The sequence below is a fragment of the Schistocerca serialis genome, chromosome 9 (assembly GCF_023864345.2).
Source record: "Schistocerca serialis cubense isolate TAMUIC-IGC-003099 chromosome 9, iqSchSeri2.2, whole genome shotgun sequence".
In the NCBI taxonomy this organism is placed as follows: domain Eukaryota; kingdom Metazoa; phylum Arthropoda; class Insecta; order Orthoptera; family Acrididae; genus Schistocerca; species Schistocerca serialis.
This window is the reverse complement of record NC_064646.1, coordinates 19019901-19091989: the sequence shown is the minus strand read 5'-3', so window position 1 is coordinate 19091989 and position 72089 is coordinate 19019901. Positions and strand designations below refer to the sequence as shown.

At 43.6% G+C, this 72089-nt stretch overlaps 1 protein-coding gene across 1 annotated transcript; it reads right to left on the bottom strand.

The window, feature by feature from the left end:
* Positions 1–20432: 20432 nt before the first annotated feature.
* LOC126418764 (uncharacterized) lies at positions 20433–66233 on the bottom strand. Its single transcript, XM_050085690.1, has 3 exons — positions 66177–66233; positions 30548–30715; positions 20433–20609 (listed from the first exon to the last, which is right to left on the bottom strand). The coding sequence occupies exons 1-3, from the start codon at positions 66231–66233 to the stop codon at positions 20433–20435; spliced, it is 402 nt and encodes a 133-aa protein (XP_049941647.1).
* Positions 66234–72089: the final 5856 nt, after the last annotated feature.

The following is a 72089-nucleotide window of genomic DNA, read 5'->3' as shown; positions in this document are numbered from 1 at the left end:
CTCACCGTGCCTCTTGCCCAGCTTCCGTAATGTGATTTCATTACCATTTGCCTATAGTTAGAAATTTCATTTTACGCATTATACCTTTACTAACATTCATTATATCAGTAGAATCGTGTCCAGTGACATAGGAAATGTACAGAATACTTCTCTATTATGCGCCTCCTTAGAGGAGGGTAAACTGTGAAGGCGATACAACATTGATCTAAAAACTACCATCTTGTGCACAAGGCGACCATCAGAACTGCGAAGATTAACTGTACACGTAACTGGGGTTTTTCTGAAACTGTCACCGAGCGAGGTGGCGCAGTGGTTAGACACTGGACTCGCATTCGGGAGGACGACGGTTCAATCCCGCGTCCGGCAGTCCTGATTTAGGTTTTCCGTGATTTCCCTAAATCGCTCCAGGCAAATGGTAGGATGGTTCCTATCAAAGGGCACAGCCGACTTCCTTCCCCGTCCTTCCCTAATCCTGTGAGACCGATGACCTCGCTGTCTGGTCTCCTTCCCTAAACAACCGAATCCCTCTAAAACTGTCATATTCAGTCCTTGTATCCTGTAAGGAAATTTTTAAATCTTGATAGGGTAGCCATCGTCCCACACTTTGTTCTATGGCAAATTGTAACTTTTCATATATAGCATTAATTTTATCAACAAAATCACAGCATTCCACATTACAACCGTTATACAACAGAAACATGTCGTCAACGTATCTGCACCATAAGACAATATCATTGGCATAGGCGGGAAGCAGAGCACCAATGTCACTTTCAGCTTTAGTCATAAGTATATAGTCCATAACTAGAAAACCTGAAATAATAGTAGCAGAGCGCTGTACTTAACCATCGATCTTTTAAAATCACTAGCTGAGAATTTTACCATATTACCCTATTTTTTCTCATTTCATTGTAGATTAATGTACTTCTAACATGCCAATTTGATCTAGACATCCTGCTTGTGGGTAACAGTATTTTTTTATTTTTTATTTTTATTTTTTTTGAGACGGTTGAATCCCCTTCTTTCTGTATCGTGGGCCTCGTTTTACTGACATGTGAGTATTTCATATTGTTGTGTGTGTGTGTGTGTGTGTTTGTGAATTCCTAAGGGACCAAACTGCTGAGGTCATCGGTCCCTAGACTTACACATTAGTTAAACTAACTTATGCTAAGAACAACACACACACCCATGCCCGAGGGAGGACTCGAACCTCCGGCGGGAGGGACCGCGCAATCCGTGACACATTTCCTCAAACGGCGCGGCCACTTCGGGTGGCTTTATATTGCTGTCATAGAGCGTAGGTTATTAGGATAGGTACCTTTTTTTTTAACACAATCTCGATGGTATGTTTCCTATCTCGTAGATGTACACCTGAAGATGTGATATGATGTCATGAAACCAGTCGTGCTCTTCTAAACAAAAGTTCAAATCTAGCTGAAAGCGGTTTATTTATCAAACGAGAGTTACTACAGCTTCGGTTGCCCTCAACAAAAACTTTTTGTAAAATGTAGATGGCGAACGAAGTCTTCTGGCAAAAGAAGGATGCAGAGGGCAGTGGAAACCACTGCATTAAAGACACAAACTGTGACTCCACAGGTCATGTGTTCTGTAACTGAAACAATGTCCACCATTCCAATCTCCAGGAGTGGACTGACAGTGGTGAAATAACCGCGAGCGAAAGACTGAATGAGCAACTAAGCGGTAACTTTCTACGAGTAAGGGCGTGGAATGTCAAAAGTTTGAACATAGTAAAGAATCTAAATAATGTGAAAAGGGAAATGCTAAGGCTCATTCTAGATATAGTTGCTGTCATTTTAATGGAAAAAAGACAAGGATTTCTGGGCAGATGAGTTCAGGGTAATATCAACAGCGGCAGAAAGTGTGAAACGTCCCCTTATAACAATTATGCACGACTGTACTTAACCTGACACACAATATTTTGTTGGCGCAACGCAATCTGACTTTCAAAATTCCCTACAAAAGAATGGCCCTGACTAACATTAAACTATACCTTTCACAAATCACTTACCTCACAAAAATCTTCGCTGCTCAAGCTACTGCAATACAGCGAGCGCCACTACTGCCAGCTAAATAAAAGATTCAAACTATGGAAAGCACTAACTACTGATAGGGATAGTTAGCAAATGAAAGATATTAATAGAGAACAAACAATGTATTTACCTTGATATCATCATATATAAATATAGCAGTTCATGACAAATTTCAAAACTCCGCCATCTCTCTCCCCACATCCACCACTGCTGGCGGCTCACCTCCAACTGCGCAACGCTACGCGCTGTTCACATTCAGCTGCCTAACACTACAATGGCGAGTATTACAACAATGCAAAGCAGCCACAGACTGCACACAGCACAGCCAGTGATTTTCATACAGAGGTGGCGTTACCAATAAAAAAACCTAAACAGCCTATCAGCCTACTTACATAGCCCCCATGCTCCCCACAAAAAATTTTACAAATTTTTTTTGGGCATTGGCCAATACATATTTGTTAAAATTTTTTTCACAATTACAATAACAAAGATATCAAATGCACACACTTATTGATACAATGTTGGTCAAAAGCTAAAATTTTCTCACAGTCTATAAAGATAGTCCTGATTCATCACAGTAAAATAGCAGTGTTTTTCTCAAAGTCTGAGCAGTAAAAGAAAATGCACACAGAAGTAGTGGATTTCCATGCTGTCTTGAAGAAGTAGTGTTGTCCTTCCAACGGAAAGACAGTGCTGACTCTCGACATGCTGATAGGTAATGGGCCACCATGGAGCAAACCCACTGCAGAGTCAGTCGAAGTTTTGATGAATATTGGTAGGTAGGTTATCACAGAGCAGACCCACCGTAGTCCTGGTAGAGATTACGATATTGGTGGGCCATCAGAGGTGCAGACCCACTGTAGTCCTTGTAGAGATAATGGTATTGGTGGGCCACCAGAGGTGCAGACCCACTGTAGTCCTTGTAGAGATGGCCAGCAGCCATCTGTTGCGATTGTGCAGGTGCACATTCACCATCGAAGAGTCTTGCGGAGAATATAGCAAGTCCATAAACCACCACTTGTGCACTCACAAAGTTTTTGGAATTGTCCTTAGAACCAGCAATGCTGTTATCCAGTCCCTTGCTGAATTATTAACACATGTGCAAACACTAACAGTCCCTACTTCTCACATATTGTCCATATACTATGACCAACAGAAACGTGTGCAGTGAAATGATACTTAATTTGAAGAACTGGTGTCAATTACAATATTATAACATGACAATACAATAACAAAGGTACAAAATACATCATTAAAAATATAACAATACAGATAACATTTGTAGTACAAGCTTTACAAAAGAATCGAAATAACATATACATCAGTGTTACAGGAATTATGACATGAGTACATACATAAAAGATCAGAGTAACTTGTGAAACATCAACTTCACACATGAGCATTTAAACAGAATGAATAATGTCTAATATCTTTACAAAGTAAATAACATATTATTAATGCCAATTATATTTGAGGATAACAGTGTTCCTCATCATAGTGAATGTAGCTTAATATTAAAAGAAAAAAAATTCTATGAAACTACACAGAGACAGGAAGAAAACAAATACACAAGGGTACACAAACACGTAATGGGATAACACCAATAGGAAAGGACAGGGTTTGTTTTACTGCAGTATTTTGCAAACAAAACTTTCTTTACTTCTCGGAGATCTCCCTTCGTTCTTCATTATTTCCAAAAGTCCTATCTAAACCTGCTTTCTGTACTTTTCTCGTATAGCCTCTCAGTGCATTTCTTCAAATTCATCGCAACTCATTCTCTTATAGGCTACCCCCTCTTAAGCTAACTTAAATCTACTGAGCTCAGATGCTAAACTAAGGGACGAGGCAATGCAGCAGCACATAAAACAATTAACATAAAAAGCAATAAAAAAAATTCAAATTTGCAAAGCAAGCAGCATTAAATCTGGCTTAGCAGAGTAACACAAATTAAAATTCAGTAGCACTATGCCTGACAAACAGCAGCAGCAAAATAAAAAAAACATATATCTAAACATGACATAGCTCAAGCAGAAAAAATAGTACACTAAAGATAACAATGCAGATAAGGCAAATGTATAATCACATCTTAATGTCTAAGTAATTAAAATGGTGCACCACAACAACTGATTGTAAAAAGAAATATTACCATGTACTTGAAAAGAAAATTATGTGTTACTGTTACTAGTTCCTTCTTATTGTTCTTTCCTTTCCAAGTGCTCCTTTTTTAAAGAATGTGGATCATAAAATAATTATTTAACAGATCTGTTGACAGAAAGTGTTCACATTAGCAAATGCATTTCATTTTATAAAAGCAATGCTGCAACACAGCTGGAAACCAGATATCAAATGAAATAAGCAACTATGAAAAGCAAAGCATAAAAATATCATTCAGTAGTCATGTGACAGTTCATAAGTTAGTAACTCTCAACTCTCGTAGAAAGACGCTTGTCGTAATCAGGTGTGCAGATGTAAAAATATTTCTCGTCATTTCATTAGGCATTTCAGTAAATATCATAAAGTACGATATGTTTCCAAGTAATCAGCGTGTCGGATTTGCGATGCTTTCTCTAAAGGAATGACAATGGCCAGGATAATGGCCTCCCTTTTTTTTTTCCTTCCTGTGCTCTGAAAGGCACGCGCTAATGGCTTTTTCTCCAGGCATCTGACACAGCTGGGTGCCCACGACGCATTACGTGCAGGTGGTCACTTAACTTTCTTACGGAAATATTTACGACAGCGGTTTCCGCTACAGTGACAGTCTCACATAAAAATATTTCACAGGTCAAGAATTAGCGTTGCAAATCTGTAGAAAGAAAATCCTATAAATATAAGTGTCCAAATAAAATATTCGTCAGCATTGTGATACATTCATGCATTTATGCATATTTCATAACTCTTAAAGTACGATTCTTGGTTTCCAACATCCTGTTTCACAAGTCAAGAGTCCCTACCCACTATTCATCACTCCTTACCTTATTACACATATACGTATCCATCGACACTCGTCAATATTTCGTCATTATAAATATGAAGCATAATCAAATAACTCATATAGCCTCAGCCTATTAATCATAAACATACATCAGCAGCATAATACACATCGTCGTCGTAAAAATAACATCATAACACCTCAGTCAAATCTCAAAATCGTCGTAGCTTCCTCCAAGAGTTAAAAAAATTCTCTGCTCATGTCAAAAGTGTCATATGCCTCAAACGTACTTTAAAAATCATAAATCCATACCAAATACATCATTCAAAGCTCTCATAGTATCACAATGGTTCCGAAAAAATATGAAGAGTTCACACAGTACAGACAAAATACAATTTGGTAAGTGTGAAGTAATCCAACTCTGTAATTGCGTAAACATATGTCACTGATGTAATAAAAAACATGTTTATCTCTCAGTTAAATGATCAGATAGCTGTGTAATTTGTGTGTTAGAGAAATATGGTACCGATGTGTAAAGTTGTATAGGCAAATACCATATTAGCTAGGGTTCCTTGTGGTTGCCACACACATGGTACACAAAGTAAGCGTGTACCCCCCTGAGGATTAATGTAATTATACCCTTAGGTGCTACAGATTATTGCAATGGAATGAAATGTATCACGGAAAAACTTTGTATCATTGTATTTCAAATATCTTTGAAAATAAATGTTTTTAGTACAAAATTGATCACTCAAATACGTGTCCTGTAGCGCTAAACATGCGTCTTGCTGTAAGATAATCTCTGTGGAAGTGTCGTGGTTATCGTCCCCCAAAGCTAAGTTCTGCAGAAGTCAATGTACTGACCTCATGATAAACAAAGTGAAATGCTTTGCGTATAGATATCATGCTTATTACGCTTATTGCCGTGATGAAGAAAGTACTGTGCTGTAACGTATTGTTGTGCTACAGAAAAGGCTGTCTCCTTGTAGCTATACCATAAAAGTTACTACTAAAACATGTTTTACTTTCCAGAATAATACAGAAAAACTGTGCAGATATAAAACAGAAACACCGCAAAATCAACATTGTAAATTGTCACTCATTAGTAGCGTCGTGATAAAATCGTGTAGCTGTCACATAAACTAACTATTGTCTCATCTGGTATCTCACAGAAAGTACTTTAAATCCGGAATGTATTTTCAAGTAAACCAAAATGTTGCATTAAAATCTCATTAGCAGTACTGGTAAATGTTCTAATCGTGCAACTAACAAGCAAGAATGTACACACACAATTACACTGTGTCGTCTGTTCGCAATAACAATGCATTCGTAATTTCTGTTTAAATAATTTCTCTTGGTTCTTGGCTGGATATTTAACTTCAAACATTGTTGCATGGTAACAGTTTCTAAAGCATACTAGTAACGTGAAGTGAAACGTTTTATGGCAAAGACAAAGTTAAAAGGCAGATTATCTGTCAATAAATGGTTTTACATGAGAAATGTGGTGTAAACCTTTACTCTTCCTAGTACGCAGAGTTTCAACTTCAACGCAATTATCATGTGGTATACGTCGGATTCTGTAAGGTCCATTGTAAACTAGAAAGAATTTGTGACTCAAGTGTTTCTTCTTATGTGACAATGAATGAGCTTTAATGAGAACTTTCTGACCAATACATAATTTCTTTGCATTTGCTTTACCGTTTAGTTTTCTCCGTTTGTCTGCTGCAGATTTTATATTTTTAAGGGCCAAATCAATTATGTCTTTGTGTCGAAGTTTACGTGTATTCGGGAAAGGTACAAGCTCTCTGATTCTGTTCGGAGGTTCCACATTCTTCAGTACAAGAGTAGGTGGTAAAGCAGTGGAATCATGAGGCATTTCATTCAGCACATTTTGAAATAAGTGTAAATATCTGTCCCAATGCTGATGCTTTCTGTGACAATAAAGTCTGCAAAGCTTATTGATTTCTTTCATAATCCGTTCAGACGGGTTACAATGTGGTGAGTACAATGAAATAAAAACAGATTTGATTTTATGGTTGCGAAGCATGCGTGACCAAACAGCAGATCTGAATTGCGGTCCGTTATCTGAAATGACTTTGCTAACATGTCCAACTTCACGTAAGAAATTTTTAACAAAGGCGTTGGATACAGACCGTCCAGTGGTTTTACGTAACGGTGTGAAAGAAACAAATTTTGAAGTAAGTTCAACAGCGACTAGAACGTACGAAAATCCATTAGATGTTCTGACAAGCGGTCCCAAGAGATCAACAGCAGCAAATTCTTTTAATTTAGAAGGAATGATAGGAAACAGCGGAGCACTATGGGAGATAGTAGATGGTTTCGCCTTTTGACAAAGTTTACAAATAGACAAGACTCTTCGAATTCTCTTTTCCATATTGTTAAAATAACAAGTCATTCGAAGAATATGATAACATTTTCGTGGGCCAAAATGTGCGTAGCTGAAATGAATGTACCAAATGAGCTTATTAACAAAATCGTCTGGAATGCAAAGTACCCATAGCTTGTCATCAACAGTGCAGCGTTTGAAGAGTATGTTGTTTCTAACCAGGTAATAATGCCGAATCTGAGTGTGTGTCTTTTCATGCCATTTACTTTTGATGTCTCTCCAAATCGGATCTTTATCTTGTTCATGAGCAATGTCTTTTAAAGATGTGGTGATGAAGTTTTCAAAGGCGACTTTCTGAATGTAAAGAATACTGAAATTTTTCTCGAGGTTGCCTTCTTTCTTACTTTTCTCAAGCCCAGCCGGTGCGCGTGACAGTGCGTCCGCAACAATGTTCTCCTTGCCGGGAATGTAGACTACTGTGAAGCGGAATTCTTGCAGAAACAATGCCCAACGTTTTAACCTGTCATGATTTAATTTTGAAGACATAAGAAATTGTAATGCACGATGATCACTGTATACTTTTACGTGCTTACCAGAAAGAAAGAAACGGAATTTGTTAAATGCCCAAACGATAGCTAAAGCTTCTAATTCAGTAACGGAATAATTTTTTTCAGATTTTGTTAGCACTCGGCTAGCAAAAGCAATGGTTTTCTGAACAGTAGTGTCATTTTCTGTGGCTTCTTGAAATAAATGAGCACCAAGACCGACTTTAGAAGAATCCGTGCTAAGGCAGAAATCTTGTGACAGATCAGGATGAGCTAGTATTGGCGCGTGAAGTAACGCTTCTTTCAAAGAATTGAATTCCAACTGTGCTTGTTCGTCCCAGTTCCAAATAGTATTTTTTCCAGTGAGAGAACAAAGTTTTGGTGTAACTAGAATTTGCATATTCAGAAAACGACGGTAAAAATTTACGAGACCTAGAAAACTGCGGACTTGTCTTTTTGTGGATGGAACTGGAATGGCTCGATTGCTTCTAACTTTTCAGGATCCGGCTGAATGCCTTCAGAAGAAATAATATGTCCCAAAAACTTCAGCTTTGACCTACCGAATTCAGACTTTTCCAAGTTAACTGTAATTCCAGATTCTGCAAAAATACGTAACAAACTGTTGAGGATGCGATTATGTAGTTCCCATGAAGCTTCTGCTATTAGAATATCGTCCACATATAAGGTGATGTGACGTTTTAAGAACTCAGGTAATATGGAATTTAGCCCGCGAATGAATGCTGCCGAAGAAATGTTCAAACCAAAGGGAAGTTTCCGAAACTGATAACAAACGCCGAAACAAAGGAAAGCTGTGTATTTTCTGCATTCTGGATGAAGTTCGATCTGATAAAAGCTGGATCTGAGATCAATGGAAGACAACACTTTTACACTATTAAAATTTTGAAGAAGTTCTTCCATCGTCTGCGGCCTGTCTGTTTCAGGAATAATGATAGTATTGATTTGTCTCGAATCTAAGACAAGTCTGATCGATCCATTTTTCTTCTCAACAACATGTAACGGATTGTTGTATGAGCTTACTGCAGGCTCAATAATGCCCTCGTCAAGCATAGATTGTATTTCTGTTCTAACACGGTCCCTATAATGTGCTGGAATTACGTATGGTCTAACACAAAATTTTGTATGCTCACGAACACGAAATTGGTATTGAAATCCCTTGATTGTTCCTGCTTTGTGAGTAAAAACTGTGGAATGTGCTTGTAAAATCTCAAAAAGGTCCTGCCTATCAGTGTCATTACAATTCTCAATTGTTTGAATTTTATTCTGAATTAACTCATTAATTTCAAATAAGCCGTCGATGTCATCCCTGTCAGTACTTGCAGAGTGATTGTTAGTGTCTAGTTCCGTAGAAAATTCCGAACTGTTATCTAACAGAAGGTAAAGCCGATTAATTTCCTCATCATGGTTTGAGAGCCAGTCTTCAAATTTCAAAGCTATTGACTTACCTTCTTTCTCTAAACTTATTTCAGCATCGTGAAAGCTTAAGACTGCTTTGTATTCATTCAAAAAGTCTACTCCCAGTATAATTTCCGTCGACAATAGTGGAACAATAAGAAAGTTCATAGAGAAGCTGTGGCTTTGACAAAAGAATACTAAGTTGGTTTGTTGGCGTACATCTACACTTTTTCCAAAGATTGCACCTTGTAATTTAATCTTACGTAACGGAAGTGTGGGGCAATCGTTCGATTTGTTGCACTTGCTAAAAGCTGTTTCACTAATTACTGAAATGGGACTGCCAGAGTCAAGTACTGCCGTAAATTTTACGTCATTTACAGTAATGTGAATCACAGGATATGCAATGTTGTTATGTTTTACGTCGTGTTCCTGGAGTAAGATGTCCCTAATGTCTTCCATTTTTACGTAATTACTAGCTACGGCAGCTGCGTCGTCAGTTTCATAAGTACGTATTGTGGCTGCCAGCTGAGTGAGTCATTGCCTATTGTCTCTTTGTTGGCGCGCGTCGTTATTGGGATTTGGAGACCTAACTTCTACAAATTCATCATGACGAGAGTGCTCTGCTCTGTTTAAATCTCGCCAGTTCTGATGCAATTCAGGTCTGTCGTTACGATCATATCGTCTGTCATCATGTCGGTAGATTTGATAGTATCTTTCTTGTCGGTCACGTGGTGGAGAATTTCTCCCTGAATCGTAACTGCGCGCTGGACCGTTGCGTCTGAAGTTATTCTGTCTCCCTTGATAATAATTATTTTGGTTCCCATATTGTCTGTTTCTCTGATTGTCTCTGTGATAGTCATTACTGCGGAGAGGTGATCTTTCCCTGTAATTATTACTACTCTGCCAACGGTTGTCATACGGGTGGTGTCTATTTTGGTCACGATTTGTGTGGTGAGAATAGCCTTGTCGCGTCCAGTTATCGTTTCTGTCGTCACGGAATTGTGACGGATGTGACCTGTAGTGATTGTTTTCCTGTTTTCGCATCCCGCGACTGTCTGTGTCAATTTCTAATTCTTGTAACAGTCCCTGAAAAGCTTCAATGTCGTCTTTGCAACGTCCTGCTAAAATAATATGTCGTAAATGTTTAGGCAGTTTGATTAAGCAAATGCGGATGAGTTCTGAGGGGCTGTATGGGTTTGACAGGTATTGATTCTTGTGCAACATGTCTTCAAAATATTTCACAAGACTGGAAAATTCAGATTGTTCGAAGTGTTTCATCATTATGATGTTATGTTTTACACGGTCTTGTGTAGCTTGAGACCAATACGCTGAGAGGAAGGCATGATAAAAATCTCCTTCACTGTGACAATCGTGAATGACCGATCGCATTCTTACACCTGGTTCATTCTCTAAGTAGCCACACATAAATTCTAACCTGTGCTCCAATGACCAGTTGGGAGGGAAACAATGAGAGAATTGATGGAGCCACACTTGTGGATGAATGTCGTTGGCAGAATTCTTAAACGTTTTGAATTTACGTGTAGTAATGAACAGCTTATAGTCAAAATCATCGTGTCGGCGAGTAGCATCTCGGTCATAGTTACGTCGTGTCGGCGGTTCCATCTCAAAATTCGGTGTACCTTGCCAATTTCTTTCATAATTACCGAAATGCCCTGTGTTATTATTTTGTGGCTTTTGCGTATTTCTAAGTTCCTCTTCCCGTGTTGGAGCGCGAGTGTCTTCTGAAATACGTAATTCTTGTATTACCAGTGTCAGCTGATCTTGTACTTCCCGGATTTCTCTTTGGTGTTGCGTATCAATTTGATTCAGATTTTGTTTCAGTTTCCTAATTTGTTCGCTCTGTTCTGTGTCATTGAAGACTACCGGTTTTGCGTCATTCAGATTATCATCTACCTTCGTAGATAAATTATTTAGCTGATCCGAAAGTTCAACTACTTTCTCTGATAATGAACACATTTCCTCAGTGTGTTTTTCTGAACCAAGCTTCAGAGTGTCCATTTGTGTTGAAATCGAATCTACTGTGTCCTTTAAGTTTTCCTGAGTTTTTGCAAGTTGCGTAACAGAATCGGTAGATGCAACTGAGTCAATTTTAGCCCACAAGGTCTCATGATTTTCATGAACAATGGTTTGCAGTTCTTTTATGGCTGCTTCGTGATTCTGTAATGCATTTTCATGCCGCGAGAAAATAGGTTGAAAATGCTCACAAATTTGTGTTTTTACGTCATTACACACTTTCTGACATTTCGATTCAATGTTATGTAACTCAGCAGTTAAATCCTCACGTGTTTGTTCGAGAGTTTGTTCCAATGAGTCTAACTTTTGAAGCTTTTGCTGTGTTTGTCTCTGATTTTGTTCCATTGTGTGTAACTGTTGCTGTGTTTGTTTCTGATTTTGTTCAAGCGTTGTGTCTAACTTTTGTAGCCTTTGTCCCATTTGTTGCATTAACTGTAATAACAATGCACTGGTGTCTGAAACATGTTCCTCAGTGCTTTTCGGCAGTGAATTTGCACCGGCAACATTCACATTTTGACAAGCGGAAAACGTGTCTTGACTCATTTGAGAAAACGGTGAGGACGCAAAACCTGAATCTACAGTGTTTGCAAAATTGTGTCCTATCATTTCGGATTCCTGAGGCGAGCTGTTGCCGACCGATCGATCGATAATGCTTCCCTGTTCACTACCTGTTTCACTGCCTATGCCATTGTTTGACGCCCGCTCCATTTCCCTATGCACAGTTACCAAATTACTACTTTGAATATTAGTTAATTCATTACATGGTGGGGCCAACACACTGCTTTCGTCTTCACTGTCATTTCTCAGTTTACTTTGGAGCCGAGTGTTACGTTTTTCACACGCCATTATTGTCACAATATTTCACACGATAACACAGAAAAGCACAATTTGAAGAGCAAAGATAGGGGAATACATTAACATAGCACTGAAAATAATATCTAGTTAATTACCAGCGCAGCTGCGAAATACTTGGTGCAAATCTACATGCATGCCACAACTGTTTTACAGTACAACAATGAAAGACTGCAACTACAAAGGAGATTCTCTCTACAATTACGCGCTAGCAATAAACAAAAGCTACACTAAATACACAAACTACAAGAAAAAATCAGAAGATTCCAGTGAGGTATCCTAGGCTAAGGGTCGACATATGAAACGTCCCCTTATAACAATTATGCACGACTGTACTTAACCTGACACACAATATTTTGTTAGCGCAACGCAATCTGACTTTCAAAATTCCCTACAAAAGAATGGCCCTGACTAACATTAAACTATACCTTTCACAAATCACTTACCTCACAAAAATCTTCGCTGCTCAAGCTACTGCAATACAGCGAGCGCCACTACTGCCAGCTAAATAAAAGATTCAAACTATGGAAAGCACTAACTACTGATAGGGATAGTTAGCAAATGAAAGATATTAATAGAGAACAAACAATGTATTTACCTTGATATCATCATATATAAATATAGCAGTTCACGACAAATTTCAAAACTCCGCCATCTCTCTCCCCACATCCACCACTGCTGGCGGCTCACCTCCAACTGCGCAACGCTACGCGCTGTTCACATTCAGCTGCCTAACACTACAATGGCGAGTATTACAACAATGCAAAGCAGCCACAGACTGCACACAGCACAGCCAGTGATTTTCATACAGAGGTGGCGTTACCAATAAAAAAACCTAAACAGCCTAACAGCCTACTTACAAGTGGTATAATTGGAGTAGGATTCGTTACGAAGAGGAAGGTAGGGAAGTGAGTGAGTTTATGTGAACATTTCGGTGATAGGGTTATTCGCATCAGAATCGACAGCACACCAACGCTGGCAACAATAGTTCATGTATTCAATGCCAACGCCGCAAGCAGAATATGATGAGGGAGACAAAGCACGTGAGGACGTTGAACGGGTAATTTATTATGTGAAGGGAGATGAAAATCTAATACTCATGACTGATGTGACTGAGGTTGTGGGGGTGGGAATGAAAGAAGGGTTACGAAAGAATGTGGGCTTGGTAGTTGGAACGAGAGAAAACAAAAACTAGTTTAGTTCTGCAATAAATTTCAGTTAGTAATGGTGAATTCTCTGTTCAAGAACCACAAGTGGAGGATGTATACTTGGAAAAGAACGGGAGATACGGGAAGATTCAGTTAGATTACATCAAGGTCAGGAAGAGATTTCGAAATCATATATTGGACTGTAATGCGTACCCAGGAGCAGATATAAGCTACGATCACAATTTGGTAATGATGAAAGATAGACTGAAACTTAAGAGGTCAGTTAGAAAGAATCAGTGTGCAAAGAGTGCTATACGGAATGAAGAAATACGTTTGAAGTTCTCTGAGGATATACACATAGATATTGTGTTAGTGAACAGCTCAGCAGGCAGTACAGTTGAAGAGGATTAAAACGTGATTCAAATCGCTCTAAGCACTAAGGGACTTAACATCTGAGGTCATCAGTCCCCTAGACTAAGAACTGCTTAAACCTAACTAACCTAAGGACATCGCACGCATCCATGCCCTGGACAGGATTCGAACCTGCGACCGTAGCAGCAGCGCGGTTCCGGGCTGAAGTGCCTAGAACCGCTCGGCCACAGCGGCCGGCAGTTGAAGAGGAAATTGGTATCTCTAAAACGGGCAGTCACAGAAGTTGGAAAGAAAAAATTAGCTACAAGGAAGATAACTGGGAAGAAATCATGGATAACAGAAGGAATAGTTCAGTTGATCGAAGAAAGAAGAAAGTACAAAAATGTGCAGCGAAACTGGGGAAAATAAAACTACAAGTCACTTGTGAATGAAATAAATAGGAAGTGCATGGAAGCTAAGGAGATATGGCTGCATGAAAAATGCGAAGATCTCGAAATAGAAATGACTGTCGGAAGGATTGACACATGGTACTAAAACCAAGGGTGGTACCATTAAGAGTGCAACGTTAATTCCAATGTTAAATACAGAGGAGAACAGACAGGTGGAAAGAGTGCATTAAAGGAATTTATGTGGAGGAGAACTCGTATGCTGATGTGATAGAAGAAGAAATAGGTAGTCAATAGGGATCCCGTGTCCGCTGCTCGTGGTCTTATTGTAGCGTTCTCGCTTCCCAAGCACGGGGTCCCGGGTTCGATTCCCGGCGGGGTCAGGGATTTTTCCTGCCTCGAGATGACTGGGTGTTGTTGTGTCGTCTTCATCATCATCATTCATACCCATTACGGTCGGAGGAAGGCAAGCCCGCATCTCGTGGTCGTGCGGTAGCGTCCTCGCTTCCCACGCCCGGGTTCCCGGGTTCGATTCCCGGCGGGGTCAGGGATTTTCTCTGCCTCGTGATGGCTGGGTGTTGTGTGCTGTCCTTAGGTTAGTTAGGTTTAATTACTTCTAAGTTCTAGGAGACTGATGTCCATAGATGTTAAGTCCCATAGTGCTCAGAGCCATTTGAACCATTTTTTTTTGAGGAAGGCAACGGCAAACCACCTCCACTAGGACCTTGCCTAGTACGGCGGTGCGGGTCTCCCGCATCGTTCCCCTACGCTCCGTCACGGAGTATGGGACTTCCATCATCATCATCAGGGACCCCGTATTGGAATCAGAAATTAAAATTGCTTTGGACTACTTGAGATCAATTAAGGCAGAAGGTATCATTAACGTTCAATCGGAATTTCTAAAATCACTTCGTAACGTGACAACAAAACGGATATTGATGTTGGTGTGTAGAATATATGAGACTGGTGATGTACCATCAGACTTTCGGAAAGACATCATCCATACAGTTCTGAGGAAGGCAAGAGCTGACAAGTGCGAACATTACCGCACAGTCATGTTAACAGCTCAAGCATACAAGTTACTGACAAGAATAATATACAGAAGAAAGGAAAAGAAAACTGAGGATCTCATAGGTGATGTTGAGATTGGCTTTAGTAGAGATAAAAACACCAGAGAGTCAGTTCTGACGTTGTGGTTGTTAATGGAAGTAAGGCTTAAGAAAAATAGACATTTTCGTATGATTTGTCGACCTGGGAAGAGCGTTCGACAATTTCAAATGCATCCCAGGAACTAAACATGCAGTTCTATTATATTCGTAGTTGTATGTTCTGTGAGGGGAAGAACGATGGGTTCGTGCAGTGCAGGAACTCTGCATGAGCTAATAGCCTTCATGACACACAGAATCTGCGAATTGCAACCATGTACAAATAAAAATTCGGTCAGGTTTTGGATCTAGGTATTACACATACGTAAGATTATACATCATTTTTTTTACTGGCGATTGTTACCTCAAATTACGAAACTCTCTTAACTCATGTTGGTGGAACGAAGGCACATACGTCATCCATTACTGGCGATTGTTATGGCAAAAAATCCCCAATGGTGGTGGCAGCAATGGCAGTATACCAAGCTGTACAGTGAATACAAATACTAAACTTCATGAACTCATTAAGGATATGCAGGGGAACGTTATTTCTTCTGTTTCAACTTTGAAACCGAGGCTCGAATCTACCATACATTTCTCTTGGAGACAAAGAGTTTCTGTTGCTAAATGATGTCCTTAAAATCTATTTGTAACCAATACTCTGCCACAGTCTATCTATTTACAAGTAATGACATAATGACATTCAGAAGGAGGGTTTCCCTGATTTGTTTTAGAATCCTGACAACACATTTTGTACTCTTCCAAATTCCTATTTTTTTTTTGTCTCCAGAGAAAGCTACTGTTTTTATCTTAAGGTATGCAAACCTATTAAAAAATATAATGTTATTCTTACCAAACAGATCTGTAATACACCCCTGGCCATTAAAATTGCTACACCAAGCAGGAATGCAGATAATAAACGGGTATTCATTGGACAGATATATTATACTACAACTGACATGTGATTACATTTTCACGCAATTTGGGTGCATACATCCTGAGAAATCATTACCCAGAACAACCACCTCTGGCCGTAATAACGACCTTGAACGCCTAGGAATTGAGTCAAACAGAACTTGGATGGCGTGTACAGGTACAGCTGCCCATGCAGCTTCAACACGATACCACAAAATATCAAGAGTAGTGACTGGTGTATTGTGACGAGCCAGTTGCTCGGCCACCATTGAACAGACGTTTTCAATTGTTGAGAGATCTGGAGAATGTGCTCGCCTGGGCAGCAGTCGAACATTTTCTGTATCCAGAAAGGACCGTAAAGGACCTGCAATATGTGTTCGTACATTATCCTGCTGAAATGTAGGGTTTCGCAGGGATCGAATGAAGGGTAGAGCCACGGGTTGTAACACATCTGAAATGTAGCGTCCACTGTTCAAACTGCCGCCAATGCGAACAAGAGGTGACCGAGATGTGTAAGCAATGGCACACCATACCATCACGCCGGGTGATACGCCAGTATGGCGATGACGAATACACGCTTCCAATGTGTGTTCACCGCGATGTCGCCAAATACGGATGCGACCATCTTGATGCTGTAAACAGAACCTGGATTCATCCGAAAAAATGACGTTTCGCCATTCGTGCACCCAGGTTCGTCGTTGAGTACATCATCGCAGGCGCTGCTGTCTGTGCTGCAGCGTCAAGGGTAACCGCAGCCATGGTCACATGTGTTGACTCAGGGATCGACACGTGGCTGCACGATCCGTTACAGCCATGCGGATAATATGCCTGTCATCTCGACTGCTAGTGATACGAGGCCGTTGGGATCCAGCATGGCGTTCCCTATTACCGTCCTGAACCCACTGATTCCATATTCTGCTAATAATCATTGGATCTCGACCAACGCGAGCAGCAATGTCACGATACGATAAACCGCAATCGCGATAGGCTTCAATCCGACGTTTATCAAAGTCGGAAACGTGATGGTACGCATTTCTCCTCCTTTATCGAGACATCACAACAACGTTTCACCAGGCAACGCCGGTCAACTGCTGTCTGTGTATGAGAAATCGGCTGGAAAATTTCCTCATGTCAGCACGTTGGAGGAGTCGCCACCGACGCCAACCTTGTGTGAATGCTCTGAGAAGCTAACCATTTGCATATCACACCATCTTCTTCCTGTCGTTTAAATTTCGCGTCTGTAGCACGTCATCTTCGTGGTGAAGCAATTTTAATGGCCAATAGTGTAAATAGAGTGAAGCACATAATGACTGCATAATACCTCTCAGAGCTAATGCCACTTCTGCTAAATAGATGCAAGTCATTTACTGTAGATAATTAAACACTGAAGAGCACATTGACTGAAATGAACAGGCTGAATAAAATTATTTCACAGGTAGTATGTACATTTAGTGTGTAATTTCGTATTATGTAGGAGGCACATATAGGACTCTTGGCACTTGCTGGACGTTCCTTAGATCTCCATCTTCGATGCTGCACGATGATGTCCACTGGCAACAGCTTCAGGCTGCGTCACTGAAGTGAGCACCGTTTGGAGTTGTGAGTGAAGGGTCACCAACTCAGCCTGCATCCTAACACAGCAATCACAGACCCTACCCGTGCTAAATGTGGCGGAGATATACACTACACAGTTATTAAAACGCACGACCGTCGCAACTAAGCACAGAAACACTCAAGAAATTCACGAATTAAATTAGTAAGCACAAAGGTAAATGAAAATAAGTCACTTGTGTTTGGAGCTCGCAAAAATACACTGCGGGCCATTAAAATTGCTACACCACGAAGATGACGTGCTACAGACGCGAAATTTAACCGACATGATGAAGATGCTGTGATAAGCAGATGATTAGCTTTTCAGAGCATTCACACAAGGTTGGCGCCGGTGGCGACACCTACAACGTGCTGACATGAGGAAAGTTTCCAACCGATTTCTCATACACAAACAGCAGCTGACCGGCGTTGCCTGGTGAAACGTTGTTGTGATGCCTCGTCTAAGGAGGAGAAATGCGTACCATCACGTTTCCAACTTGGATGAAGGTCGGATTGCAGCCTATCGCGATTGCGTTTATCGTATCGCGACATTGCTGCTCGCGTTGGTCGAGATCCAATGACTGTCAGCAGAATATGGAATCCGTGGGTTCATGAGGGTAATACCGAACACCGTGCTGAATCCCAATGGCCTCGTATCACTAGCAGTCGAGATGACAGGCATCTTATCCGCATCGCTGTAACGGATCGTGTAGCCACGTCTCGATACCTGAGTCAGCAGATGGGGACGTTTGCAAGACAACAACCATCTGCACGAACAGTTCGACAACGTTTGCAGCAGCATGGACTATCAACTCGGAGACCATGGCTGCGGTTATCCTTGACGCTGCATCACAGACAGGAGCGCCTGCGATGGTGTACTCAACGGCGAACCTGGGTGCACGAATAGCAAAACGTCATTTTTTCGGGTGAATCCAGATTCTGTTTACAGCATCATGATGGTCGTATCCGTGTTTGTTGAGATCGCGGTGAACGCACATTGAAAGCATGTATTCATCATCGCCATACTCGCGTTATCACCCGGCGTGAAGGTATGGGGTGCCATTGATTACACGTCTCGGTCACCTCTTGTTGGCATTGACGGCACTTTTGAACAGTGGGCGTTACAATTCAGATGTGTGACGACCCGTGGCTCTACCCTTCATTCGATCCCTGCGAAACCCTACATTTCAGCAGGATAATGCACGACCGCATGTTGCAGGTCCTGTACAGGCCTTTCTGTATACAGAAACAGTTCGACTGCTGCTCTGACCAGCACATTCTCCAGATCTCTCACCAATTGAAAGCGTCTGGTCAATAGTGGCCGAGCAACTGGCTCGTCACAATACGCCAGACACTACTCTTGATGAACTGTGGTATCGTGTTGAAGCTGCATGGGCAGCTGTGCCTGTACACGCCATCCAAGCTCTATTTGACTCAATGCCTAGGCGTATCAAGGCCGTTATTACGGCCAAAGGTGGTCGTTCTGGGTACTGATTTCTCAGGATGTATGCACCCAAATTGCATGAAAATGTAATCACATGTCAATTCTAGTATAATATATTTGTCCAATGAATAGCCGTTTATCATATGCATTCTTCTTAGTGTAGCAATTTTAATGGCCAGTAGGGTAATTCACAATCAAACCCACTGTACTCATTTGTGGCGCTGCTGTAACACGAGCTGCCACCTACTCGTAAGGCTGTTGGCACATACCTTATAGTTTTTATAAAATTATGTAACCTACAGAATATAATGGGGGAATGAAGGCTTTAATAAGTAAGTCATCATGAACAATGTAAATACACTGCCACAATTTAGGTGTACGTACCATTATCTTTCAGTCCGTTGGGTTAGGCACATGAATGTTTCTAGCTGAAACTTTCTCAGTTTTTGTCATAGACGATATAGATATACAACACTTCTCATGAAGCACGTATCAAGAAATACAGGAAAACGTGATTCCGTATTCAAAACTTTGTTCTTGTTAGACCTCTACATAAAGTGTAACGTGTTTAAAGTAAAACATGTAGCAGGTCTACTTTATTTTCTGAAGAAAATGAGTTTAAAGAAAAATCAGCTTACGGAAATTATATACAGATTTTCACAATTTTGGGAGGATCGGAAAGCATTACATTATGACCTCTTTGAATATAACATCACACTCTTATTAGTTAATTTTCTGTAGACTCAGATTTTCATTCTTTCGTTAGACATAAAAATTAGAAATGGCGGTCTGTGGACAGAGAATATCCAACGCTCACAAACTGGCCACGACTGCTCATGTAATCTCACTGAAAATGTTAGTTGGACACCTTATGACTATCTCTGTAAGAAAATGTTTCGATATGTAAAGGTACTTCGAGATCAGTTCTTCTCAATCAAGACTGCTTGACTAATAATTTAATCAATATGAGAGCAAGAGAAGAAACCTGAATGAAATCTTTTTGATATAAACACTTAACGACACATCTTAATACTACTGTTTAATAACTTATTCAACACATTATATACATAAATGTAACTGTTTGAAAACAAATATCTGCCTTAGGTGAAGAGACGGTTAGGAAATTAAGCTGAGGGTGCTTTCGGTCAAGTTAATTTGATGATGTTTCAAACAGCTCTGAGTGCTCCTCACCAGAACAGCAGATAATTCTAATATACACACTGTTAAGACTTATTGCCACGTATTAACACGGGGTGTGTAGTATCTAGCTGTACTTCCATGTCAGAAATACATCACCAGCGTAAACGAGTCCATTAATAAGGGCTAGTATTCCTGCACCGCATACTTCACCATATTTATAAGGGTCTCGGACGTATGAATCCAACATAAGTCCTCCAGATACCAAGAACAATATAGCTCCCGCTGCTGAAGAAAGTAGTATCTGAAAAATAAGAATTTTGTCTATTATTCTGCTACAATATTTTAAGACGAAACTAGTAATTATTAATAATATTCACCGATGAGCCAAAACATTACGACCATCAGTTTAGAAGCGTGTTGATCCACCTTTGAAATGTAATCAGTGTTTAATTTAGCGTGGCATGGATGCCTGGTAGATTCCCGGAACCGTGTAGCACCAGATGTCTACACATATTTCACACAACAACGAAAATAACGGGCCAGTGGTTTGCAGGCGCAGAGTTGGTCCCAACAACGTATCAAATGTGTTCCATCGTGCTCGGAACAGGTGAATTTGGCTGCCAAGACTACGGCAGGAGTTACTATCACGTTCCTCATACTACTGTAGCAGGACTCTGGCACCGTGACAGTGTTAGTTATCACGCTGGAAGATGCCGTCGGCGTTGACGAAGATATCAAGCTGCGGAATGTTGGGTGTGGTCGGAGCACATCCCTGGGATGCACAATACCAAATTGTCGTGCCTAACAGATTGAGAAACCACCTCAAATGGTCGTTTGTTGATCTTAAACGTGAGAATTACCCACTGTCATCGGATCCTCAAAATTAAAGACCAATATCCTTAACATCGGTTTGTTGTGGGATTCTCGAACATATTTTAAGTTCGAATATAATGAATTTCCTTGAGACAGAGAACATGCTGTCCATGCATCAGCATGGCTTTAGAAAGCTTCGCTCCTGCGAAACGCAACTCGCCCTTTTTTCACATGATATCTTGCGCACCATGGATGAAGGGTATCAGACGGATGCCATATTCTTCGACTTCCGGAAAGCGTTTGACTCGGTACCCCACTGCAGACTCCTAACTAAGGTAAGAGCATATGGGGTTGTTTCCCAAATATGTGAGTGGCTCGAAGACTTCTTAAGTAACAGAACCCAGTACGTTGTCCTTGATGGTGAGTGTTCATCGGAGGTGAGGGTATCATCTACAGTGCCCCAGGGAAGTGTGGTAGGTCCGCTGTTGTTTTCTATCTACATAAATGGTCTTTTGGATAGGGTGGATATCAATGTGCGGCAGTTTGCTGATGGTACTCTGGTGTACGGGGAGGTGTCGTCGTTGAGTGACTGTAGGAGGATACAAGATGACTTGGACAGGATTTGTGATTGGTGTAAAGAATGGCAGCTAACTCTAAATATAGATAAATGTAAATTATAATGCGGATGGTTAGGAAAAAGAATCCCGTAATGTTTGAATACTTCATTAGTAGTGTAGCGCTTGACACAGACACGTCGATTAAATATTGGGCGTCACATTGCAGAGCGATATGAAGTGGGACAAGCATGTAATGGCAGCTGCTGGGAAGGCGGATAGTCGTCTTCGGTTCATTGGTAGAATTTTGGGAAGACGTGGTTCATCTGTAAAGGATACCGCCTATAAAACACTAATACGACCTTTCTTGAGTACTGCTCGAGAGTTTGGGATCCCTATCAGGTCGGATTGAGGGAGGACATAGAAGCAATTCAGAGGCGGGCTGCTAGATTTGTTACTGGTAGGTTTGATCATCACGCGAGTGGTACGGAAATGCTTCAGGAACTCGGGTGGGTGTCTTTAGAGGAAAGGAGGCGTTCTTTTCGTGTATCGCTACTGAGGAAATTTAGAGAACCTGCGTTTGAGTCTGACTGCAGTACAATTTTATTGCCGCCAACTTATATTTCGCGGTAAGACCACAAAGATAAGATAAGAGATATTAGGGCTCGTACAGAGGCATATAGGCAGTTATTTTTCCCTCGTTCTGTTTGGGAGTGGAACAGGGAGAGAAGATGCTAGTTATGGTACGAGGTACCCTCCGCCACGCACCGTGTGGTGGATTGCGGAGTATGTATGTAGATGTAGAAGAAGAACCATTAATAATAATAACCCCCATCGACGCGATACCCCCTTCCAGAGGAACGTGATTGGCCGGTTTACAGTAGCGGACGACGGCCAAGCACCTATATAGATATGCAGAACACAGCATCCCGACCAGCCTTCTAGCCTTCTACACACGAAAGCCGAACAAGGACTTGGTCATCTGTAGGGTACAAAGAGTTTTAGATGACACAGAAACCTGGGCCCGTCGTTGGCGCATTACCATCAACTCTGAAAAGACACAGACAGCTTATGGTGATGACTCGGAGGCTCGGAAGGCGCGGACCTCCTCAACGCCCGCCCCCCCCCCCCCCCCTCAACCTTCACCTAAACGGAACCCAACTTCCCTGGCGCAGAATCACCAAATACCTTGGCGTAACCTTGTACCCTCGTCTTACGTGGAAACCCCACATAGACGAGGTCCACAGGAAGGTCTATGCCAGAAAGTCCATTCTATACCCAGTCCTCAACTCAAGCAGCTCCCTTCCCTGCTCTGTGGGTGTGAATGTATATCAGACCCTGACAAGACTAGTGATGGAATATACATGTTTTGTCTGGGGATACGCGGCGAAGCAGCACCTGGATGAACTCCAGAGGCTTCAGAACCGCGGCCTCAGGAGGGCCTCACGTCTACCCCTCGGATTCCCTATGGACGATCTGCACGCCGCAGCTGAAGTTCCACTCCTAAAAGAGAGTTTCCAAGATCTGGCAAAGGCCTTCGGTGAAGGCTCTTCCAGGTCAGGAAACGTCCTCATCCACTCCCAAGGTCGGTATGACATGTCCCGCGACAAGCACAAACGTCCAGTGATGATCTTCGACGACTAACAAGGGGAGGCCGCCAATTGTGAAATTCAGATTCGATTCATACTGCGCATAATAAAAGCTCATGGCCAGAGGTGTAATGTGGCAAAGCACCAAGATGCACTTCTCAGCCGTTGTCGAGAAAATCGACGGTTAAAAGAAACCGTTGCGGTGAAATACTCTCCACGATTAATAGTTTTCTACAGCGTCGTGGCGCAGCGGTAAGAGCCCGGGTTCGTAATCCGAAGGTCGCCGGATCGAATCTCGCGCCATGCAACCTTTTTTTAGTATTTGTTTAATCCAAATATATATATATATATATATATATATATATATATATATATATATATATATATATATAATTCCCGGCAATCAGTTACAACAATTATGCAAATAATAAGTTGTTGAAAGTCGTTTGTCGTGGAAGAACTGGCGACTTCGAACATCATTATGTTTTCCGCAAACAAAGTTGTATTTCACAAATGTTATTAATTGTCTTCATAATGTTTACCACGTATAGTTCACGGAAGACGTAGAAACGATATTACGAAACGAATACGTATAGTGTAAGTCAATCGTTCGAATTAGAATAGGGACCCCACGAACACAAATTTGGTGTGGCAGGTATGAAATATAAACTCCGTTACTCGCTCGTTACACTTGAAGGACAGATGTTGAATGGGCCGAAACTAGCCGCAGCATAACAGCGTAGTTGCCTGCTAACTTCGAAAGAAGGTAGATGCGGTCCCTAGCGCAACTTGTAACATCGTCGAAAATCAGTGCGTACGTGAGAGCTTTGGTACACCCTGTTAAACAAACGGAAAAATGGAGGTGGTACAATTGGAGAGCGATCCGCCTTCACCAGCATGCATAAGCAATTCATTAATAGTTTATGTGTGTGTGTGTGTGTGTGTGTGTCTGTATGTGTGTGTGTGTGTGTGTGTGTGTGTGTGTGTGTGTGTGTGTTTACACTTGAATTACAAAAAACAAATAATAAAAAAAAGTTGCATGGCGCGAGATTCGATCCGGCGACCTTCGGATTACGAACCCGAGCGCCTACCCCTGCGCCACGACGCTGTAAAAACTTAATAATCGTAGAAAGTATTTCACCGCAACGGTTTCTTTTAACTGTCGATTTTCTCGACAACGGCTGAGAAGTGCATCTTGGTGCATTGCCACTTTACACCTCTGGCCATGAGCTTTTATTATGCGCAGTATGAATCGAATCTGAATTTCACAATTGGCGGCCTCCCCTTGTAAGCCGAAGGGAACATCCCTATATATAAGTCCTCATCCTCCTCATTCCCCCATAATTTCAATCATCTCGCCAACCCCAGGCAAGTACCAGACACACACAGAACAATCATCACATCACGCAGATACCCAAAAATCACAGAAATAAACACACACGCAAGTACAAAGTGGAATAAAAGCCGCAAGGCTACAAACTACCCCACACACTTCCCTAAAGAGGGGAAAGTATTAGATGAGAGTGAGTGAGTGAGTGCAGGATCCCGACACTTCGCCAGAAGATGAAGGGTACGAAACTCATCGAAACGTTGAGACAAGACGACGCCACCACTCGGCTGATAACCGGAGAAGATTTCACCATAAACAGGCTGGCCGCAGCAGCGACTAGAAGAGATGATTTCAAACCTCCTTTAGTACTTACAGTTAGAGCTTAAGTACAGACATGTTTCCGGCGGTAGCAAGGTCCTGCTCTTCAGTCACTCATCCGGCCTCAAGCGGAGTCATCACTGAACGAAGGTCTGAAGCTAAGTGTTTTCTCTACAACAACCTTACAAGCATTGAGTTCTCCAAGAGCTGGCTGAAACTTGCTTGTCTTTCTGCCAGAATTGGAAAATGATTGCCCAATGAGCGTGGAGATTTCGGGTTCAGATGAATGAAAACTTGATAACAACATTTAAACAATCCTCTACTCGTCTTCATCACGTTATACCTCAGGCAGCCGCTCAGAGGCAGGCAGCAAGAACCAGAAAATTTCTCCCGCTCCATTAAGTGATTCTGAAATGGAAAAATGAGAAGCTCAGCATGTGGGCACAGCGCACGAGGGCACTGTCGAAAATGACAGGGTGAGTCAATTACGAGGATGTATACTGAAAGTTTGAACTGGACGTTACTCCGAGGCCTCGTAACAAATACTCACACGCCTTGAGAGAGGCACACGTGCCTAGAAATTTCTTATCTGGCTAAAAGTACTTCGGCGAAGAATTCGATATTTTATGAACGAATTCATTCTCCTCCTCCCTTCTAGGGAGCGAGCAGGGGGATGAGAATGCCAGGCTCGTTACATGCCAACGAGCCACTGGCCGAAGTGCTACAGTTTTATAGCGGCAAATTCCTCCTAACAGAGACTCTAATCTCGCGCATCCATCTTCTAAGGTTTTCAGTCATCAGAACCACCAGCAACTACATAAAAGAGGTGGAACAGAAACGGACACCAGACTCTGGGAAAGCTAGTGGAGATGTGTAATTACAGAGCAGTGTACTTAAGGAGTACTCGATCAAAGGAATTTGCATACCAACCTCTGAACCGAGCGAGGTGACGCAGTGGCTAGCACATTGGACTCGCATTCGGGAGGACGACGGTTCAATCCCGGGTCTGGCCATCCAGATTTACGTTTTCCGTGATTTCCCTAAATAGCTCCAGGCAAATGCCGGGATGGTTTCTTTGAAAGGGCACGGCCGACTTCCTTCCTCTTTCTTCTCTAATCCGATGAGACCGATGACCTCGCTGTCTGGTGTCCTCCCCCAAAAACAAACCAACAACCAACCTCTGAAATATGTCAGTGGACAGTTTCAGCAGAAAATGGCCACGTTAGGAAGCAGATAACGATGTAAGTGGTCTGCAGTAATGTTAACGTAGTCCACAGGATTCATGGTGGCGTCGATTACTACCACAGATCGCATAGAGTCCAAGTGAATGTCCACCATAGCATAATATTGCTCCCACTCGCCGGTGTCTATGGTGTGCTGCACGTTTCGAGCACACGTTGCCCCGTAAGACAGCGTATCCGAGCACGACCATCGACCTAGTGCAACAAGAATGTAATTCATCCGACCAGGGGACACGTTTCCATTGATCCACACACCGAACTCTACGACCTCGTGTCCATTCCAGTCGTAATTGGCGCTACTGTAGGGTCATCTTGTGAACACAGAGAATCGTCTGCTGTGGTGCCATATATTTAACAATCCATACTGAAGGGTGTGCCCGCACTATTATTGTAGTTTGTTTTTAGGTATGCTACAGATCGCCGCCAATTCCCCTTTGCAGTACGGGCAAGTTCCGACATCCTCGTTCCGTGACCAGACATTGACGTCCACTACCTTGTCACCATCCCTCAACCATTTTTCCTAGATATTGACGACATTACAACGCGAACAGCTAACGATTTGCGGCGTTTCCGAAATGCTCTTACCCAGGTGCCGGGCCATAACAGTGGGCCGTTTGTCATAGTCGCTAATGTTTGTGGACTTCCACAACTGAAGCCCGTGTCCATGGTGATGCCTCACTGACCTCTGTGCCGAGTGTACACTACCCTTGCCACTTCCAAGTGCCCACAACGCCAAGCATTCAGTCTCACACTGGCTGTGACCATAATGTTTTGGCTCGTCAGTCTAAGATTCTGTTGCAGACAAGAAATACTGCTGTGTAATTACTTTTGACATATCTCGCATTATTGAAATGACATGTCAGAAGCTTAATAACTTGTTTTCTGACTACGGTGTTTTATTTCTATTTAACATTAATCAGTCCGTGATCACAGATACTGTCCAAAATCACAAGGAAAATGTAAATTCGGAATACACATAAAAGTTACGAAGATATACAATGTCTTTTTAGCCACAAGTCAAAGACCTTCACAGCGTGTTCACGTCCTCCGATGCGGAACGAGTGTGACCGAATTAGTGCCAAACAAGAGTAATATATATCTCGCGGTTAGTTCTGAAAGGTTCCATGAAATTCCATGTACAACTAATGCTGAATTTAAAGTTTGTGTTTCCAAAATTTAAATCCTTTTAGAGATTTATGAAAGTGACAGGTAATAACAGCATTCTAAAATTGGACTAAATATCCCTAAAGCTATTGGCTTTATATTAAGTTAATAACTTAACTATTGACTATAAGTGAATAACAATATAAATACATACAATTGTCTTAAATGGCTTAAAATAACTTTGCAAAATAAGAATAAATGATAATATTCTATCGGGTGTTTCTGACATTTATTGGAAAACTAATTTTCGTGGTATAATATAGTACCATAAATAGTTATCGTTATACAAACGGAAAAATACGTATGTGGCAAAGTTTCATCCGTGTACCAGAAAACTAAGTTCAAATAGGACCATAAATTAGGTAGTATTTTATATTGATGTTGGAGGTAAAAATTCAGTACAGGCTTGATTTATTACATGATGGCTCTCCCCCCGTGACTTAACTACGAGAATTATTGAAATGTCACATACAACCCTTCTTAAAGATTTTCCTGTAGTCTCATTTATAGAGAAGGTATGGTAGTCTTTGTTTTCGCAACATCCTCTGAATTGCACAAATAAACCACGGTATGTGTCTGACGTCTTTTAATACTTCAATTGGTACGATTTTATATGGGCCGCCTTTCTATGACGTCTTCCAGTTTTACACACAATTCTTCTGATTTTGCAGATGTAAATTAAATGTTCTCAGTTCGTCCTTCAAGTAAGCTGATAGTGGACTGCTTGTCAGACCAAAGAAAAATACTCTCCACGTTTTATTTATTATTTATTTTGCCTTTCGTGACCATCGTTTATGTAAAGTCATAATGGTCGCCTGTTTGTCTGTGTTTGTAGCCTGGAAATCTAAAATACTTTTTTCACTTATAAGTTGTCGGACTAGTTGTATGCCGCTATTGTAATACAGTGTATTCAGTGCTACTTCGAAAGACGGACGTTACGTCCTATAATATATTCCCTCTGCACCTCACAATACTGACAGCTTTTACCAAAGCAATGTTAAGTGTGATTCGTCAGGATACTGAATAACTGCTGCACGGTTGATCCAGGTTGTCAACCCAACCTTAAGCGTGACGACAGTACAACTACACGATTTCTTTTAGAAATGTTTTAGCAGAGTACCACTGATCTCAAGGAAGACAAATTAACAAAAACTGTGACGAAGTATGTCCCTACTAGCCCTGTATGAAGCAAACAATGTGAAAACACATTCATGGCACGACTTCATTTATTTGCCTAATACAACAGTAACATAAAAGTCATCTTTTCAGAAATATCGCTTTTGTCTAAGATAGATGTGGTTTCCTGAAACTGTCTCTTATTGCTTTTATCTTCCCCATCGTGTATAACAATATGATATTCAACAGGGGGTCAAAACAAATACCAGACATCCAAGATAGCTGTAGATTCAGATTTTCTAGAAATACTTTTCAGACCTGGAATGGGAACAATAATATTTTTACTCCACTTCGAATACATGGTTACATTCTTACTCCGTTACATTCCAAAACCAAACGTAGGTTAAGGATCTGGATTTTTGATTTCATTGCCTTCAGAAAGTCCATATGAACACTCGTCGGATTCAGATTCATGTACTTGATTTGAGCTTTATGTCCTGCAGTAGGTATTAATGATATAAACTCAGCCACTTGATAATGGTATAAAAGGCCGAAACCTGGATAGTAATTAAATACACAACAATACAATGAAATGGCGGTGTGTTCATTTAAAAATCATTGTATGACTCTTGCTCAGAAACATGAAAAACTGTTTAAGGTACTTGAGATGATATCATTTAACTAAGGGCCAATTTCATCTTCTAAATCGCAGAAGTGAAAACCATTGAGCAAGAACTTCAGCATCAGTAAGATATATGTTAGAGAGTTATCGTGAAGCCATTGTGATATAAAAAATTATTTATATCTATCAGGTCGTGTAATAAGACTAATAGCTAATGACAACTCTTAGAAAACAAAAGATAGGGAGAGATTTGAGGAACTGAGTGGGACTTGACCTTAAATGTGATAGCTACATACAATTTTGGTGTGGTAGAACCCAAACGCAAAAAATCTCTTAGAAAACAAAAGATAGGGAGAGATTTGAGGAACTGAGTGGGACTTGACCTTAAATGTGATAGCTACATACAATTTTGGTGTGGTAGAACCCAAACGCAAAAAATCTTTTGTTATTTCAACTTGAAACAGCAATATTACAGGTCGTTACCTCCAGTATTAGAAGAGTGATGGAAGCTGAGAGTCGACTGTTTTCAAAGCCATCTCCCTTCATCGCGCAAAATAAAAGAGGCATGGTGTCCTTCGGACCCAATTAGTTCTGTTATGGTTTAAAGAGTAGTCAACAACAAACATGAAGATGGATACCACGTATTATTCCTATTTCTACTTTTTAATAATGAATATTGTACTTTCAATCTCAATGAAGAATTACGTAGTAATAGTACACTGTAAGAAACTAATGAATGAATAACGTCTTTGATCTGCTATTTTAATTAAGAGAGGAGGACGTCAGCTGATATACTACTGTTGCGTAGAATAACCATTTATTCCCATTCTTTTGAAATAAATTCCAAACGGATGTAGTTGGTGATGTACACTTATAACTGGTAACGTTGCCAGCGTGTTAAGTTGAAGGTACGCCTGTGTCCATGTATATGTTATATATTACTTTACATTATAATCAGAGTTCTGCTTTAGACATGATGATTTTCCCTCCACCCTGAAGAGTGTAAAATTTGTTTAGAAAAGTCAAAACAGTCTACAGCAAAACAGATATCAGAGGAGAAAGTGAACATCTGGATGACTGTAAGATTCCTACCCACACAAAAATCGAAAATCGATCTTTCTGTAGAGGAAATAACATTTCATTCTTTCATTACCATTATGTATTGTAATTATCATCAGCATATTACAATAAACGTGTAAATATGTCTCTAAGCCTACGTCTTTACCATATGTACTTATGTTTAGGTAATATCAAATAAAACACGGCACAAACGTTCAAAACAATGTTATTAACGGTCAGTTTCGTAAACTGACGTATTTGTAAGTGTTTGTACGTCAAAGTGTTGAGTGACGATAACGTTTTGCAAAGCGGCTTATATGCAGAGTCGATATTTCTTCAGATATACATAAATGTCACACGTTTAGTGGAAAAAAGAAAAACTGCATCTAATTTAGAATCTAGCCGAAGAGAAAATGTTTTTCGGTAAACTCACCAGGTAGAGGTGTAGAGGAGACCCGATTAAATAGCCCATAAGGATTAGGATACCTAGAATGATAAAAGCTACTATCGTGCCGTCGACAACTGCCGTACGCACAAGAGTAGAAGGACCTAAGCCAACTTGCTGGTTAGTTGTGAGACAGGCTATGATAATGGATAAAACCTGAAAAGAAATCATAAAAAATATTAGTGGGCTACGTATAGACAACATACAAAAACCCTGTCCAGGGTGATTTTTTCAAGACATTTATTTCTGTTGGACGCAAATGTATTGGTAGGTAGTAGATTCAATCATATATTTACGGTATGAGTGATACACAGTTTGTTACGGTACAAGGACCAATAGGTAATTCATTTAGAAATGCTAACAGACGTACACTGAGGTGACAAAGGTCATGGTCACGGTCATGGTCATCCAATATCTTGTCGACCTCCTCTTGTCTGACGTAGTGCAGCAACTCGACGTGGCATGGACTCAACAAGCCGCTGGAAGCTCCTTGCCGACATATTGAGCCATGCTGCCTCTATAACCACCCATAATTTCTATAACAGTTCAAGTGTTGCAGGTGCCGGATGTTGTGCACGAACTGACCTCTGGATTATCTTCCATAAATGTTCGATGGGATTAATGTCGGGCGATCTGTATGGCCAAACCTTTCGCTCGAATTGTCCAGAATATTCTTGAAACCAATCGTGAACATTTGTGGACCAGTGACGTGGTGCATTGTCATGCACAAGAATTCCATTGTTTTTTTGGGTACATGAAGTCCATGAACGGCTGTAAATGGTCTCCAAGTAACCGAACATCCAGAGGACCCATTCCATCATTGTTTGGGAACATGAAGTCTGTGGACTGCTGCAGATGGTGTCAAGCAGGCGAACATAACCGTTTCTAGTCAATGACCGTTCCAGTTGGACCACAGGACTCAGTCCATTCCCACCAAACACGGCCCACACCATTATGGAGCCACTACCAGGTTTCACAGTGCCTTGTTGAGAACTTGGGTCCATGGCTACGTGGGGTCTGCGCCACTCTCGAAACCTACAATCGGCTCTTACCAACTGAAATCGTGACTCGTATGACCAGGCAGCGGGTTTTTTTCTTTCAGTTGTCTAGGGTCCAGTCGATATGATTACGAGCACAGGAGATTCCATATGGGCGATGTTGTGCTGGTCCATTAACGCCAAATTTTGGTACACTGTACTAACGGATGCGTTCGTCGTATGTCCCACATCGATTTCTGCCGTTATTTCACGCAGTGTTGCTTGTCTATTAGCACTGATAATTTTGTGCACACGCCGCTGCTCTCTGTCGTTAAGACCGTCGGCCACAGCGTTTTCCATGGTGAGAGGTTATTTCTTAAATGTGGTATTCTCGGCATACTCTTGACACTGTGGATCGCGGAGTACTGAATTCCCTAACGATATCCGAAACGGAATGTCCCACGCGTCTATCTCCCATTACCATTCTACGTTCAAAGTCTGTTAAATGCCGTCGTTCAGCCGTCATCACGTCGGGAGGCTTTTCACGTGAATCGCCTGACTTCAAATGATAGCTCCGTCAATGCACTGTCGTCTTATATCTCGTGTACTTTATCTGTATATGTGGATATTGCTATCCCATGACTTTTGTCACCTCAGTGTATTTTTATAGTATGCAGTACTTTGAAGTCCTGTATGTGTTGTGCACTATATAAATAAGTAAATAAAAAAAACATCCAATAGGTTTAAATTGACGTTTTAAATTGTAAAAAAAAGTAAACGATTCACTGATAGAAATAAATTATGATGTATGCTCCATTAGATGTCTTATACTTTCCAAAGACCGTTTTATGAAAGAAATATGGCAGATATGAATAATAAATTGAGTAATGCATTAAGTGCGAGAAGTACCTGTTAGAAGATACTTCTTCAGGTCACATAAACGGTGACAAAAATGCTATGCTCATCCTTAGAAAAATTAAAGACTATAAACATAAGTAATGAAATTAGCAGGAAAGCTTCTACTCTGCTGGATGTTTATTTCTGCTTGCTTAATAATAACATGTAAATACTAATAATTGTGGTTGATTTTTACTTTTAATTGATTGTATAACTATATTTATGGCTGGATTGGGTGATAATTTTGAATTTGATTTAAGGAAGATTATTGCTCTTTCTACTTTAAGACAACTTGGTTTATTAATAAGAATTTTTGCTACAGGTTATCGAAAGCTTGCATTCTTTCATTTATTGGCTCACGCTTTGTTTATGTTTATGTGTGCAGGTAGAATACTTCTTGCTGGTGTTTTATTGAAGTTAGGTAGTTATGGAATTTTCCGTGTTATAAAGGTTATTTCTTATTTGGGTTTAAGGTTTAATTATTTTTGATTATCTTTAGGTTTATCTCTCAAAAATGCAGATATCTAAATACTGTAAGAACAATAGTATATTTACAATACGTATGGAGAATTACGTCGCTGTAGGGATTCCAGTTCTGGCATCTACTTCTTCAGGTAATCTGTGGACCCTTTGGAAAATTTAGTAACTAATTCTCACAATATTCTCACTGTTCATTTCTCATGGATTTTTTTCAGTTACATTACCAACTGTTGGATAACAGTGAGTGACAGTTCATAAAATAAGTTAGCGACTTCGTGTGCAATTAAACTCAATGAAAAATTATTTGTGAGTGCACAAAGGCTTATTATCAAACTGGACAAATAGGGTACTGCCTGCAACATTTGTTTCAAAGTACGACCATTAAGTTGTCATTAAGTTATATTTGTAAGCGGGTGCCAGCACAATATTTTTATTTGCTTGTAACCGAAGAATATAAATGTTTTTTGTATATAAAGATCTTAAAAGTTTCCAGTGAACGCAATCCCTATTTAGTTGGCATCTAAATCATGTCAGGTACGGTTTGATCTTGAGCTCTTAATTAATGTTTCTGCCATCAGCAAAATTTACAGTTTTTGAGAGTCGTTTAAAATCATAAGAGCGTCGTTAGTTTAATTTTAATTTGAACCCAGCATCGTATTTCATTTTCTGTCTTTTTCGGTTTATGTCACTCTCGCAAGGTAGCTTCGCCGTGAGTTTCTCTGTTACATCTACGTAACACTCCGCAAGCCACCAAACGGTGAATGGCAAAGGGTACTTCTGATGCCAATAACTGATATGCTGTCACTCTACCTGAGGTCGCTCTGGATAGTTACTCCTGGATATTTTAACGTGGATATTGCTTTACAGCAGTTTGTCATCAATAGTGCACTTGAACAATAGTGCCTGCCGGAGTGGCCGAGCGGTTCTAGGCGCTACAGTCTGGAACCGCGCGACCGCTACGGTCGCAGGTTCGAATCCTGCCTCGGGCATCGATGTGTGTGATGTCCTTAGGTCAGCTATGTTTAAGTAGTTCTAAGTTCTAGGGGACTGATGTCCTCAGAAGTTAAGTCCCATAGTGCTCAGAGCCATTTGCACAGTAGTGGATTTATTTTCCTACGTGTGCGCAATGCGTTTCATTTATTCACGTTCAGGGTCAACTACCAGAGCCTGCACCAGTAATCAATCCTTTGCAGATCATTCTCCAAATCTGTAAGTCTTCTGACTACTTTCTTATAGACATCCATCGTTCGAAAACACTCTTAGAAAGCTCCCCACGCTTTTTAGTAGATCATTTATGTACAATATAAACAGTAACAGTGTATCACACTTCTGTGGGGTGCTCCAGAAATTACTTTCACATCTGTCAGTTTTCTTCCGCTAAAGGCGACGTGTTCTGTCTGCAAGGAAGTCATGAATCCAGTCTCAGATCTGGTCCCATATTCGTTAAGCCCCTATTTTGGTATTAACCGCAATTTGAGGCAGTGTCAAATTCCATTCCTAAAGTCAAGAAACACGGCATTATCCTGAGCGCCGTAGTCTACGGCTCTATGGATCTCATGAAGAAACAGAGCTAGTTGAGATGCGCAAGATCTCTGTTTGCGAAATCGGAGTTGATTTGTAGAGAAGTGATTTAGCTCTCCAAAAATGCCATAGTTCTTGAGCATAAAATGTGTTCCGTAATTCTACAACTGACTGACATCAATGTCATAGGCCTATGAAAATCAGCATCTGTCCTACGGTCTTCTTGGAAATGGAAATGTCCAGCCTTTTTTTTCCAGCCGCTAGGTACCTTTCGTTGCTGCAGCGATCTGCATAAACTGCTGTCAAAAGGGGTGCAAGTTCTTTTGCATACTCTTTGTGGATTCTTATAAGTATCTCATCTGGTCCTGATGCCTTTCCGCTACTAAGCGATTGTAGTTGCTTTTCTATTCGGAGAACGGCTATCTCAGTATCTGCCATTTCGAAGTTCGCAAGATGTTTTGAAATGAGGGACCGAGCTACGATCTTCCGCAATCAAACTACACTACTGGCCATTAAAATAGCTACAGCACGAAGATGACGTGCTACAGACGTGAAATTTAACCGACAGGAAGAAGATGCTGTGATATGCAAACGATTAGCTTTTCAGAGCATTCACACAAGGTTGGCGCTGGTGGTGACACCTACAACGTGCTGACATCAGGAAAGTTTCCAACCGATTTCTCGTACACAAACAGCAGTTGATCAGCGTTGCCCAGTGAAACGTTGTTGTGATGCCTCGTGTAAGGAGGAGGAATGCGTACCATCACGTTTCCGACTTTGCTAAAGGTCGGATTGTAACCTATCGCGATTGCGGTTTATCGTATCGCGACATTGCTGCTCGCGTTGGTCGAGATCCAACCACTGTTAGCAGAATATGGAATCGGTGGGTTCAGGAGGGTAATACGGAACGCCGTGCTGGATCCCAACGGCCTCGTATCACTAGCAGTTGAGATGACAGGCATCTTACCCGCATGGCTGTAACGGATCGTGCAGCCACGTCTCGATCCCTGACCCAACAGATGGGGACGTTTGCAAGACAACAACCATCTGCACGAACAGTTCAGCGACGTTTGCAGCAGCATTGACTATCAGCTCGGAGACCGTGGCTGCGGTTACCCTTGACGCTGCATCACAGGAAGGAGCGCCTGCGATGGTGTACTCAACGAGGAACCTGGATGTACCAATGGCAAAACGTAATTTTTTCGGATGTAGCCAGGTTACGTGTACAGCATCATGATGGTCGCATCCGTGTTTGGCGACATCGCGGTGAACGCACGTTGGAAGCATCATCGCCATACTGGCGTATCACCCGGCGAGATGGTATGGGGTGCCATTGGTTACACGTCTCGGTCACCTCTTGTTCGCAGTGACGGCACTTTGAACAGTGGACGTTACATTTCAGATGTGTTACGACCCGTGGCTCTACCCTTCATTCGATCCCTGCGAAACCCTGCATTTCAGCAGGATAATGCACGACCGCATGTTGCAGGTCCTGTACGGGCCTTTCTGGATATGGAAAATGTTCGACTACTGCCCTGGCTAGCACATTCTCCAGATCTCTCACCAATTGAAAACGTCTGGTCAGTGGTTGCCGAGTAACTGGCTCATCGCAATACGGCAGTCACTACTCTTGATGAACTGTGGTATCGTGTTGGAGCTGCATGGGCAGCTGTACGTGGACACGCCATCGCAGCTCTGTTTGACTCAATGCCCAGCCGTATCAAGGTCGTTATTACGGCCAGTGGTGGTTGTTCTGGGTAGAGATTCCCAAAGCACATATTGGACTGAAAGGCGTGGCCAGGAGCAAATATAGATTCAGAACACAATGTAGTAGCGATGAAGAGTAGGCTGATGTCTCGGTGATTAGTCAGGAAGAATCAACACGCAAAGAAGGGGGATACCGAAGTATTCAGGAATGACGAGATACGCTTGAAGTTCTCTAAGGCTATAGAAACGGCTTTGGGAAATAGCTCACTAGGCAATAAGCTCAAGAGGAATGCACATCTCTAAAAAGGGCTATCACAGAAGTTGGAAAGGAAAGCATAACACCAAAGAAGGTAAGTGCGAAGAAACCATGGGTAACAGAAGAAATACTTCAGTTTATCGATGAAAGTCGGAAACACAAAAACGTACAGAGAATTTCAAGAATACAGAAATACATGTCAGTGAGGAATGGAATAAACAGGAGCTGAAGGGAAGCTAAGAAGAAATTGATCCTTCAAAAATGTAAAGAAATCGAAAAAGAAATGATGCTCGAAAGGACTGACTCAGGATACAGGAAAGTCAAAGCAACCTACTGTGAAATTAAAAGCAAGAGTGGCAACATTAAGAGAGCAGCGGGAATACCAATCATAAATACGGAGGGAAGAACGGATAAGTCGAAAGTGAACACTGAACTACTCTATGAGTGGGAAGATTTACATAATGTGGTAGAGGAAGAAACAGGAGTCGACTTAGAACATATATAAAAATTTAGTATTAGAATCAGAATTTATGAGAGCTTTGGAAGACTAATGATCAAATAAGAGAGAAGGGAAAGATAACATTCCATTACAATTCCTGAAAACATTGGGGAAAGTGGCAACAAAACGTTTATTCACGTAGGTGTGTATAATGTATGAGTCTGGCGACACAACATCCGTCTTTCGGAAAAATATCATCTACACGATCCCGAAGACTGCAATAGCTGACAAGTGCGAAAATTACGGCACGATCAGCTTAACAGATCACGCATACAAGTTGCGGACAAGAATAACATACAGAAGAATGCAAAAGAAAGTTAGTCTGTTAGATGATGGTCAGTTAGGCTTTAGGAAAGGTAAAGGCACGCGAGAAGCAATTCTGACGTTGCGGTTGATGATGGAAGCAAGGCTAAAGAAAAATCAAGACAGGTTTGTAGGATTCGTCGACCTGTAAAAAATTTTCGACAATGTAAAATTGTACAAGATATTCAAAATTTTGAGAAAAGTAGGCGAAATGTATAGGAAGCGGCTGGTAATGTACAATATGTACATGAGACAAGAGGGAATAATAAGAGCAGACGACCAAGAACGAAGTGCTCTAATTAAAAAGGGTATAAGACAGAGATGTAGTCTTTCGCGCCTACTGTTCAATCTATACATCGAAGAAACAATGACGGAAATAAAACAAAGGTTCAGGAGTGGAATCAAAATTCAAGGTGAAAGGACATCAGTGTTACGATTCGCTGATGACATTGCTATCCTGAGTGAAAGTGTAGAAGAATTACATTATCTGCTGAATGGACAGTCTAATGAGTACAGAATATGGATTGAGAGTAAATCGAAGAAAGACAAAAGTAATGAGAATTAGCAGAAATGAGAACAGCGAGAATGTTAACAACAGGACTGAAGGTCACGAAGCAGATGAAGTTAAGGAATTGTGCTATCTAGGCAGCGAAATAACCAATGACGCACGGAGCAAGGAGAACACCAAAAGCAGACTAGCACTGGCAAAAAGGGAGTTCCTGGCCAAAATAAGTCTACTAGCATCGAACATAGGCCTTAATTTGAGGAAGAAATTTCTGTGAATGTACGTTTGGAGCGCAGAACTGTATGGATGTGAAACACGGACTGTTGGAAAATCAGTACAGAAGAGAATCGAAGCGTTTCAGACGTGGAGCTACAGAAGAATGTTGAAGATTATGTGGACTGATAAGGTAAGGAAAGAGGAGGTTCTGCGCAGAATTGGCGAGGAAAGGAATGTGTGGAAAACACTGACGAGGAGAAGGACAGGATGATAGGAAATCTGGTAAGACATGAGGGAATAACTTCCATGGTACTAGCGGGAGCTGTAGAGGGCAAAAGCTGTAGAGGAAGACAGGGACTGGCATACATCCAGTAATGAGGACGTAGGTTGCAACAGCTACTCTGAGATGCAGACGTTGGCACAGGAGAGAGATTTCTGGCGGGCAGCTTCAAAACAGTCAGAAGACTGGTGACTTAAAACAAAAAAGAAGTGTGGTGGTGGTGGTGATGGTGGTGGCGGTGGGGGGGGGGGGGTTGTCATGGTTGATGACGGTGGTTTTGGCCTCTGAGCGTTGAGTATGTTCGTACTCCCGTTTGAGATGCCGTCGGATGTTGTGATGGCCGCCTTTCAACCTTGCAACAACATCTTCAATCACGTCACTGAAACGTGGAAGACATTCGAAACCTACCGTGTCCTCAGTGGTGACCGTCAGATAGAAATTGAGATGAGGAAAGAAATGCCTTCTTACTTTGTTACTGCCGGCTGAAGGGCTGTAGTCATGTACGATGGCCAGCCGCACACTTGTTCAGGTTATGGCCAGGAAGGCCACTTCTGTGGTGAATGTCCCCTATGTAGGTCGGTTCAGACGCCGATCGGGGACGTCTCTCTACCTGGGGCGCCCACTGTGTCACCCTGCAGGACTACCTCCTGTTGTGCCTACTCTGAATCATTCAGCACCGGCGGCGACTCCTCTTGACGAAGCGATGGACGTTTTACCTGTCTCCCCTACACTCCTGCCGGAGGCCATCAGCAGCAACGAGACGTTTGTCCCGACCCCATAATTGTTGATCAGTTGATCATGGAGCTGTACCGGCGTTCTGCCGTCTGGCCACATGCTGGACGACATCCGTTCGCATTCCGTCATGGAACAACATGTTAGGAAGCACTGATCGCCGAGAAAACTGAAGAGACAGCGCTGTACTCTTTGTGATGTGTGTCCACATGCCAACGACTCTCCTATTGATAATGCACTATCCTCCGACGCCCTGGAAGTAGATGGAGCGACGTCTCTCCCTGTCTTCACATCTCGTCAGCATCCACCTGTGGACACTGATCCTTCCCTTCTGCATCTGATGCGGCTGTCCCCTTTTCTGTGTCTCATGCTATCTGTTGGCGCACCTCTGAAAGCGTTCCACTGAACCGGACCAGTGAGACATCCGTCTCCTGGGTGGGCGACGTCGATGCTGAGCATGGACGTTTGGGAGGTATACAGGGCAATGGAATCCCCTTGGTGAGGTCGGCTTCCTCCCCATCACAGGGGCCTAGCGGGGAGTGCCCTGTACGTCCTGTTTGCATTTCCTGCCCTCCTTTCGATGGCAGCTTTTCAGACTTGTCGCATGGCCACAGTCAAACACAATAAAATTCGCGTGCGCCATAAACTAGCATTACTCCATGTAATGCTGTATCTACATCTACATCTACATTTATACTCCGCAAGCCACCCAACGGTGTGTGGCAGAGGGCACTTTACGCGCCACTGTCATTACCTCTCCTTCCTGTTCCAGTCGCGTATGGTCCGCGGGAAGAACGACTGCCGGAAAGCCTCCGTGCGCGCTCGAATCTCTCTAATTTTACATTCGTGATCTCCTCGGGAGGTATAAGTAGGGGGAAGCAATATATTCGATACCTCATCCAGAAACGCACCCTCTCGAAATCTGGACAGCAACCTACACCGCGATGCAGAGCGCCTCTCTTGCAGAGTCTGCCACTTGAGTCTTTTAAAAAAAAAAATCTTTATTTACCATCAATAATAATATTTATACATCATAACCCACTACCTTATTTGATTAGTGGGTCTTACTTGCTACTGTTGTTACAATTAGCAGCTAATTACAATATATTAAGTCGTGAGCTACAGCTATAATCTAATTACAATGGCAGCTATATACACCTATTTGTTTTTAACTTCTAAGATTTTTTGACTAAACCTACATACTACTTCCTGCAGCATCACAGATGTGTCAGCAATGTACAAACCTACTTTATTGCCTTGCCCATCGAGCTAATCCCGATGAGCGTGCCCGCTGACACTGGGCAGGCCAGGATGTTAATCGCTGCAGGTTCCTAAATCTAGATTTCTAGTCTAATTTCTACGAACTAATTCTATCCTAAGTCAACTCCAGTGCATTGTCAAATCCTGGTTGTTTTTATTCCCCCCTCCCCCTAATCCCGTACGTGGCGGATTCCAGACTATAGGGTCGGCCTATCCACGCACAGGAGGTATGGGAGTAGGGTGCGTATTTGTCGTAATCTGTGCTATTTAGTTTTGTTCCCTCATGTATTCTCTTAGAACTTTTTGTGATACCTCGTTGGCAAGTCTATTCAGTGTTTGGAAGGTGTCTTCTTGTCTTATCAGGTGGTATGTGTCATGGTCGGGTAGTTGGTCACGTAGTGTGGAAGCAACATCATTGAAGAGGGGGCACTCGTAAATCACATGATCGGGAGTGCGCTCCGGTTCACCACATTCACACGCGGGTGTGGCCCTTTTCACGAACCGACATAAGTATGCCGGGTAAGGCCCATGTCCAGTGAGAAAATGGATTAGTCCTCTTGTGGGTTCAAAGTATTTCATTTTTAGCCGTTCTCTAATGCTTGGAATCAACTCGTATGTCCTGCGCCCTGTTTCATCCGTGTCCCACAGTTCTTGCCATAGTTGTACCCCCCTTTGCCGAATCTCACCCTTGTCCCCTACCCCAATGCCTAAGATCTCCTCTATTTTTGTTACATTTCCCTTCTTAATCCAGAACCATGCAGCCTGCTCCCTGATTTTAATGTCCAGGGGGCAAAGCCCCATTATGACTAGTAGTGCTCCCCCTGGTGATGTTCTGTAAGCCCCTACCGATCTAAGTATCATGTTCCTTTGAACCCTTCTCACTGTCATGGCGAGCACCACCCTCGTGAGCCTGTGTGCCCAGACTCCCGAGCCGTAACCCACTATCGATGTTAATATACTATTATGATAGAGTCTTATGAGATGAGGTGGAAGATGAAATCTTTTATGTCCTATGGATATGAGGTTTTTCAGTGTTTGGAGGGCTTTCTGGGTTACGGTTTCGATGTGTTTCCCAAAATTCCACTTCTCATCAATGATGATGCCCAAGTATCGTGCGTCACGTCTCCGAAGAACCGGCGAGCGCTCGATTCGTACAGTCGGGTTACGGATTAATTGTCCCTTCAGTAGTAAGTAGGTGGACTTACTTGGTGAAACCGTCATTTTGGTGTTTTGGCACCACAGTTGTAGCTTGTCCAGGGCACTCTCTATTTTAGGTTCAATGTCTTCGCAGCTGCGGCCGCCGACCAACAGGAGGAGGTCACCTGCATAGGCTATCACCTCTAGCACTTCTTCACTTTGTTGTAGGGCGTCTAGTAAAGGCTCCATGTGGATGTCCCAGAACAGGGGCCCTAACACAGAACCCTGAGGACAGCCCTTTGTTATAGATTTTCCAATTCTCTCGCCAGAAGATGATAGCCAGACCTCCCGTTCCTCGCAATAGCTCCTCAGACAACCATATAGCAACCCTGGGCACTCCTTCTCCCGCAAGCAGGAGAAGAGCGAAGGCCACCACAGGTTGTCGAAGGCGCCACTGATGTCAACCATGATGCCCACCACGTACTTATGTGGGGTAGAGCCGCAGACTTCAGCAGCCAGGGCAATTGCATCAGATGTCGATCGCCCAGGCCTGAGGCCGAACTGCCTGTCGCTCACCCCACGCAGCACCCGATGTGCAGCCAGTCTGTCAGCTAGTAACTTTTCTAAAATTTTCCCTAGTATGTTAATCAAGCAGATTGGTCTATAGGATTTTATATTTGTTGGATCTTTATCTAACCCTTTCCGAATAATAACTACATTCGCGGTCTTCCACCCCTTGGAATTTTTTGTTGTATCAGACACTCGTTATGTAAGTGAGTGAGTGGTGCAGTTAGCTGTGGAGCTAGGAACTGCACCACCTCGGCTACAATGCCGTCTGGCCCGGGAGCTTTACCCCTTTTAAGTGATTTTATGTGGGCAGCCACCTCTTCCTCCGAGAAAGGGTAGACTGCCGTATTGTTGGTGTATTCGTTGAGATTGTCATGTCTTAGTTGTTGTTGCTGATCAGATTCCCCATCCGCGCTATCATCAGGCAGCAGGGACCTGAGGAGGACCTCAGCAGTTTCCTGCCAGGATTCCGTCATCCTGTCCCCGTGCCTGACTGTTGATAATTCCAGTGGAGAGTGGATCTTCTCTCGTACTAATTTATATGGTGTACCCCAGGGGTCCAATGCCAATTGGCTCTGGACGAAGTTTTCCCAGCTTTGTATTCTAACAGCCTGGAGTTCCTTCTGGAAACGAAGTTTAGCCTCCCGATACTGCATCAGCCATCTTTGCCGTTCCGGCCAGACGATACTGCGCTGGTAATATCTTCTCAACCTTCTAACAGACCGGCGCATATCCTCGAGTTCAGGCGACCATGGTTATGGAGAGGCTGCTATGGCCTACCTCCTGGTCGGTACGGCAGCTTTCACCGCGCTAGTTATTGCATTGGTCAGTTCCTCTGCTCGGTCGTTTACGTCTATGCCAGAGTCTGCGCCACCTTCTGGCAAAGCAGGAATGACGCACTCCCTCGCTAGTCGTTCCCAATCGGCCCTTTCGTAATTAAACTGCGTTTCCCACCCCATGGCCCAGCGGGACACTCTTCCACCTACAATGAATGTTATTAGGTTGTGGTCGCTTGTGGTGGCGTTTTCTTCTACTTTCCACTCTTGTATTGTGTTAATTGCATTGGGGGTGGCTAGAGTTATGTCAATGTTCGTGCCTGGTCCTCCTCCCCCGGCATAGGTTAAAGGATTGCCAGGCTTGTTAGCTATCACTAGTTGTGATGCCATGATAAAATCCTCTACTTTCTCTCTGTTGGTGTCCCTTGTGCCGCTGTGCCACAGGGGGGATTTTCCGTTGATATCAGCAGTGATTATCATCCTTCGTCCTTGCAATGCCTTGCTTACTGTAGCTAGATGGTCAAGATGTGTTTCAATGTCATCCCCGTACTGAAAGTACATATTAATTAGTATTATTGTTCCACCGGGAGATAGCAGCTCCACGACATTGCAGTGACTATTAGTGAACTGTGATAGTGTAGTTACTTTCAGGGCTTTGTTCGTGATTATTATTGCCGCTTTCGGATTATCTCCTTGGCTGATGACCTGCCACGTCGCGGCTACAAATGCAATTTTTCCAGCTAGGGAGTACGGCTCTTGTAGACAGAGCACATCCAGCCTCCTCTCCTCCACTTCCTTACGTAGCTCCTGCATTACAAGTCGACTGTTATGTGTGTTGAGTTGGCCAATGGTAATTTTTGTCATCTACGGAGAGTATGTATGTATGTGGTCTTCTGGCCATGTCTTGTTCCAATCAAACGTAATACGTCCATTAGCCAGAACTGACTGTTCGTAAATGTCGTTTAGGTCAAATTTTTCTCCTCTTCTCTCGAATACTTTCTTTAGTAAGTCTCGCAGGGCTCCGAAGTCGGTGGGGAGATTCACTGACTTAAGCTGTATTTTGTCTACAGCCTCCATTACCGAGAAGGTGATTCTTCTTCCATATTCGTGTCCTACGCGGACCACATGTCGTAAGGCAGTGGTCAGGGTAGCCGGCTGCTCCAATCTTGCCAGTTGCATGGTACATTCTAGATTTGGATATATGCGAACCGGATCTACTGGCGGTAGTCTTACCACTGGGGTGTCTTGAGAGCTTGTTATTGTGCTCTCTTCCTTCTGGATCGGCAGGACGCCTTGATCTTGGGGTGAGGTTACTTCAAATCCACCCGGGCATCCAAAAACCAACTACGTCGTCACTCTCTAGCTGCTGCAATTGTCCAGCACCGCAACTTCACCTTGTGGACTCTTGGGGATGCTCATGTCGAGCGTCTGGGGCTTATACATTCTTCAAAGTCGCCTCGATCGTGCTCATATCTCTCGCAGTATTGCCGGTAGGGTGGAGGCTGTTGAAGTCTGGCCTGTTGCTTTCTGTCGCCACGACGCGCATGTTTGTGCCTTCAATCTCTTCCGCCAAAGGGTGTAGTCCGGCCTGGGACCGTGGAAAATGAACACAATCCATCTCACTTCAGCCGACTGTCAGGTCGGCAGCTCATCGAGACCATGCGGACAGCCTGTCGTCGACTCTGCGATGCGTATCAATATGGCCTGCCATGGTGGGTCCTCTGCGCGAAGCCTGCCTTCCGCAAGGCATTGATTGATGCGGAAGGGAGGATTCTCTTTCAGGTTGCTTTCATCTATTGGGATTACAGGTACAGGATGCCTTTGCCGTTGCTGGTGTTTTATCGGCTTCACTTCCCTGCTGAGAGAGGAGGGAGTAGCCATAGGGATAGATTCCGTCTGGATACATTTTTCGATTTTCGGCGGATCTGTTTGGATACTTTTGTCAGCTGTCTCAGTTATCGGATTTCTCGAAAGAGACTTTACAAATTCTTTGAACCTATTTGCCCTGATGGCATCCCTCCTCCTTTTGCTAGGGGATTTTCGCTTTGGTATCCTGTTTTGTTTGACGTACTCAGCCATAGTCCGTTCTGGATATCAGTCTCTGCTCCAGCATGCGGTACGTAGGGCAATTTCATCCTGAGGCTCCGCAGCTTTTCTTCCCACGTCTCTTGCAGGGAATGCATACACTTGCAGCTTTACATTCTTTTCGTGTGTGACCAACTTCGCCGCACCTGGAGCACGCCGACCCCTGGTGCAGTGCCTTAGAATGTGGTCCAGGTCTCCACAATTATGGCAACGAGGTACCACAAGGTAGTCCCTAATATTAATGGCATGGAAGCCAACATACAGTCTGCCCATTGTTATTATCTGCTTCCACATTTGTGCTGTGACCTCGGCGACGTGATGTACGACATCACGATCCCGAGGCCCCGTTTTAAATCTCAGCTTAAAAAAATCCTTAACTCATTTTCATTCATTTGGTCAAAGTTTTGGTCCTTTGTAGTCTGGTACAGTTCTTCTTTTGTCATTGTTGCTGGTACATCGTATAGGATGACCAAAGGGTTCCTTTTTCTCGGCGGTTCACACTTGACCACCGAGTTCAGCTTGGGATTCTTTAACAATTTTTCTTTGTCTTCCTTTGTAGCCACCTCCACAATCACTGAGTTCCTACTAGGTTTAACTTTATTTATTCTGATTTTATCTTTTGCTGGATCCATACTTTTGGTCAGCAACTCTTGTATTTTTTTCACACTCGTGTCTTGGCCTGGTAGAGTTCTGAGGAAGACCGCTGTGTCTGGCCGCTTGGTCACCTTGAAGACCGTTTCTTTCGTAGTTTGTGGCTTTGGCGGTGCTTGCGCGACCACTCCAGCCCAAGTCTTCGTTGGTTGCCTTCTTAATCTTTCATTTTCCTTTTCTAACTCCTCTGCGCGGCCTTCGAGCTTGGCGTGGGCGATGGCCCATGCAGCCAGCTCGATCTTAATAATAGTTCGACTTGAGTTTGCTAAACATCTCCTTAACGCTACCACGCTTACCAAATAAGCCTGTGACGAACATTGGTGGCGCCCTCTTCAGGAGGTGCATGTCGCGACTTTTTTACTACCCATGGCTTTATGGCACAAGTCTCTCATGCTTCCCCTACTGGTAGTGGGTTAGTAATCCTATTACGTGACAGTATCGTTTCTCATGCAGTTGCCTATTCCCCGATGCGAGATGTATGGCTCTCATCTTTGGTCGTGTCAGGATCGACGTCTATGCGCCATCTGGTTTGGGTCGCCATTAAGAACTTTCTTCTCTGAGACGGTCACGCGCCTCCTTCTGGATCGGCAGGACGCCTTGATCTTGGGGTGAGGTTACTTCAAATCCACCCGGGCATCCAAAAACCAACTACGTCGTCACTCTCTAGCTGCTGCAATTGTCCAGCACCGCAACTTCACCTTGTGGACTCTTGGGGATGCTCATGTCGAGCGTCTGGGGCTTATACATTCTTCAAAGTCGCCTCGATCGTGCTCATATCTCTCGCAGTATTGCCGGTAGGGTGGAGGCTGTTGAAGTCTGGCCTGTTGCTTTCTGTCGCCACGACGCGCATGTTTGTGCCTTCAATCTCTTCCGCCAAAGGGTGTAGTCCGGCCTGGGACCGTGGAAAATGAACACAATCCATCTCACTTCAGCCGACTGTCAGGTCGGCAGCTCATCGAGACCATGCGGACAGCCTGTCGTCGACTCTGCGATGCGTATCAATATGGCCTGCCATGGTGGGTCCTCTGCGCGAAGCCTGCCTTCCGCAAGGCATTGATTGATGCGGAAGGGAGGATTTCTACTTCACCATTATTTGGGAATGTACTATGAAACCGTATTATCCAGAGCGTCAGGTGATGGCGAATCATGCCAAGGCACTGGTCACTGGCCTCTCTCGATGTTGCTTCGGAGGAGCTGTGGTCGGGGCCTGCACACCCGACGGGCTAGCACAGGAGCGTCCGTCTGTTTACCGTGTGATAGCGGAACGGCGCCACCATCGGAAGACTTCAGTTAATGTTCTTACGACTGATAACAGGCGGCCCTTAAATATGCAAACCGATTTGGGATCTGCCCTCGACCCACATAACGTGATGCTGTACTCTGCCCAACGTCACCACCCTTCCTACATTACCGTGATGGTCCGACTCTTCTTTGGCTCGGTTCGTGGGGATGCAACGATGGATCTGCTTGTCGACGTCATGGAAGACGAAGTCCATGATGCCATCCAGGCGGGTCCTACGAATAAGTCACCCATCGCCAACGCCCTCGCACTGGAGTTTTATCGGACATTTCGTCCCATACTGGTGTCGGCGTGGACGGATATTTGTCGATACCTTATGTTGCCTATCGTGTAGATCCCAGACTGTATCCTCGACGGTCTCCTCAACGGTATCCTCATTACCATCAACAAGCCTCGCGATACATCAAATTTATGCGACTATCGCCGTTTGACGTTTCTGAACAGTAACACAAACGTCTTTACTTGGCAGCTGACTGCAGGGCTTAAACAGACGGCCGAGTACGTGACTTTCCCTGTTCAAACCTCTTTGGGAGGTACCAGTAACATCCGATCTCTATCGCTGTCGAGAGATAATTATGTCGAGACGTAAGTCACTCTTGCTCGCACTCGTTGGGTTCTATTACTTAAGAAGTCTTCGAGCCACTTACATACTTGGGAACCAATCCCATATGATCGTACCTTAGTTAGGAATCTGCAGCGGGGCACCGAGTCAAGCGCTTTCCGGAAGTCAAGGAATATGGCATCCGCCTAATACCCTTCATCCATTGTTCGCAAGATATCATGTGAAAAAAGGCGAGTTGCGTTTCGCAGGAGCGATGCTTTCTAAAGCCGTGCTGATGCATGGACAGCAACTTCTCTGTCTCAAGTAAACGTAACAATAACTCCACCAGATAAACCTAAAGACAATCAAAAATAGTTAAACCTTAAACCTAGATAAGAAATGTAACGGCTGCTATCCAATGCTTAAAACTATAGTTCGCGAGTGCTCTGTGGCGCAGGATTGTTCTAACTGTCGGCGCCTACTGCCCCAATTACGAGCTGGGCGCCTATATCAACGTTTAAGAACCCTCGATCTGCTGCATGGATACGTACATAAGTACATTTGGTGTCACGTATCCCTCACGTGGCACAGACACTGCCCATTCTCCAATCCATGGCCCACCTCAAGGTAGCGACACTGAGTTCATACTCTGTCACGGCTTGCTGTCCAAGGTAAAGTACGACACCCTCACCCTCCGGCGGTACAGGGACAAATGGTTCGAATGGCTCTGAGCACTATGGGACTTAAGATATGAGGCCATCAGTCCCCTACACTTAGAACTACTTAAACCGAACCAACCTAAGGACATCACACACATCCATGCCGGAGGCAGGATTCGAACCTGCGGCCGTAGCAGCAGCGCGGTTCTGGACTGAAGCGCCTAGAACGGGTCGAACACAGCGGCCGGCCGGTACAGGGACAGTTTAGGCCTGTGTCATGTTCCTGACAGAGCGATAGCCCTTTTTGTCAGTGCTCAAATGGTGCTGTGGCACCATTGTTCCACGTGCCCTACCGACCTGTTGCTGGAGATCCTTGTACCACGCTCTCTCTCAGCCCATATCCAACATTCGGACGTCCCGGTGCCCTTCTTTTACTTTCCCCATTTTTTCTTCGAACTCAGCTATGTCCGTTTTGCGATACTGCCAGCGCGCTTGGTGTCCACGAAGGCGATCTATGGCTTTCTTCAGCAGCATCCCTACGTCGACAGGCGAGCCATATGGGGATCGGCGTGCGCTAGTTACCTTGCCATTGACGTTCAGTCTGCGTGGTACAATCAATGGAAGCAAATGGTTCAAATGGCTCTGCGCACTTTGGGACTTAACATCTGAGGTCATCAGTCCCCTAGAACTTAGAACTACTTAAACCTAACTAACCTAAGGACATCACACACATCCATGCCCGAGGCAGGATTCGAACCTGCGACCGCAGCAGCAGCGCGGTTCCGGGCTGAAGCGCCTAGATCCGCTAGGCCATCAACGGAAACAAGTGCGCCAGTCACGCTTTCAGGGGATTCATCTTGCAGACACCCTGTTGCCATGTGATGTGCCGCCACTGATTTTCTGGACGCGGACAACGCGTGGTGTGCGGAACGGCGACAGGTGTCTGGTTTTTGGTGAGACAAATGCCGTACCTCTCCCCACCACATACTTCCTCACCTGCTCCTCATTCTGGACTCGGATACTTTCCACACCTGCTCCTCGTTCCGAACTCGGATGCTTCCCACAAAGAAAGGTGGACCTCCATGAAATTGATTTGTGGACACGTACTTCACTACTTGTTTGCTGACGGCTAGAAAGTTGTAATTTACTTTTGGAACTTTCTTAACGAATAACATTGTGCTGTTTTCCGCAATCCGAAATGCAGATAATATTCTCTAATTTTCTTTGTTGTGTTTTGCTTAACCGAATGCAGAGTTGGGGCTTTCCTACAATGAGGATTTGATCAATGCGTGCTGCACTCTTAGTATTGCTATTCTCTGGTCACTGCAATGTTCTTCTCCGAAAAACCATGTGGCGAACTGATTTGCCTTGACCTCTGCACCACGTTCCCTTCGCTTTCTTCGGTCCCTAGACGTGGGAATGGGACATGGTGGCCAGTCCTCGGATTGTGACCCCTGCTCTCTTTGTCAGTTTCGAACATCGCCACTGATTTATTTTGAATGAAAATCGTTAGGAATGGCAGCCAAAGTGTTCCGGCATAAGAAGTCATCCTTGTTCTGTCGACGGCCTCATCAAAGAGGGCGGAGGAAAGGACAGAGGTTTAGGGCATTCTCTTGCTCTTGGGGTGGTTAAACGTCCCTAAAATGCGGAAGAAAGACCAATGATCAGCGGCACAACAATGGGAAGGCAATGAAAACCCCTACATTAGAGACACAGAATGTATAATTGGAAAGTGTCATTATGATCTCTCCATTAGTAAAGCACTCTTGACTAATCCCCGATTCGGATCTCCGGCAGAGGACTGCCAAAGTTGAGGTAACAATAAGACAAAGATTGAATAACGAACGAAAGGGTAGCTGTCTTCGAGTCGGGGCGTGGAATGTCAGAAGTTAGACCGTAATAGGGATGCTAGAAAATCTGAGACGGAAAACGCTAACGCTTAATCTAAATGTTGGAGAGGGGGAGGGGGGAGGGGGGAATGGGGCGGTCTGTGAAGTGAAATGGAAAGAAGACAAGGATTTCTTGTCAGACGACTGGGTTAATATCAATGGCAGCAGAAAATGGTATAATTACAGTAGGATTCATTATTAACAGGATGACAGGGCAGAGAGTGAGTTACTGTGAACGGTTTAGTGATAGGGTTGTTATCATCGGACTCGACAATAAACCTACACTGATAAGCGTAGATCAGATACGCACGTCGACATTGCAAGCAGAGGATGAAGAGATAGACGATGTATATGAGGATATTGAATGGGAAATTCAGTACCTAGAGGGAGCTGAAAATATAATAGTCATGGGAACTGAAATGCGGTTGTAGGGGAGGGAATAGAAGCAATGGTTACAAGAGAGCATGGTCTTTGAAGTACGGACGGGAGAGAGAAATGACTGAGTACTGCAACAAATCTATTAGTAATAGCGAATACTCTGTTCAGGAATCACAAAAGAAGAAGGTATAGTTGGAAAAGGTTGGGAGGTACGGGAAAACTCCTGTTAGATGGTCATGGCCAGGCAGATATCGAAATCAGATACTGGATTGTAAGGCGTACTATAATTGGGACGTTACTTGAACTTAATGACATAAAAGGCATAGACGATATTGATACGAGAGAACTGTCGCAACCTCTAAAAGCTACAAAAAATAGGAAAGCTACTGGTGTATGTAAATGTGGAAAAATGGAGGGTTATTCCTACATCTAAGACTTCTTGACACATTTTATCAGTACTGGAGAAATAAGAAAGTACCAAAGGACTGGCTGAAAGCCAAAGTAATGTCCATCTTTACAAAGGGTCGTAAAAATAAAGGTGGTAACTATCGAAATATAAGCCTCCTGGAATCAGCATATAAATTAATGCCAAAGTCCTGAAAGCAAGACTTAAAAATAGCGTGGAAAAGCTAATATCTGAAGAACAGCCAGGTCTTAGAAAAGGACGAGGAACTACTGACAATGATTTTACGCTGCAAGAAGTTACTGAACAGCGAGGAGAGTTCAATAGGGGCACCCATCATGCTTTTGTGGTTCTGAGAAAGCATTAGATGATGTGAATGGGGAAATGCTATGGAGTATCGTGGTTGAACGAGGTTACCCACCTCACCTCATAAATGCTATTAAGAGTCTATACACAACTACCGAAAATGTCATAGATATGGGGAATGTAACAACACAGTCAATGATCACAAAGGAGTACAGCAACGATGCTGTGCTTCTCTGACGCTCTTCAATAATATACAGGGCTATTACAAATGATTGAAGCGATTTCATAAATTCACTGTATCTCCATTCATTGACGTACGGTCACGACACACTACAGATACGTAGAAAACTCATAAAGTTTTGTTCGGCTGAAGCCGCACTTCTGGTTTCTGCCGCCAGAGCGCTCGAGAGCGCAGTGACACAAAATGGCGACAGGAGCCGAGAAAGTGTATGTCGTGCTTGAAATGCACTCACATCAGTCAGTCATAACAGTGCAATGACATTTCAGGACGAAGATCAACAAAGATCCACCAACTGCTATCTCCATTCGGCGATTGTATGAGCAGTTTAAAGCTTCTGGATGCCTCTGTAAGCGGAAATCAACGGGTCGGCCTGCAGTGAGCGAAGAAACGGTTGAACACGTGTATCTCGACATGCTGGAAAATTGGCTCATGCCACAACTGGAGACCGACAGCACCGACTTCATCTTTCAACAGGATGGTGATCCACCGCACTTCCATCATGATGTTCCGCATTTCTTAAACAGGATATTGGAAAATCGATGGATCGGTCGTGATGGAGATCATGATCAGCAATTCATGTCATGGCCTCCACGCTCTCCCGACTTAACCCCATGCGATTTCTTTACGTGGGGTTATGTGAAAGATTCAGTGTTTAAACCTCCTCTACCAAGAAACGTGCCGAAACTGCGAACTCGCATCAACGATGGTTTCGAACTCATTGATGGGGACATGCTGCGCCGAGTGTGGGAAGAACTTGATTATCGGCTTGATGTCTGCCGAATCATTAAAGGGGCACATATCGAACATTTGTGAATGCCTAAAAAAACTTTTTTAGTTTTTTTATGTGTGTGCAAAGCATTGTGAAAATATCTCAAATAATAAAGTTATTGTAGAGCTGTGAAATCGCTTCAATTATTTGTAATAACTCTATGTACTGATGAGCCAAAACATTAGGATCACCTGCCTGACAGCTTGTTTGTCCCTGTTGGGAACGAAGTACATCACTGATTCTGCGTATCAGTGATCCGACTGTATGTAGTAGGAAGAGGACTTGCCCGCGAAAGGCAAAGGTCCCGAGTTCGAGTTTCGGTCCGGCACACAGTTTTAATCTGCCAGGAAGTTTCATATCAGTGCACACTCTGCTGCAGAGTGAAAATCTCTTTCTGAATATAGAGACTTTCATAGGATTTGTCAACCTAGAAAAAGTTATTGACTATGTAAAATGGTGCAATAAGTTAGAAATCCTCAGGTAAGCTACAGGGGAAGACGGGTAATACCCAATATTTGTAAGAACCAAGAAGGAACATATAAGAACGGAAGGCCTAGACCGATGTAGCTGGGTTTAAAAGGGTGTAAGGCAGAGGCGTAGTCTTTCTTCCCTACTGTTTCATCCGTACATCGAAGAAGCAATGGCGAAAATGAAAGTTAGAGTCATGAGTACGATTGAATTTCAGGCAAAAGCGATAAGGTTCTATGATAGCATTGCTATCCTCAGTGAAAATGAGAAAGAATTACGGGACGCGTGGAATGAACAGTCTGCTGAGCACATAATATGTACTGGGGGTAAACCGAAAAAATAAAGTAATCAGGATTAGCAGAAATGTAATTTATGATAAATTTAGCATCAAAATTAGCGCTCACGTAGCACACGGACCAGTCACATTAACGTGACCACCCCCTGTGTTCGACGTAAACGTGAAACAACCACACACAGAAGTGCGCTAGAAGTGGAGGGTACACAGGGTGAAAAGTATTTAAACCGACAAACTCTGAGAGGTTGTAGGGGACATTAAAACAAATATTTTTCCCTAATGTAATTTTTTCCTATGGGGATTATTTAAACCGGTGGAGGCCGTATTACGCTCTTCAGTTGTTAGAGGGCGTATTACGCTCTTCAGCTGTAGGAAACTGCTGTCCACCAGTACAGTAGTGCATTGTCTCTATTTACTAATGGAGCGATACACCTAGAGTGAGTACACTGATACCGTTGGTGCTTACTACGTAGCGCACCACAACGGACGAGGTGCACAGCGAGTTTATCAACAAAAATATCCTAATCGCCGTATCCCGCATCATACGACCTTTGCTGCTGGGTACCAACGTCTGCGTGAGACCGGGTCATTTAGCAGATTACCTGGACAGAGACGCCGTCCCCATGGTAAGAACGCTGCAACTTGAGGAAGCTGTCTTGCAGCATGTGGAGCGGGATCCTTCAACAGCATTCGTGCAATTGCACGTAACATGGTGATGAATCAGACGGTTGTAAGAACAGTCCTTCGAGAGCAATCGTTACGTCCATTTCACTAACAGAGTGTCCACAACCTGGAACCAGTTGGTTATCCACCCAAAGCACGGTTTTCTTAGTGGTACCGGGAACAGTGTGAAATACATCCTACTTTTCCATCCTCTGTGTTGTTTACTGATGAAGGAATGTTCGGGCATGATGGAGTCTTCAACATGCACAATTCGCATGTTTGGAGTGAGGATAACCCATATGGCACAGTTACAAGCGCTCATCAAGTGCGGTTCTTCGTTAATGTGTGGGTCGGTGTTGCTGTGGACTGTTTAATTGGGCCGTATCTGCTACCTAGGCGATTAAATGGCAGGCACTATTACAATTTTCTCGCCAGAGCATTGCCAGAATTGCGGGAAGACGTCCCGCTCCCTACAAGACAACGCATGTGGTTCCAACATGACGGGGCGCCAGCACATTTCAGTAGTCGTGTGCGCCGATTCCTGGACCGACGGTTCCCAGAAACGTGGATTGGCAGAGGTGGTCCTGTACCATGGCCTGCCCGATCCCCAGATATGTCCCCTCTGGACTTTTTTGTGTGGGGAGAGATGCGCAACCTTGCTTACGCAACTCCTGTTGCATCAGAAGAGGATCTGGTTGCCCAGATAGTAGCAGCAACAGGAACAATTCAGGATACTCCTGGGATTTTTTCCCGTGTCAGACAGAAAATGATTCGACGGTGTAACTTTTGTTTACGTATCAATGGAGGCATTTTTGAAAATCTACTGTAATTGAAATTGGGTTGTGTTAATGTGTTGTCTCTTGGTCATAAAAAAATGGAAAAATGTTTGTTGGTTCAATTAATTTGCCGCCAGAGAAATCTCCCTCTCCCGGTTTAAATGCTCCTCATAGGAATAAATGACATTAGGGAAAAATATATTTGTTTTGATGTCCCGTACAACCTCCCAGAGTTTGTCGGTTTAAATACTTTTCACCCTGTATAAAGCGTGTCAGAGGGACACAAAAACAGGGTAGTCGTTGCTGTAATGCGATTTGTCTGGTGTTTAAAAGGGCATGATCATTGGCTTTGGAAACGAGGGTGGAAACATTTTCGGAACGGTTAAGTTTGTAAACTGTTCGCGCGCCACTGTGGTTAAAGAATACCGATGATGGGAAAATGGTGGCATCCAAAACCATCACCAATGCAGCTGTGGTGCACTATGGGCCAAGGATGAAATGGGGGAACGACGCCTGCGGAAATGTTTACGGGCGAATAGATGTGGCACTGTTCAGCAACTGTCGGCCAAGACTAACCAAGAGGCTAGCAACAGTGTCTCCTCAACGACTGTTTATTCGTGCGTATGGGCCTCCGACACAGGTAGCTGGTTCATGCAACCATACTGGCGACGAAGGTTGGAATTTACACAGCGTTACTGAGCCGGCCTTCCAACAAGTGGCAAAAGGTGGCTTTTCCACATGAATCACATTTTATTTTCCATCAGATGGATGGCCGTTGGCGTGTATGGCGCGAAACGTCCGAAAGCAGGCACACTGCATGCGTTACGGTCTGGGTAATGTTTTCGTGCATTATCTGGATGCTTTCCCAATTATGGAAGACACAAAGGATCAACGGAATTGTGCATCTATCTTTGTAGACAATGCCCAGTTCTACATGCAGTTTGTGTTTCCTCGGCGCGATGGCATCTGCCAGCAGGACAATGCAATGTGTCACACAGCTCACAGAGAAAGAGGATGGGTTTACCGTACTCCCCTCGCCACTAACTTCCCGAATTCATACCTAATCGAGAATATGTGGGACCAGCTGGATCGGTGAGTTCCCGCCATGGTTTTTAGCCGAGAAACCTAGCAGAACTGCCCACGGTACTGGAATCGGCCTGGCTCCACATTCAGAGGTGACGCCTGTATATAAGAAGGGTAGAAGGACGGATCCTCAAAATTACAAACCAATATCCTTAACATCGGTTTGTTGCAGGATTCTCGAACATATTCTCAGTTCGAATATAGTGAATTTCCTTAAGACAGAGAAGTTGCTGTCCATACATCAGCACGGCTTTAGAAAGCATCGCTCCTGCGAAACACAACTCGTCCTTTTTTCACATGATATCTTCCGAACAATGGATGAAGGATATCAGACGGATGCCATATTCCTTGACTTCCGGGAAGCGTTTGACTCGGTGCCCCACTGCAGACTCCTAACTAATGTACGAGCATATGTGATTGGTTCCCAAATATGTAAGTGGCTCGAAGACTTCTTAACTAATAGAACCCAGTACGTTGTGTCAATGGTGAGTGTTCATCGGAGGTGAGGGTATCATCTGGAGTGCCCCAGGGAACTGTGGTATGTCCGTTGTTGTCTTCTCTCTACATAAATGATCTTTTGGATAGGGTTGATGGCAATGTGCGGCTATCTGTTGATGATGCTGTGGTGTACGGGAAGGTGTCGTCGTTGAGTGACTGTAGGAGGATGCAAGATGGCTTGGACAGGATTTGTGATTGGTGTAAAGAATGGCAGATAACTCTAAATATAGATAAATGTAAATTAATGCAGATGAATATGAAAAAGAAGGCCGTAATGTTTGAATACTCCATTAGTAGTGTAGGGCTTGACACAGACACGTCGATTAAATACACTACTGGAAATTGAAATAAGAACACCGTGAATTCATTGTCCCAGGAAGGGGAAACTTTATTGACACATTCCTGGGGTCAGATACATCACATGATCACACTGACAGAACCACAGGCGCATAGACACAGGCAACAGAGCATGCACAATGTCGGCACTAGTAAAGTGTATATCCACCTTTCGCAGCAATGCAGGCTGCTATTCTCCCATGGAGACGATCGTAGAGATGCTGGATGTAGGCCTGTGGAACGGCTTGCCATGCCATTTCCACCTGGCGCCTCAGTTGGACCAGCGTTCGTGCTGGACGTGCAGACCGCGTGAGACGACGCTTCATCCAGCCCCAAACATGCTCAATGGGGGACAGATCCGGAGATCTTGCTGGCCAGGGTAGTTGACTTACACCTTCTAGAGCACGTTGGGTGGCATGGGATACATGCGGACGTGCATTGTCCTGTTGGAACAGTAAGTTCCCTTGCCGGTCTAGGAATGGTAGAACGATGGGTTCGATGACGGTTTGGATGTACCGTGCACTATTCAGTGTCCCCTCGACGATCACCAGTGGTGTACGGCCAGTGTAGAAGATCGCTCCCCACACCATGATGCCGGTGTTGGCCCTGTGTGCCTCGGTCGTATGCAGTCCTGATTGTGGCGCTCACCTGCACGGCGCCAAACACGCATACGACCATCATTGGCACCAAGGCAGAAGCGACTCTCATCGCTGAAGACGACACGTCTCCATTCGTCCCTCCATTCACGCTTGTCGCGACCCCACTGGAGGCGGGCTGCACGATGTTGGGGCGTGAGCGGGAGACAGCCTAACGGTGTGCGGGACCGTAGCCCAGCTTCATGGAGACGGTTGCGAATGGTCCTCGCCGATACCCCAGGAGCAACAGTGTCCCTAATTTGCTGGGAAGTGGCGGTGTGGTCCCCTACGGCACTGCGTAGGATCCTACGGTCTTGGCGTGCATCCGTGCGTCGCTGCGGTCCGGTCCCAGGTCGACGGGTACGTGCACCTTCCGCCAACCACTGGCGACAACATCGATGTACTGTGGAGACCTCACGCCCCACGTGTTGAGCAATTCGGCGGTACGTCCACCCGGCCTCCCGCATGCCCACTATATGCCCTCGCTCAAAGTCCGTCAACTGCACATACGGTTCACGTCCACGCTGTCGCGGCATGCTACCAGTGTTAAAGACTGCGATGGAGCTCTGTATGCCACGGCAAACTGGCTGACACTGACGGCGGCGGTGCACAAATGCTGCGCAGCTAGCGCCATTCGACGGCCAACACCGCGGTTCCTGGTGTGTCCGCTGTGCCGTGCGTGTGATCATTGCTTGTACAGCCCTCTCGCAGTGTCCGGAGCAAGTATGGTGGGTCTGACACACCGGTGTCAATGTGTTCTTTTTTCCATTTCCAGGAGTGTATTTGGGCGTAACATTGCAGAGCGATATGAAGTGGGACAAGCATGTAATGGCAGTTGTGGGGAAGGCGGATAGTCGTCTTCGGTTCATTGGTAGAATTTTGGGAAGATGTAGTTCATCTGTAAAGGAGACCGCTTATAAAACACTAATACGACCTGTTATGGAGTACTGCTCGAGCGTTTGGGACCCCTATCAGGTGTAATTGAGGGAGGACATAGAAGCAATTCTGAGACGGGCTGCTAGATTTGTTACTGTTAGGTTTGATCATCACGCGAGTGTTACGGAAATGCTTCAGGAACTCGGGTGGGAATCTCTAGAGGAAAGGAGGCGTTGTTTTCGTGAATCGCTACTGAGGAAATTTAGAGAACCAGCATTTGAGGCTCACTGCAGAACAATTTTGCTGCCGCCAAATTATATTTCGCGGCCAGACCACAAAGATAAGATAAGAGATATTAGGGCTCGTACAGAGGCGTATAGGATGTCATTTTTCCCTCGTTCTGTTTGTGGAGTGGATAGGGAGAGAAGATACTAGTTGTGGTAAGAGGTACCCTCCGCCACGCACCATATGGTCGATTGAGGATCATGTATGTAGATGTAGATGTAGATGTAGATGTAGATGTAGATGTAGACGTCCGCTCCTTCCAGAACCGCAATGACTCTCTCTTCCTGCAGCTATCGCAGCGGTCCACGCTGAAAAATTGGTTATTCAGGCTTTTGGCAGGTGGTTACATTAATATGGCTGGACAGTGTATTAAAGGGATTGTTGAAGATGTCTAGTAGTGTCAAACATTATACTTAATTGGAGAAAGATTCTACTGTAAAGGTACGATTGGAGCGCAGCATCGTACGGAAGTGAATCATGGGCTGTGGAGAAACTGGATGAGAAGACAAAGGGTTACGATTTGGTGCTACTGAAAAATGTTGAAAATTATGTAAAGGGATAAGATCAGAAAAGAGGAGGTTCCCCACAGAATCGGCGAGGAAAGAAACGCTGAGAAACAGAAGGGTCAGGATGGTACGAAATCTGTGGAGGGTTCAGAGAATAACCGCGGTGTAACCTCCATGGCACGAAGGTTTGAGGGAAGATTTCAGTTTCCCACCGGACCTACCCTCTCTTTTAACTAATAATGAGGCGAGTGTCACTAGAGTTTTACGTTTTTGTGTGTTGTCTGGCCTTCTTCCCAAAATATTGGGATTGAAGTCTTAATGTGCTGTCCAGTGGTTTGGTCACCCATTATTTGTAAGTGGTCACTCAGCCACCGTTACTTATTTTTCCCTGTTTGTACTGCTATTTTATTTTTAGTTTTATCTCCCTGTTTTGATGTGCTGTGTCCAATCTTGCAATTTGAACAATACCACTTCTCTCACGATTCGGCTCTGAATTGAACTTTTGGGAACGGGCGCTGATAACCTCGCTGTTGTGCGCCCTAAAACACTAATCATCATCATCATCATCACGAAAGGGAGCTGTAGAGAGTAACAACTTTACGTGAAGGCAGAGATTAGAATATATCCATACACATAACTGAAGACGTTGGTTGCAAGTGCTAGTCTTTGATGAAGAGGACACCACAGAAAAGGGATTCCTGCCGGGTCGCGTTACATCTACATATACATCTACATCTATACTCTGCAAGTCACCTGACGGTGTGTGGCGGAGGGTACCTTGAGTACCTCTATCGGTTCACCCTTCTATTCCAGTCTCGCATTGTTGGTGGAAGGAAAGATTGTCGGTATGCCTCGGTGTGGGCTCTAATCTCTCTGATTTTATCCTGATGGTCTCTTCGCGAGATATAAGTAGGAAGGTATGTTCTCGAAACTTCAACAAAAGCCCGTACCGAGCTACTGAGCGTCTCTCTTGCAGAGTCTTCCACTGGAGTCTATCATCTCAGTAACGCTTTCGCGATTTCTAAATGATCCTGTGACGAAGCGCGCTGTTCTCCGTTGAATATTCTCTATCTCTTCTATCTGCCCTATCTGGTACGGATCCCACACCGATGAGCAGTATTCAAGCAGTCGGCGAACAAGTGCACTGTAACCTACTTCCTTTGTTTTCGGACTGTATTTCCTTCGGATTCTTCCAATGAATCTCAGTCTGGCATCTGCTTTAGCGACTATTAATTTTATATGGTCATTCCATTTTAGACCACTCCTAATGCCTACTCCCAAATAATTTATGTAATTAACTGCTTCCAGTTGCTGACCTGCTATATTGTAGCTAAATGATAAAGGATCTTTCTTTCTATGTATTCGCAAAACATTACACTTGTCTACATCGAGATTCAATTGCCATTCCCTGCACCATGCGTCAATTCGCTGCAGATCCTCCTGCATTTCAGTACAATTTTCCATTGTTACAAGCTCTCGATATATTACAGCATCATCCGCAAAAAGCCTCAGTGAGCTTCCGATGTCATCCACAAGGTTATATATATATATATATATATATATATATATATATATATATATATATATATATATATAGTGAATAGCAACGTTCCTACGACACTCCCCTGCGGCACACCTGAAATCACTCTTACTTCGGAAGACTTCTCTCCATTGAGAATGACATGCTGTGTTCTGTTATTTAGGAACTCTTCAATCCAATGACACGATTGGTCTGATAGTCCGTATGCTCTTACTTTGTTCATTAAACGACTGTGGGGAACTGTATTAAACGCCTTGCGGAAGTCAAGAAACACGGCAACTACCTGGGAACCCGTGTCTATGGCCCTCTGAGTCCCGTAGACGAATAGCGCAAGCCGGCTTTCACACGATCGTCTTTTTCGAAACCCATGATGATTCCTACAGAGTAGATTTCTAGTTTCCAGAAAAGTCATTATATTCCACCATGACACGTGTTCCTAAATTCTACAACTTCCTCTCACATGAATCTCCCAAAATCGGCACGAAGAGAAATTCGATCTCATACGGAGGCTTAGCGATACTGGTTCACCCCTCACGCCATTCGTGATTGGAATAGGGAAATCGTAGTGGTACCCTCCACCACCTACATACGTAAACATGGTTTATCGAGTGCATATGTAGATGTACCCCACAACTCCATACCAAGATACCGACTGCTGGAGGAATACCTTGACAAACATTTCGACGTGATCCCACTGTTGCGATAAATATTACTCCTATAAATGTCACACTATAATCATATTTAATGTTCTTAGGGTCCACCGACTAACTGTCAAACACTGTTGCATCGTCGCTGTACAGCTCGAATTAGTTTGGTGCATACGTTCGTAGGGTTTTTGTTTTGTTTTTTTGATATTCCGATTGCTATGGGTCTATGGGTTCATTTATCTTTGTTTGTAGTTCACTGCTATTTGGGTGTACATGTTGTCACTTTCTCATTTGGAGACAGTGAGTGGAGCTGTGGACGCTGGAAAATGGAGTGCCAAATGGATAAACCGGAAAATTTCTGACATAATTTTCTGCCTGATTTCAGTAGAGGGATGAGAGCAGTGGAGACAGCCAGAAATATTTGCGCCATGTACGGGGACAATGTCACTGGACAGAGCACGGCAAGAAAACGGTTTTCAAGTTTTGAGGAGGATCTTTCTGACTTTAGTGACTCTCGACATTCAGGAAGATCTTCCCGGTTGGATGAAATCGTTTAAACATGTTAATCCGCAATGATCCACGTCAGTGTACTCGAGAACTAGAGAATCTAATGACCTATGATGATTCCATCATCGTGTGACATGGGGAAGATTAATAAATCCGGTGTATGGGTACCGCATGCTCTAAGCCAAAATCACAAAAATCAGCATGTGGCCGTATGTGTTTTGCTTGCTTATCGTCAATTGACTTATGATCAACACCAACCATTACTGTCCTGTATCATTACTGGTGACGAGAAATGGTGTCTTAATGCTAACATGGGAAAAGAAAGGTATGGTTGAGCCCAAATAAAGCAGCAATTGCACGTACAAAGACCTGCTTGCGCAGACAAAAGATAATGTTATGGATCTGATGGGACAGCGACGGCGTGGCGTATAATGAATTTCTTCGCCGAGGTGTAACCATCACTGCTGAAATTTACTGTCAGCAACTGAGACGTCTTGTAGATGCAGTCCAATAACAACGGCCTGTAATACTGCTCGAAGTGATGCTACTCCACGATAAAGACCGCCTCCACTCAGCTAGACTCAGAAAAACACTGTTCTTTGGTTGGGAAGTCATTCCGCACCCACCTTATTCACCTGATCTTGCGCCCTCAGATTTTCACCTTTCCCACTCTCTATTGAACAATCTGGTACCGAGCGCCATGGGTTTCGAATCTGCTCCATACGGCTCGAAACTCGATGACCACTAGAGGTCTCTGCAGCAGTCGCACCGTAAGCCGTTGCTGCGCGAGCTCCTGGCCCCAGACTAACGTGACGGCGCCACTGTGGAGCACGTGATCCCAGTGGCCAATAGCGACATACACTGTCGTGTATTTAGGCGGCTACCTCTCACTCAGCGAGACCACCATCTGAACTTAACATTCCCATCACTCTACAGGACATCAACCTCACACTCCGCTCTAAACGCAACACTGCTCCCGGCCACGACTGCATTACCTACCGCCACCTCAAACACTGCCCTCCCTCCTTCCTTTAAGTCCTTGCCACCCTCCACAATGTCATCCTTGCCACTGGCTTCTATCCCGACCTGTGGAAAACCTCCCGTATCCTGATGTTCTCCAAACCCAACAAGCCTCCATCTGATGCCTCTTCCTATCGTCCTATCTGTCTCACATCGGTGTTCAACAAGCTCTTGGAATCCATCCTTACCTGGCGTATCCATAACCACCTCCACCAAAACCACCTCCTGCTCGGCACCCAATGTGGCTTTCGACCTTTCTTGTCTGCCGATGACCAACTCCTCCGCCTCACTCATCTCCTCTCCCTCCAGCTTAACTCCCGTCACTCCGCCATTTTTGTCTCCCTTGACCTCGAAAAGGCCTATGACCGTGTCTGGCATCCCGATCTCCTGCTTAATCTCCAAACCTACGCCCTTCGCCGGCCGCGGTGGCCGTGCGGTTCTGGCGCTGCAGTCCAGAACCACAGGACTGCTACGGTCGCAGGTTCGAATCCTGCCTCGGGCATGGGTGTGTGTGATGTCCTTAGGTTAGTTAGGTTTAAGTAATTCTAAGTTATAGGGGACTTATGACCTAAGATGTTGAGTCCCATAGTGCTCAGAGCCATTCGAACCTACGCCCTTCCTGTCAACTACATCCGTCTGATAGCCTCCTTCCTCTCCCGCCACCCCTCCTATGTTATCATCCATAATGCCAATTCCCACACCTTCTACCCCTCTGCAGGTGTGCCCCAGGGCTCTGTCCTCTCCCCTATCCTCTACCACCTGTACACGGCAGATATGCCCCAACCACCCCCTCCAGTACACCTCTTGCAATATGCCAATCACACCGCATTCCTCGCCCTCGCTCCTACCCTCCAACGGTCCCAACGCCTTCTCTAGAATCACCTTGACCTTTTTGCTGCATGGTGTAACCAGTGGCTCCTGAAAATCAATCCTTCCAAGACCCAGGCAATCATCTTAGGTCGTACCACTCGCTCCTTCCGGCTCCTGGATTTCTCCCTTACCGTCTGAACCTGTCCTGCCCGCCTCACCCCCACCCTCACCTACCTTGGCCTCATCATTGACCGTCACCTCACCTGGATCCCTCATCTCCACTCCATCCAATCCAAAGCCCACAACTGCCTCCGACTCCTCAAACTCCTCTCTGGCTGGACACGGGGGTTGCACCCCTCTACCATCATCCACACCTACAAATCCTTAATCTGTCTCATCCTCTGTTATGCCAGTCCCACCTGGATATCTGCCCCCCCCCCTCCCCAAATTATATAAGTGCCTCCAGATCCTTGAGCATCATGCACTCCGCCTCGCCTTCCGTATACGCCTCCCGTCCCGCACGCGGATCCTCTATGACCCCATTCCTTTCCCCCATCTGCTCCTATTCCTCGAACATATCCGCATCCTCTACAGCTCCCACTGCCTTGATCCCCTTCACCCTCTACTTGCTCCTCTCCTCTCCCATCCCCACCCCCTGCGATGTCTTCACTGTTGTGTCCCCCCTACCATCCATCTCTACACCCTTCATCTCCTTACCCAAGGTGGCTTCCATCAACTCCCCCTCCCAGATGATACACTCTCTCCCTCCATTTATCCCTCCTATCACCTCTGATCCTCACCTCCTCTCCTTTCCTCTGTCCTTTTCCTGGGCTCCCTCTCCCCCCTTCCATCCTCTTTTTTCCCCACCTAGCCTATCTCGGCCCCCTTTTCTCCCCTGAGTCCTTTTGCATTTCCCTCCTCTGCCTTTTCCCATTCTCTGTCGCGTCTGCCCTGCCCCTCCCCCCTTATGAGTCCTCTCCCTCCTTTGGTTCCCCCCCTTTCGTTTTTCCTCTCCTCCCTCCTTGTTTTCCTCCCCCCCCCCCCATCTATCCAGGTCCCCCCCCCTCCCCATCTGCCCTCGGCTATGGTGTGTTGTGTGTTATCTTTGTGCCGACATTTTAGTACAGTGTTTACAGTGAGTGTTCAGTGTTGTGTGTCTTCTCCAAAGTGTTGCGAACGGACATCATACTGTCGCTGGGTGTGATTTTTATATCTCTTGCGAACAGAAACCAGACTGTCGCCATGTTTTTTAATTGTCTGTCTACTATGTTCCCTCTCTGCTTCCTGTATATTTTATTAGCTTTGCCAACCCTTTGCTTTATGTTTTAACTTTCAGCAATTTTTCGCTATTTTATAATTTCAGTCAGCGTTTTCTCGCCTGCGTTTATTGTTTCTTATCTTCTTCTTACGTTTTAAAAAGTCTGTAGGCTGCAGAGCAGCGTAATAAGCTGCTGCTAGCCCGCCCTCTTCAGGGGGAATCCAAATACAATAAAGGAAAAAAAAAACTCAGCGAGTCAGTCTGGTATTCGCGTTGAGTCGGTTGATATCTCGCTTACAGACATAGTGTTTACGTTGCGTGTCCTTACTCCCCGTTTACGAGCGGACGTTGTATTTGATTTCGTGAGGTTATCTCTTGTGACCCCGTTGCTTAATACTTTGTTGTTGATCTCGGTGTCTTGCTCGGTTGTCTGTCGTCGTGCTTGTCCTTCATTTCCCGTTCGTCAGTCTTGTTTGTTCGCGGGCCGCTCCCATTCGGTCCCACTGCGCTTTCGTTAGCGGCGACCCCCGCGACCGTTCCTGTCGCGGTTACAACAAACAACCTTCAAGGAACTTCCTTTACAGGTGAATACGAGCTCCGAACATGGCTTCACCTTGAAACCACATGACGTCTACAACTGCGGAATCGAAAAGTTACCCAGCGCTGGTAGACTGTTGCGAAGAGTAAAGGAGTATGTATTATTTATGACGACAGTGTCTGTTATGTGCATCTGTTGTGGTTACAAACCTTATGGAAAAACTCTATGAAGTTATGCACCAATTCAATGCGTTTGGGTACAAACGTTTACTTGGAGATAACCGTAATGAACACGACTTGAGGTATCTAAAGCAATGCACAAAGAGCCTCTAGAGGCTTCACTTTTAGCCACAAGCACGCCTTTCGCCTGATTATTTCTAACTTCGGGAAAGAGAGAAAAAATATTTACGAATAGAAAACTGTCGTTCAGTAGCTCAAACAGGTAGATCGCACTAGAGGCCACAGTATGTGATACCAATTCTGTGCAATGGCTGCGTCATTATTATACGCTAACTGCAGCGAAGAAGTTCATTTTTGTTTCCTGTGGGGCACACCCGTATCCGACCTATCGGGCAGACTCCACTTGAATACATTTCCTTTCTGTACGCCGTGGCAGTAGGAGTAGGGTTGGTTGTTGGTGAGTCCCTGGACTGGCCGTACTCTTCACATGGAAAAGGCCTCTGGTATTCATCCCGACAGCAGGATGAGTGGATCTGAAGCTGTTCTGGGTGGACTGCAACGATGAAAATCCCCTTCCCAGGATTTGAACTTGGGACCCGTTGGCGGGAATCGAACCCACTACCCTCTAGGCCACTGCAGCCCCTGTTGACATTCGTTGAAAGTAATAAACAGGGAGAAACAGATTCATTATTAAGTGAACTATGAGCGCCCAAAGTTGCTGTTGACTAGGAATGTAGTATTCGGTGGTAACTGGGAAACCGCTTGCGAGAAAGTAAAGGAAACAGGCATTCAGGAAAAAGTTCGCAAGACACATCAGGTCGTATCGCAAAGTTATGGAGAAGTACACCACTTCAGACATGCAATAGGCCCTTACAGCCAGAAATTGCTTATAACCTCGTAACCTAGGACCTCCTCTAATTAACTTGAACTGACGGCTACAAACAGCTACATTTTTAATCAGTGTAGTGCGTCAAGAAAAGTGTTTTCATAGTGCTTTCAGGCAGTACATTACAGCTTTTAGTATCTAGCTGTTAACTAAACAATAATTTTCTTTATCAACACTTGAGTTGCTGAAACCTTACATTTACGATTTACGTTGAACACACTGGCACGTTACTGACAGCGTGGATATCTCCTAAACGAATTCACACGTGAATGTTCGCTAGTGGTAGGTACACTATATTGATAGTAATATCAGTCGATAGCATAAATAAAACGTGTAGTACTTGCCTGTAGATTCGTTTACGACTGGTAATTAATGTAACATGTAGCCTTCGTTGTTAATTTTTAGTTTTACTTGTTAAAACTAATCATCATTTTCGGAAGTAGCATTCTGAACATTGATGGTCGAAGAAAACTCACCAGGGTGACAGCTTTAATTATGAAGGGTGGGCCCTTCACAACCTCCGTGAGAGCCATGTCTGGAAGAGAAGATGTTTATCAACATACAATATTTTTAGATTTTTAAAACTGAAGTTATGTTTGCTATTCCTTTTTACATTTGTTAAAGGGTTTGAAAAGTCCAAGAAGTTAAGTTAGAAGCTGAGACAAATATGGATATTAGAGGGTATCAGACACTGGATTCCTTCTAAAATGTTTAACACTTGCATTAAGACGTCTGCTCAATTGAAGTGTAACTGAAAACGGGCGAGTTGTTTAGTATAAGTAACGTCGGAGGTCTGTGATACGGGCCACTTAAACAGCAACATAGATCCACACGTCATAAAGGGCAAACATTATACACGAGTATATTGATAATTTTTACTTATTTTTTACTAATTACACTCGAAAGTTTGGCAATAACATTCGATCTTTGGCAGAAGCATTTGACAGTCGGCAACAGAAACCAAAACATTGCATTGAAAGAAGCGTTCAGTTCATAGTGCTGTGGAATGTGGGAAAAAACCGCAAATTGGCAGTCATAAGAAGAAGAACACAAAAAATGCAACAGGAGCGTAATATGTAAGAAATTGTGCACGCAACGTGTAAGTACAGTTCAAAACATTACTACTTAACAGGAAATACCAACCACCAGAATTGTTTATAACCTATAGGTACGGTGACAAAAATGTAAATTAAATAGCAAATATATCTACATATTCCAGGTCACTGATGATGCTATGCAGAAAATAAAGGCGAAACGCGTATGACACTAAAATTGTGTTTTATTCAGTTACTGTCAGACGGTCCATAAGAAAAAATTATCAATATACCGTAATATTACACGCAACTGAGGAAGACATGACTAAAAAAGTTGAAGATGACTATATACGAGAGTCTGGAGATTTTATACAACGAATTAAAGAGCTTCAACGGGGAAAGGTCGAGATGATACTGAGAGTAGTATAGTAAATTACTATCCAGAGCATTAGTTTACGCATAATTCGCAGTCAAATGAAAACGAGACACATGGAAAAAAGTTAAGTAAGCTGCTCACGATATTAAAAGTAATCGCCATAACTGTTAATACGTTTATTCCACTTCGAAACGAGACGGGTAATGACTTCACAGAAAAATGTTTGTGGTTGGCTACAGGACGACGCAACTACCTATAGTCATTGGTTTGCAAATGACGTTAATAATGGTGTAATGTTGTTCAGTATACCCTTCTCATTCACAAATAGAAATATCTTATACCCTTTACACCCTCCAAGTGTATGTGTGTGTGTGTGTGTGTGTGTGTGTGTTTTCTCCAGATTAGGTGGTTAGTATGCCCATGCAACCTTACGCCTCCACACACCAAATACTTGGACCACCAAATGAGAAATTTCGACAGTTACGTTTTCCGACCTCTCGACGTATGAGCGTTCATCCAGAATCACTACGCAGACTGTATCTGCTATCATCTAGTAAGAGCACGTGGCCCCACTCCTTGCTGGGCCAGTCCCTATGTTCTTGGCACCTTCACAGACCTTTGAACACGGTACACTCAAAGGTCAACGTTGTGATACTATACGCCTTGCCCAGGTGCGTCTTTTCAGTGGTCCATTCGACCTTGACTTCGTATATATGGATGAAAATCCACTATCGCTAACGGACAACCTAAGTGGGACAGGAGGATATTCAGCGAAAGCACTGGCCTGCCTCTCCCATCAAGCACGTGTCGTACGCGTTGGGCAGATATACTGCAGCACATCCGCGTTCACCAGCAACCAACCAGCAATTGTTAACAGCGCCCGTGGAGGAATGGAACGCCCTACCACTACAGCTCTTTACTAATAACCTTGTGGCCAGCTTCGGACCGTGTTGCAAAGCATGCTCTGTTGTCTGTGGTGATCATGCACCCTGTTGAGATTTCAGTGTAATTATTGCATTAGAATGAAAGTGTCATTTCTGTTCATCTCGTAGCATTTTTCCCAGTTACCTTCTGTACTACAATGTAGTATTTCTTTCTACATTCCTTTCGCAGTGATTTCAGTGTAACTATTGCATTAGAATGAAAGTGGCATGTCTCTTCATCTCATAGCAATTTTTCCCAGTTACCTTCTGTACTACAATGTAACATTTGTTTCTAGCACTGTCTACGCTTTGTCGAGCTATGTTACTGCGTAGTGACATGTCATGCGAAATTTACTCTCGTTGTTAGGTTTTGCACACCAGTGTGTTTTGCACGTTGTAATGGTTCTTTATTTACGTGACCATTACGGCACACCAACGTTCCCGATACCAGTAATATCGTAATACTTTTCTGCGAAGTAACAGACATATTTTTATGATAATATTCACATTTGGTTTTATTAATCTATAGGTACTCCGATGTATCGATATACTATAGTGATATGGTTCTTGTGTGTATTCATTTGTGTGAGACTGTCATAATCTTTGACTGACTTGTAACCGTTTTGGCGCGAATGCGCACAGAGCAGTCTTTGTTTCACTTTGCAGAAGTTAGGTTGTTATTTCGCTTTGTAAAAGAACAGTCAAGTCTTGTGTTTGGTTGAAGTGGAAATTAAATATTGATACAAAACTGTTTTCTTGATAACGTGACAATTATGAAGAAGTATATGTGAATTTACAAGAAGTTTAATAAAAATGTGGATCGTGAACACCAAGTCAAAAATTATTTCTACCATACCATTGTTCTGATCTGGGATTGTTTGATCAATAAGAATTTTCTGAAAAACGCATTGGTTAGGTCTTCAAATATTGCTAAAATACAGATCTGGACCTTCTAGCAGTCAAAGTGGAATCACCCTAGAATCAACAAGATGAGCCATAACAACTTCGATGAAATGTACTTGGGAATCCATTCAAGATAAGTGCCAAAATTAATGACTTTTTTGCAGTGACTTCATTATTTCAATTCTGTCGATACCATCCACACTCAATAACTTTGTTGTTGCCTGATAAAGCGAACATATGCTGCGTGAGCAACATTATTAATCTATTTTCTAACTTACTTTGAAAGTGGTGGTATTGTTAGAACGTGTATTGGCTTACTAGAAAAATTGCCACTGTTTTACTTGTTTTACTCACAAATCAGATCACACAGTAATTTTGACAAGAACTTCCACGCCTCGGGCATGGATGTGTGTGATGTCCTTAGGTTAGTTAGGTTTAAGTAGTTCTAAGCTCTATGGGACTAATGACCACAGAAATTAAGTCCCATAGTGTTCAGAGCCATTTCAACCATTTGACCCTACGACTTATCTTAGATGATAGATTAAGGAAAGGAAAACCTACGTTTCTAGCATTTGTAGACTTACAGAAGGCTTTTGACGATGTTGACTGGAATACTCTCTTTCAAATTCTGAAGGTGGGGGGGGGGGGGGGGGCGGGGGGGTAAAGTACAGGGAGCGAAAGGCTATTTACAATTTGTACAGGAACCAGAAGGCAGTTGTAAGAGTCAAGGGACATGAAAGGGAAGCAGTGGTTGGGAAGGGAGTGAGACAGGGTTGTAACCTGTCCCCGATGTTATTCAATCTGTATACTGAGCAAGCAGTAAAGAAAACAAAAGAAAAATTCGGAATAGGAATTAAAATCCATGGAGAAGAAATAAAAGTTTGAGGTTCGTCGATGAAATTGTAATTCTGTCAGAGACAGCAAAGGACTTGGAAGAGCAGTTGAACGGAATGGACAGTGTCTTGAAAGGAGGATATAAGATGAACATCAACAAATGCAAAACGAGGATAATGGAATGTAGTCGAATTAAGTCGGGTGATGCTGAGGGAATTAGATTAGGAAATGAGACATTTAAAGTAGTAAAGGAGTTTTGCTATTTGGGGAGCAAAATAACTGATGATGTTCGAAGTAGAGAGTATATAAAATGTAGACTGGCAATGGCAAGGAAAGCGTTTCTGAAGAAGAGAAATTTGTTAACATCGAGTATAGATTTAAGTGTCAGGAAGTCGTTTCTGAAAGTATTTGTGCGGAGTGTAGTTATGTATGGAAGTGAAACATTGACGATAAATAGTTTAGACAAGAAGGGAATAGAAACTTTCGAAATGTGGCGTTACAGAAGCATGCTGAAGATTAGATGGGTAGACCACATAACCAATGATGATGTATTGAATAGAATTGAGGAGAAGAGGAATTTGTGGCACATGTTGACTAGAAGAAGGAATCGGTTAGTTCTGAGGCATCACGGGATCACGAATTTTGTATTGGAGGGCAGCGTTTAGGGTAAAAATCGTAGAGGGAGACCAAGAGATGAATACACTAAGCAGATTCAGAAGGATGTAGGTTGCATTAGGTACTGGGAATTGAAGCAGCTTTCACAGGATAGAGTAGCATGGAGAGCTGCATGAAACTCAGGAGTGAAGACCACAACAACAAACTAAGGTCATCACACACATCCATGCCGGAGGCCGGAGGCCTTCAAAATGGTACCTATAACGGAGATGCATTCTAAGCCGAGAGCTGGCAGTGAGTTTCTTTGGCGGAAAATCGACAGGTAATATCCGGAGTACCACAGGGAAGTGTCATAGGACAGTTGCTGTTCACAATATATACAGGGTGTAGATTATGTCCGGGAACACTTTCAATTATATATTGCACAAGAACCAAACTTTGCACGACGGGTTGCTTGTGCCCGGCAAAGAGAAGCGGACGTCCCAGTGTCAGGGAAGTTTATTTGGAGCACGTACGAGAGACATTCATAAATAGTCCAAAGAAATCGGTGCGTCGTGCATCCCATGAACTCGAAATGGCTCCGATGACAGTGTAGAAAGTCCTGCAACAGAAGCTGTCTATGAAACCATTCAAATTGGATCTAGTACAGAAGCTCAATGACGGCGACAATGACCACCGTTTTGAGTTTTGCTCTCAGTTGCAACAGGTCAAATGAGGATGGGGGTGGCATTGTCGATCGCTTAATTTTTAGCGATGAAGTCGCTTTTCACACTAATGGGAAAGTGAATAGACATAATTGTCGAATCTGGGACACAAAGCATCCACACGAATGCATTGAATTTGAAAGTGATTCTCCAAATGTGAATGATTTTTGTGCCTTTTCACGTCGAAAACTGTACGGGCCATTCTCCTTCGCCGAGAGCATTGCCACTGGATATTCCTACTTGGACATGTTGCAGCAATGGCTGATGCCTCAAACGCAATCGGACTCTCCGTTCATCTTTCAGCAGGATGGGACTCCACTCCATTTGCATGGTGACGTTCGTGGGTGCCTGAACACGGAGCTGCCGCATCGATTGATCGGCCGTGCTACAGAAGGGGAAAGCTGTTTCACGAAATGGCCTCCCCAATCAACAGATCTCATTCCGTGTGACTTTTTTTCTGTGGGGACACATTAAAGATCTGGTGTATGTACCGCCTCTACCATGTGTTGTAGCAGAGCTCCTCGAGAGAATACGGGAAGCGACTGCCACAGTCGATGATGCCATACTCGGACAGGTATGGCTAGAATTCCATTACCCTATTGACGTCTGCCGGGTCACTCATGGTTCACATATCGAATGATTGTAAAAAAAAAATTTTCTTCAAAATGCAATACATTTGACATCTGTGCAATGTTTAGTTCTTGTGCAATAAATAATTGAAAGTGTTCTCGGACTTTATGTACACCCTGCACTAATAATCTAGTAGAAAGCGTCGAATGACCTTTAAGGCTATTCCCAGATGATACAGTTGTTTATAGCAAAGTATCAACGACAGCAGGTAGTAAGAATTTGCAGAACGACCTGGACAGAACTGATGAATGGTGCAGACACTGGCAGTTGACCCTGAACGTAAATGAATGTAACATAATGAGATTTTCACTCTGCAGCGGAGTGTGCGCTGATATGAAACTTCCTGGCAGATTAAAACTGTGCAGGAGAG

What these genes read in the sequence shown, in the direction of transcription:
- LOC126418764 (XM_050085690.1), bottom strand. Translation starts at nt 66,233, where the DNA reads ATGGCTCTCACGGAGGTTGTGAAGGGCCCACCCTTCATAATTAAAGCT. An exon ending in TAATTAAAGCTGTCACCCTG is followed by an intron (nt 30,716 to 66,176) that starts GTGAGTTTTCTT and finishes ATTTCTTTTCAG; the next exon opens with GTTTTATCCATTATCATAGC. An exon ending in CTCCTCTACACCTCTACCTG is followed by an intron (nt 20,610 to 30,547) that starts GTGAGTTTACCG and finishes CTTATTTTTCAG; the next exon opens with ATACTACTTTCTTCAGCAGC.